The sequence below is a fragment of the Ascidiella aspersa genome, chromosome 9 (assembly GCF_963924565.1).
Source record: "Ascidiella aspersa chromosome 9, kaAscAspe10.2, whole genome shotgun sequence".
Lineage (NCBI taxonomy): Eukaryota > Metazoa > Chordata > Ascidiacea > Phlebobranchia > Ascidiidae > Ascidiella > Ascidiella aspersa.
In genome coordinates, this window is record NC_139455.1 from 1375335 (window position 1) to 1447423 (window position 72089).

At 38.9% G+C, this 72089-nt stretch overlaps 2 protein-coding genes and 1 pseudogene across 3 annotated transcripts; 2 read left to right on the top strand and 1 right to left on the bottom strand.

Annotated features, from left to right (window-relative positions):
- The first annotated feature begins 3045 nt into the window (after positions 1 to 3045).
- Positions 3046 to 25238, top strand: LOC146131806 (uncharacterized). The gene is made up of 15 exons (XM_083397061.1): positions 3046 to 3171; positions 8110 to 8271; positions 8743 to 8865; positions 9090 to 9242; positions 14338 to 14463; positions 14911 to 15030; positions 15496 to 15615; positions 16083 to 16205; positions 17043 to 17162; positions 17642 to 17836; positions 17975 to 18097; positions 19411 to 19533; positions 19602 to 19672; positions 22828 to 22923; positions 25095 to 25238. Exons 1-15 carry the CDS (start codon positions 3090 to 3092, stop codon positions 25236 to 25238), a joined length of 1881 nt encoding a protein of 626 aa, XP_083253187.1. The 5' UTR covers positions 3046 to 3089.
- Positions 25239 to 41615: 16377 nt separating this feature from the next.
- LOC146131807 (uncharacterized) lies at positions 41616 to 51689 on the top strand. Its single transcript, XM_083397063.1, has 10 exons — positions 41616 to 41752; positions 44103 to 44264; positions 44632 to 44754; positions 44972 to 45124; positions 46666 to 46791; positions 46895 to 47014; positions 47452 to 47571; positions 48309 to 48428; positions 49713 to 49835; positions 51559 to 51689. Exons 1-10 carry the CDS (start codon positions 41671 to 41673, stop codon positions 51687 to 51689), a joined length of 1260 nt encoding a protein of 419 aa, XP_083253189.1. The 5' UTR covers positions 41616 to 41670.
- Positions 51690 to 59573: 7884 nt separating this feature from the next.
- Positions 59574 to 60485, bottom strand: LOC146131808 (uncharacterized; annotated as a pseudogene). The gene is made up of 5 exons (XR_014501680.1): positions 60278 to 60485; positions 60071 to 60236; positions 59935 to 60002; positions 59748 to 59869; positions 59574 to 59689 (listed from the first exon to the last, which is right to left on the bottom strand). The product of XR_014501680.1 is annotated as an uncharacterized LOC146131808 (transcript).
- Between the last annotated feature and the right edge of the window lie 11604 nt (positions 60486 to 72089).

Sequence of the window (72089 nt, forward strand, 5' to 3'; positions counted from 1 at the left end):
AGAAACAAAAGTACGACGGAATAAAATGCTCTCGTGAGTTTCTTTTTCCTGATGCTTATTTTCGTTTTCTTAATGCCGGAAGCATTTAAGATTCCCTGATTAGCCAACGTAAGGAGTGACCAAGGTGGGGCAACAGGACTTTGAGTGGATGGTTCAAGGACTTTAAAGCCTAAAATTAGATGACAAGGGAATGCAATACGTGAACGTTTAGCGCCTTCGCCACATTTAACTATACACAGTCTGTCCTCCATCAGGTGCCTTGTACATTAGCCAATGTGTCTCTTGTTGTTTTGGGTATATTTTTGTAGGTGTGCCGTCGATAATTTTAAACCCTGTTCAGCTGAGACTGAAAAAGGCGGGATTTCGAACGCGACGCCGAGACCTTTTATATATTTATATATATATGCATATCAAACACATACGATTTATATTATCACATACCTATTTAACACAAAATGGATTTATTTTCACACAAGTTTATGAAGGAAGACATAAAAGGATTTATTTCAATATTTTTTTTTATTTTAAACTGAGGGTTTCGAAACTGTGTTGACCACTCGGCACAAAACGTGTGACGTCACGTTGCTTCATGCCAGAGTTTTCGTTGCCGAGTGGATGTTGCCACGACAAGAGACGAACTACCCGCGCCAGCTCAACTTAACCACCTAAACTTCGTGTCTATATTACGAAGTGATGAAGTGGCTTTAAGCGGGAAATGCTCGTCACAAGTGCGCGGTCTTCCGTTTACGTTCTTAGACGCGCAATATTTACAACACTACATTATAGAAAGTTATCTTTTGGGGGTAGCTAATGCATATAGAGTTCATGCGCACCTTATTAAAAACAGTCATTTTAATACTAAGGCAATCTTGCGCTAACAAATATCTCTAAACTGGAAATTTAATAAATAAATATAGATTGAAAAACATATTTTTTAACCGGACTTACAAACTTCTTACAACTACTAATAGCTGACATAAGACCGTCACCTGTTTCTATTTTAATCTATAATAATAATTATAATAATTAACTGAAGCTAAGTAGACATAATTCTCAGCTAAACAACTGAAATTGTATCCAACAAGAGATTTTGCTGCAACAGTAATCATTGCTGGTTGTAAAATTACAATAACACGATTGTTTTGTAATAATTGTCCGACGCAAAGCGGGAATTGTGCTGCAGCTTGAAACGCCGCCGACAAGAAACTTGATTGACTATATTGGCTAATTACTGGCGGTTGAGTTTAGCTTGTAAGATAAGCTTACAAAAACATTCATCAATTAAACATAAGCGTACTGGAAGTTCTGCAGCCCGATTGTAAAGTCACAAAATGGATTTAAAGAGTAATATAACAATATAACTGTGAATGCTCTCCTCTCCAAGTATATGTATTTTGTTTTTACGTTGATCATACGTATCACTGCGTTCGAAATAATAGGGTTTGAAATGTCCGAAAGTGGGTTAAATATACGTTACATTAAACAACAATTGAAACTATGTGGTCTTTCAATATCGCTTAAAGCTACTTTAGGAAATCGTTAGCTATTTACCCGACCTAATGCTTGTGTTAACCATTTGCCCGCCTTAACACAAATATTTCCAAGTTTTCATCAGCATTAAGTACATTTGAGAAAAAATTTTTTTCGGAACCTGAATACGAAAGGAAAAACGTTTTTTGGTAAGTGTTTCTTAACCTTTTAAAGTCAGGGTTACATCTATAAATTACTTTTTTTGCTTTATATTCTAATGACAAGCAAAACAAAACCCTCGAAATGCACAATGCTTCAACAAATGCGTGGTGTCTTTATTTGACAACGAGAAACGGTTTGTTTTAAACTGTTAAATCAAGGAAGTCGTGGTTAATAGTCAATAGCGGTTCCTGACTAAAAAGTTTGAACAACGACATTTTAGGTCAGTGCCTCGCAACCGTTGTGCCGCGGTGTAAAAACACTTTTTTACTTGCGTTTACAAAGACACTGTACAAAAGTAAGTACTAATGATTCCCAAAACGTATAGTTTAGGCGGGAATTCTAAACGGCTATGCAATAATTCTGGTAAACTTACTTTCCTAATATTTAAACTTTTTTAAAAGCTTATCGCAGAAAGTCGAAATTCTGAAATAATTTTGAAAAAGACTTTAACTATTCTAGGAAATTTGCGCGTCTAAACAATACAACAAATGATTTTGTAGCTTTTTTACAGACGCGAACCCCGAATATATTTACCCAAAGACTGGAAACCCATGTTACTACCAAGTAAAATAATGAGCATTTTTGTTTTTATTATTTAAGAGACTGTAATATGTGAACGTTTAGCGCCTTTGCCGCATATACCTATACACAGTTTGTCCTCCCCCAGGTGCATTGTACATTAGCCAATGTATTTATCGCTGTTTTGGGTATATTTTTCTAAGTGTTCCTTTGAGAATTTTGAACCCTGTTCAGCAGATACTGAAAACGGAATTTGGTTTAACACTAGTTTCTAAACGAAGACGTAGATGCGTTTATTTCAATATTTTTTTATTTTAAACTGAAGGTTTCGAAACTGTGTTTACCACTCGGGACAAAACGTGTGACGTCACGTTGCTTCATGCTAGAGTTTTCGCTGCCTAGTGGATGTTGCCACGACAAGAGACGAAATACCCGCGCCAGCTCAACTTAACCACCTAAACTTCGTGTCTATATTACGAAGTGATGAAGTGGCTTTAAGCGGGAAATGCTCGTCACAAGTGCGCGGTCTTCCGTTTTCGTTCCTAGACGCACGACGCAAGGAAATGACAAGATGCACGTTTGCTGTTTTGCTGCTTTACTATCTAACTTTTACTCGCCTCCAACCTGCCATTAGTTCTCGGTGATATAATGTTTGTTTATGGTAGATTTTGTCTAAGCGGCCACTGGTAAACTGTGACTCTCAGTAAAGGATTACTTTATCAGTGAGAGCGTTAAATACGTTTGCGGGAAGCAATTAAATGATTAAATCAAACTCAAGGCAACCTTTTTTTGTGTTAATTCATTATATCAAAAGCTATATTTTCATAAGTTAAGGTTTTGTCTTGATTTGTTACTTTATTTTCTGTTAATTTTTCGGGATGACGCCGATATCTGTTGCTTTTCTTTTCCTGGGACTGATGATTGCAATTCCAGGAACAAGCCCGACCTTAGATTTCAGGGGTATGTTCTCTCAATTAAATTATGTCATCATAATTAAACATAATGATAAAACCTTTTGTTATAGCCGAGTTGCATGTTATAAACATTTTTATGTTTAACTAGATGAAATACCAGGCGTTGCCCAGGTCAAACAGGTTTTGTAACTGATAAAAAAAAACTAATTATACCGGTCATGTAAATTAATCACAGCTGCAATACGCGCGATAACATGCGAAACCAACCTGAACTTTCATGACAAAATGAAACAATATATTATACTGTGGGCTCTTCACTATATCATATTACAGTGCTTCTCAACCGCGACAGGCCTTTAACCAAATTTGCCACACGCGAACGACCAATTAGCCGTAACTTTCCGCGATAAAACGATTAAAAATGATCTAATATTCTAATTTTAAACATCCCTATACTGACAAGTACAAGCACGTGTCAGAAAATGGGTTACAAAACGTTGCAAAAAAGGTTTACATTCATAATAAAAAAACACATAACTTAGTTAGCTGGTAAATTTAAAAAATAGTGACACTTTCGTAATGTCTAGCTTGGTTTTCGTAATGTCTAGCTAGAGAGTTATGCTTGTGGTCCCCCAATGACTGCTCCGTCGCCCCCCAGGGGGCCGAGGGCCACGGTTGAGAAACCCTGGCATATTACGTTATTTGCACTACATGGCCATACGCGGTCGGACGGTCGGTAAATGAAAATTGAACATAATTACAGAGTAAGGTTTGTTTTTCAAATCTGAAGCCGCATATTGTAAGCCTTTAAAAAATTTAACAAACCAACCAGCTATAACTTACTGATTTGTCTCCGCTTTATAATTACACACTTTTTTTTAAAACTCTGAGCATAAACGCCTCAGCTTCGCATAGGCCAGTGCTTTTCAACCCGTGGGATGGTACGCACTTGTGCGGATGAAAAGACTCGTAATGCGGATGACTAACGTCGTGCGGATGAAAATGGCGCATTTTTATATATTCTTATGTGTAATAGAGTAATCAAATAAGTTGGTGCGCCCACTTATGCGTTACAGGCACAATAATATAGTATCGTATAGTGGTTCATTGTAGCTTAAGCTATTTATTTTATATCAGTTAAGGCTTACGTACACGGCTTTAATACACAAACCCTTTCATTGGTATTTTACAAACAAAACTAAAGGTTGCAGACTTACTGTGCTTCTTTTTTCCGAAATAAAAAGTGCGGATGAAAATTTCAAAGGTTGAAAAGCACTGGCATAGGCCAGGGGCGGGCAACTTCTCCAGTCGGCGGGCCTGATATGGGAAATGAAGTACTGGGCGGGCCGGATTCCTGATCGAAATATTAATTGTACTGCCATAGCCTATATGTTTTGTCGCATAATGGCGGTTAATGTTGTACTCTTTAAACACGGCACTTTTCATTGCACAATTTACTTTTCTTAACAAAATCCAAGGGAAAATATTGATTGTAAATTCATAATCTAATTTGGGAACACACAATAAGACCTAAAAAGTAACAATACCTAAAGCAGAAAATCAATAACACCTTAGTATTAACACCAACGACATAATAAACCAAATACGCAGTTATACCCACGACAGAATAAGAACTTATTGTCTAAATAAGATATACATCTGTCGAAATAAGTCCTAAATTGTTCGGAATCGGGCCTAAATGGCCAAAATAACACATGGGACTGTAGAAAGAGGGTATCGGACGATCGGGGGCCATTGGCCTGACATCGGCCGTTTTGGTGTCTAATTTTTAGCGCCCTAGTTTGAAGGGCGTCGTTATGGTGCCGCTGTTTTTCCCTTGATTTTCTGGCCCTGTTTGGGGTTTATTAGGGGAGTTAGTGATGTACTTAGGGTTGGGGTTTCGGGTTAAGTAAAATGTTTTATATACCTGATTTTGGTCATTTAGAACTTACTCCGACTGGTTTATACCTTATTCCGATTTTGACGGTATTACAACTATTAGATACTAGTCCTATGTTGGTCTTATTTCGATCTTATGGCTGAAGTCCTCTAATTGTAATAAACAAGGAGTGGGAGATTACGGCAGACTGTTGCCGCGGGCCACATTGTCATGTAACACCGGAAACTGTCTGCGGGCCGTCTGTTGCCCGCCCCTGGCATAGGCGATGGCGATGACTTTGTTTGATTCCTACGGTCACATAGAAGCTGCGTCCAATGTCAGTAAACTCGTAACCAAGGGGTCGGAAACCCCTGGCACGAAAAGTGGCACGCAAGGGAATTTTTCACAGCACGCCAAATGATTTAACGCGACCGTTATATCACCTTAAGAAAGTGCAACCATTACATCACTACCACATCATTAACATTATTGTTATATCACTAACACTAGCGCTAACCAAATAGTTGCATACATTTCCAGTTCGTGTCACAAATTAGTGTCTTAACTGTTGTATGTAACATTTTTTGTGAGCGGTAAACTTGTTGTTTACGGCTAACCGTTCGTATTACGTCACAATGCCCCAAAAGTGGCGTGACGTTTACAGTGTGAAAGCAGGGCATTCCTCATCAGTAGGGCGAATATTTTGTGACCAAAAAAATAGGAAATTTTGACCTAAAAAATTAAAATTTTGACAAATTTTGACCTGAAAATAATGAATTTTGACAAAATTTTGACCTGTTAAAAATACATTGATTTAAATATAGGCGTCGTTAATCACGCGTTTTTTATAACGTGTATTGCTCTAATAAAGATATAATACGGTTAAAATGACTTTGAACTTATATCATAATTTTTTTTTGATAAAATGAACGATAAATTTCAAAATAACTGAACGACCAATTTCAAAAAGCTGACTTTATTTTTTTTTTAATTTTGTAAGCGATTTATGTGCAATTTTATTTAAATTCAACTTACAAAAATATTGACAAATTTTGACCTAACGTGTAAATTTTGACAAAATTTTGACTTTTTTTGATCAGTGGTTTTCAACCGCCGGTCCGCGCCAAATTTCCTGCCAGTCCGCAATATATGTTTCAACCTTATATCTCAATTGCAAAATGCAAGATGTTGAAGGTTGCTTGTACATCAAATTTAAAACTTTAGTTACGTAATTCGCCTGTTCCGTAATTTGAATAGTGACGTAACGTACAGTTAATGGACTACTTTGGACTTTATCGTACGCCACAATCCTGCAAGTATTGTGCCCAACTGTTTAAAATTAGGCTACAACTCGTTTAAGTCTTAAACTTTTAATTCGTACTTAAAAAACTTCAGTATAGAACCACGTATGATGATATCAAAAAAACAGCAGCAAATTGCTCATTACATTGAAGTTTCCGTTATTTGCTTTTAAGTTGCATACTTTTGACGTAATTACATTTTGGGTTGATTTTAATTTTTGAAGGTCCACCGGTCCGCCAAATTTGATTGAAAGTTTTACTGGTCCGTAAGCTAAAAAGGTTGAGAACCACTGTTCTACATTAAAAGTAAGCACGTGTGTTTTTGTGCGACTGAGAAACCAACTAAAAGCGAAACTGATAGTTGACACTTCTAGGTATCGGCTGGAAAGCATCGAAGTATATTTCAAAAAGATAGGTAAATTAGATGTCAGATCACAGCAGGGCTGCGGAGTCGGGCTCGGGACTCAAGGCGGACAAATTTCAGCAAAACTGCAAATTGCTAAGGTGCAAACTGTATATTACTAATGTGGAATAGCATATGCTGGTGGCGTATTTTCCATAAGCCCTTCAAGTGGATTGCGGAATATCCATCTTGTTTAAGATACGTAAATTGTTGAAATACAGGCTGTAGAGTCGGACTCGGGACTTGATGAAATCGCATTTTCGGCCGGACTCGGGTTGTTTTTAACCACCTCCGCAGCCCTGGTTGCTAGTGCAAAACTAAACATATGGAAAATTGTTTGGCACGCGAGTTGTTAATATTTAGACATTGTTCATAAACTGGCACACTGAGTACGAAAGGTTGCCGACCCCTTCCGTAACCCGTTGGAAGATAAAATTAATTAATGTTAAAACAGCTGCAATAAACAGGATATTTTGCGAACTCTGCCTAAAGTTTGCGTGGTTAAACAACGGCAAGAAGGAACCATTTCAACCTAATAGCATTAACCATGAACGTTGCATTGCGTGGCGCTACACGTTCGGTAAATATAAATTTCATTACATGTGATGTGTTTTTGGGTTTACGTGTAGCCTATTATAAAACAGCAAAGTCACTGGTCGTCCCTTGCCTGTTTGCCTCTGATTTCGTCTGAAATGGATTAAATTAATGCTTTCCCACAATAAAACTAATAAGCATAAGGTCTGTGTAGAAGCTAAATTGAATCGACTGGCGTGGTATAAATTGTTATTGCTCTAATCTACGTAACTGTAAAAAATAAATTCAATTCTTAGTCTTGTAAGCTTAAATTTGTTTTAAGGTTACTTTGTGCACAGTTTTTTGTACAGTGCAAACATAGTGTAACCAAAAAAAAGCAATGTTGTGTGTTGCCAAACTGCATTCAACGTAAAAATTATCATTTTTTGAATTTTTTTGAATTAAAATAGTATTATAAAATCAAACTAAAACATGTTCAATTTGTTCCGTGTGCAAATGGTAAATGTATTTAAATATATTGTTTATTATCATTTCCCTTCTATGACTGTAAGAGGTTAAAAAGCAAAAGCAATTAAAATGCCACGCTTGGTCTTTTCCAACTTATAAATAAGCATTTGAAATTAAAACAACAAGGCAAAATATCAACAGTTTAAATCGTTCATCTGAGTTTAAACGGAGTTCTAAACCGACGTTTCGGCAACGGATATCAGCTGACCTCATCAGGGTTAATAATTGATTAATTTAATTAATACGAGAACGTAGACTTGCTCTTTAGCTTCTCCTAGCGGTATTTGATACAACTTCTTTACCGCCCCAAGCGGAAGCTCTGAAATATTGTTACTGAACGGACGTTGTATTTATTCTCAGTCACTTGCGACACTGATTTTACTGACTTGACCTACTCGGTAACTCCTGTGATCTGCCCTGGAGAATGCTGGAGACAATATGATCGAAATCAACTTTGCGGACTTGACAAGTATTCGGGCGGATCAATTTGCCTTGCCGCCATGCAGCTCGGCCTAGTTGACAGTAAGTAGGTCTGAAGTTTGTTTTCAGACAGTTTGAACTACAAACTCAATATTCGCCTCAAGGTTTGTTAATTTTGTATTTTTGATGTCACTTGAATAGAATGATCTTTTTTTACACGATTTTAAACTTGTAAGCTTAACTTATCTAGTGTAACTACAATAAGTGTATGCTGGATAATAAGTGTTATGTTGGATTGGATGTTTTCACTTCAGATGTAAAGAAACTCTAACCAGCGAGCAAAACTGCTAACCGAGACTTTGTGTGTTGTTGTTGTACAGCAACTTTTTGTTTGTGTAGATGTAGAAGAACTTTTATTGTTGTTACAAACCTTGTTTGTGTGGTTGTACAGCAACTTTTTGTTTGTTTGATTGTAGAAGATCTTTTATGTGTGTGACAAAAACTTTTTTGAGTGGTTGTACAACAACGTTTGATTTTGCAGCTGTACAAAAACTGTATGTGTTTAATTTACAGATTTTGGTGGCTTCGTTATAGTCTACAAAAACATGAACGTTTCTTTCAAACCCGTGGGCGGCTCAAGAAACGCAGTGACATCCCACAACTGCTCACGATCTAAAGTCAGCTACACATTCGACAGTAAGCGTCTTTGTGTTTTGAGTAATGTTTTAAATATGTTTGGCTTCAGACTCGGTGTCTAAAGCAGTTCTAATTATTTGTGTTTCGTATGTCAAGGACTAGTTTGGAGAACCAAATGATAATAAAAATCTAATTGATAACAACCAAATTATAACTAAAAACATTAGCCTGTCAAGAAATTGAAAGAAAGTTAGTCTTGTTTATTGTTCTTGTGCTTTATGCAGTAACCTGTGATACGAACGGGAATGCGATGCAAGATCTGAACGAAGCTACGTGTCCACCTGGATGCGGGAGTGGTTTGGTGCTGGGAAGCAACCCCTACCATGTCAATTCGTCGGTTTGCAGCGCTGCTGTGCACGCCGGGAAAGTGACCAGAGGTGTGGTTTGATCGGATGGTTTATTTGGGCTGGTACGGGTTAAACTGCCTGTAGAAATCAAGCTTTGCAATACTCAGCACTTCTTTCTATTATTACTTGCGTCTACAAGGACAATAGCGAACGTACAATTTTCGCACGGTACAAATCAAAACAGTAGAGAAATCGGTGCAGGTTTTCTGTAAGGCGAAAAAGTAAATTGTTAGCGCTCAATACTTCATAGACAAACAAAAAAGGTTACGAAATTAAACATACCAAAGTTTGATGTCTGGCGTGTATAGTGTCTTCAGTAATGATGCTGGTGGTGACTGCACCAAGCACCGCAAAACAAAAGCTTTATATATCAACTAAATTGGCCCCAAAGGCTAGAAGCTAGTTGCATTCTTTACGTGAGAGGCGCGCACTACCACGCCTAATTAAGTGAGTGTGCGTATGCGATGCGTCGCGCCATTATGCGCGCGCAAAAGCGAGAAATGGAGCAATAGCGAGAGGCAAAAAACTAACAAACTCCCCCCAAAAAATAGGGTACGATAAGTAACATATTTTTTATACAAAAACAAAGTTTTGCCGTTCGCGGCTAGCGTAATGTTCGTTGCTACGGATGTAGCGTGGAGGTTTGCTACTCAAAGAGTAGCATGGATGGACGTCAGGGATAATGGATGTACATCGGGGATCACCGTTTCCGATCATCGTCACTGGTCATCGTCTGCGGCTGCTGGAAGGATGACGCAAAGTTTTGCGATTGGTCGGGTCAATGTTGATCCGGATGTGGTAACATCAACGCTGCGGACAACTCCTTGTTTGTCCGGGTGCAATTTAACGATACGGCCAAAAGGCCAACGACCACGAGGAGTGGAGTGGTCCATTATTAGAACGATGTCGTTCTGTCGTAAGTTTTCGTTTCTGTCTAGCCACTTTCCTATTGCAATTATAGTACGCGGATACTCGATTACCCAGCGCCTCCAAAATGCGTCGGCGGCGTACTGTACAAGTCGGTAGCGTTGTCGGGTGTAGCAGTCGCTTGCATCGGTGACGAGCGGGGGAAGGCTGATCGCAGGGTTAATCTTCAGCAAGTGATTTGGAGTAAGAGGAAGGTCTTCTCCGGCTTCCAATGGAACTTTCGTCAATGGGCGGGAGTTCACGACATCTTCAACTTCTATGAACAGTGTGTGTATTGCGTCGTCGTCAAGTTGCTTGTCGGACGCCACTGCCAATAGAACTCGGCGTACCGATCGAATCATACGCTCCCAAACGCCTCCAAAATGACTAGCGCTCGGAGGATTGAAGTGCCAATTAATCTCATGTTGCCTGAAGAAGGTCTGTACGTGAACCAGATTCCATTCTCGTATTGCTTTACGCAGTTCTCTTTCTCCTCCCACCAGGTTAGTTCCGTTATCGCAATATATGTTGGTGACTGGACCTCGTCTGGAAATGAAGCGCCTCATCGCGTTGATAAGAGAGTCCGTAGTGAGGTCTGGGGCGACCTTCAAATGTATTGCACGAGTGGTCATGCACGTAAAGATATATCCGTATCGTTTCAAAGTACTTCTTCGATGTTTAACTTTGAACGGTCCGAAGTAGTCTACTCCGGTATGGGAGAAAGGTGGCTGTCGGATTTGAAGTCTAGCAGTGGGCAAGTCGGCCATCAACTGCTCCCCCGGTTTGGCACCTCTTCTCATGCAAAACAAACACTCGCGTATGACGCGACTGACTTCTACTCTGGCGTTCAAGATCCAATAGTATTGACACAAAGCATTCAGCGTGTGATTGACGCCAGAGTGGCCGGTTATGTTTCGATGTGTGTGGTCGATGATGAGGTATGTGAGACGCGAAAGCTGTGGGAGAATTGCTGGGTGTCTGGAATCGAAGGGAATTTGTGCTTTTTGCAGCCTTCCTCCTACACGTAATACCCCGTTTATCAATTTTGGGTTGAGTTTGTAGAGAGGCGTGGGCTTTCCCATTCGTCTAGGCACCGCGGACTTCATCCACTGCGGGAAGTTTTCGTGTTGTACATATTTCACTAGAGCTTCTTCTGCTCTCTGTAACTCTTCAACAGGAAGGGGTGAGCAATTAAGGCTGGCTTTGGGTTCGTTTCGTTTTCGGGACAATAGAAATGATTTCACTCGTAAGAACCACGCTGCGGCAACCTTCAGACGGTAGAGCGAAGAAAAGTGTAAGATTATGCGATCGGTAGCCGGGACGTCGGACGTACACAGGAACACTTGCTTTGGGGTCTTATCGAGGTTAAAGCTTTCATATTGCGGGGAAGCGGTCGGCGGTTGGGCAAAACGGTTCGGCCAATTGTCGGGAGAAAGCTGTAGGAAAGGCGGACCGTTGAACCACATGCCAGACTTTACCAGAGCTTGGGCGCACATTCCTCGTGAAGCTTGATCGGCCGGATTTAATTCTGATGGAACGTGCATCCAGTCGTAGGATTTCGTATGTTCGAGGATTTGCGATAGACGGTTTCGTGCAAATGTCGGAAAATTCTTGGTTTCTGCTCTTAACGATTGAAGTACAATTGAGGAATCTGTCCAAAAGATACATGGACAATCGTGGATTTCCAATTCTTCCTGGATACGGCGGGATAGCTTTACGGCATCCAGTGCAGCCTCCAATTCCAGTCTTGGAATAGTGTGTTTTCCAGCACCCGACAGCAAGGACTTTCCCATAACGAGTGAACATTTGACGTCACCTTGTTCATTAAACTTTCGTAAGTAGCAGACTGCGCCACGTGCAGAATTGGAAGCGTCAGCGAAAAAGTGAAGTTGAGTTCCTGTCCAAGGACGGATATTCAATGGTTCGAAGCAACGAGGAACCCTTACGTCATGAAGATGACGTAGGCTGTGGCGCCATGTATTCCATCGCTGTTCTTCGGAGCCTGTTATTGGTTCGTCCCAATCTACCTTCTTATGGCAGAGGTCTCTATAGATCAGCCTTGCTTCGAGTATGACCGGCGCTACGAACCCCAACGGGTCAAATAAGGAGTTCGTGATGGACAACATGACACGGCGTGTTAGAGGTTGTTCGGGGAAGCTGATTTCGAACTGAAACTCATCGGCCTTTACGTTCCATATTATTCCCAATACACGCTGCTGCGTTGCTTCGCCCAGTTTTACTTCCTGTACAGCCTTTGCCCTTTCTTCAACGGGAACGGATTCCATGACGTCATCACTTGTTGACAACCATTTTGTCAGTTTAAATCCGCCTTTAGCAAGTAGCTTTCGTAAGTCTTTTACTAGTTGGACTCCTGTAGTCGAGTCGTGTGCTGTGGCAAGGCAGTCGTCTACGTAAAAACCCTTCAATACGGTTTGCGCAACTCCAGGGTGAAATAATTTGCCGAACTGTTTGGCGGTTTGGCGCAAGCAAAATGTTGCTGGGCTTTGGCTGGGCTTTGGCTGGGCTTTGGCTGGGCTTTGGCTGGGCTTTGGCTGGGCTTTGGCTGGGCTTTGGCTGGGCTTTGGCTGGGCTTTGGCTGGGCTTTGGCTGGGCTTTGGCTGGGCTTTGGCTGGGCTTTGGCTGGGCTTTGGCTGGGCTTTGGCTGGGCTTTGGCTGGGCTTTGGCTGGGCTTTGGCTGGGCTTTGGCTGGGCTTTGGCTGGGCTTTGGCTGGGCTTTGGCTGGGCTTTGGCTGGGCTTTGGCTGGGCTTTGGCTGGGCTTTGGCTGGGCTTTGGCTGGGCTTTGGCTGGGCTTTGGCTGGGCTTTGGCTGGGCTTTGGCTGGGCTTTGGCTGGGCTTTGGCTGGGCTTTGGCTGGGCTTTGGCTGGGCTTTGGCTGGGCTTTGGCTGGGCTTTGGCTGGGCTTTGGCTGGGCTTTGGCTGGGCTTTGGCTGGGCTTTGGCTGGGCTTTGGCTGGGCTTTGGCTGGGCTTTGGCTGGGCTTTGGCTGGGCTTTGGCTGGGCTTTGGCTGGGCTTTGGCTGGGCTTTGGCTGGGCTTTGGCTGGGCTTTGGCTGGGCTTTGGCTGGGCTTTGGCTGGGCTTTGGCTGGGCTTTGGCTGGGCTTTGGCTGGGCTTTGGCTGGGCTTTGGCTGGGCTTTGGCTGGGCTTTGGCTGGGCTTTGGCTGGGCTTTGGCTGGGCTTTGGCTGGGCTTTGGCTGGGCTTTGGCTGGGCTTTGGCTGGGCTTTGGCTGGGCTTTGGCTGGGCTTTGGCTGGGCTTTGGCTGGGCTTTGGCTGGGCTTTGGCTGGGCTTTGGCTGGGCTTTGGCTGGGCTTTGGCTGGGCTTTGGCTGGGCTTTGGCTGGGCTTTGGCTGGGCTTTGGCTGGGCTTTGGCTGGGCTTTGGCTGGGCTTTGGCTGGGCTTTGGCTGGGCTTTGGCTGGGCTTTGGCTGGGCTTTGGCTGGGCTTTGGCTGGGCTTTGGCTGGGCTTTGGCTGGGCTTTGGCTGGGCTTTGGCTGGGCTTTGGCTGGGCTTTGGCTGGGCTTTGGCTGGGCTTTGGCTGGGCTTTGGCTGGGCTTTGGCTGGGCTTTGGCTGGGCTTTGGCTGGGCTTTGGCTGGGCTTTGGCTGGGCTTTGGCTGGGCTTTGGCTGGGCTTTGGCTGGGCTTTGGCTGGGCTTTGGCTGGGCTTTGGCTGGGCTTTGGCTGGGCTTTGGCTGGGCTTTGGCTGGGCTTTGGCTGGGCTTTGGCTGGGCTTTGGCTGGGCTTTGGCTGGGCTTTGGCTGGGCTTTGGCTGGGCTTTGGCTGGGCTTTGGCTGGGCTTTGGCTGGGCTTTGGCTGGGCTTTGGCTGGGCTTTGGCTGGGCTTTGGCTGGGCTTTGGCTGGGCTTTGGCTGGGCTTTGGCTGGGCTTTGGCTGGGCTTTGGCTGGGCTTTGGCTGGGCTTTGGCTGGGCTTTGGCTGGGCTTTGGCTGGGCTTTGGCTGGGCTTTGGCTGGGCTTTGGCTGGGCTTTGGCTGGGCTTTGGCTGGGCTTTGGCTGGGCTTTGGCTGGGCTTTGGCTGGGCTTTGGCTGGGCTTTGGCTGGGCTTTGGCTGGGCTGAGCTAGGGTAGGTTAAACTTGCTTGACCTCAACTAGGCTTTGGCGTTTTACACAGCACAAGGCGGTTGTAACGATCACTCAAATATAATCGTACGTTTCCCTTCAGCGTAAACTGTTGTTAAATCTTCAGAAAATGGAGGCGAAGTGACCTTTTTCAAATTACACGACGTGAGATCAAACTTAAATGGATCATTGAGGAACGGAGTGAAAAGCGGTGGTTCTTCGAGGTCATCTGTTAACATCTTTACATTCGGATGTGAGTTAAGTAGATATGCTTCTAACTTTAAACTAGGGTGTTTCTAACTTTAAACCAGGCAGTCGTGTAATAAAAACATTTTGACGTGTTCATTGCTTATTTTCTTATTGTTCGCTTAGTAGTTCCCAACCTCATATGGCCTTAACAAAAGTAAAATAGATTGCGGCACCCCTACCATAAATTTCTATAATTAGTTTACTGTGTTGTCACCTTAAACATATCTGGAATAACAAAATCAAGTGTGCACATGTAGGAAAACTCCTTTTAAATTATTGTGCTTTAATCTTTCACAAAGAATTGTACCAAGAGGCTTACAAATGCAGCAAAGATTAGATTCTTATAACTCTCAGCACCCTTGAGCATTACAAACGGCACCCCAGGGTACCTTGGTATCCCAGTTGTAAACGCCTACTCTTCGAATGTGTCACCTGTTTAACCTGTTTTCAGTTTTCAACGAATGTAAACTTCCAACCAAAGTCTGTCAGAACAACGCTACATGTCATGATATCAAATACGGATTCGGCTGCAGCTGCACGCCTGGCTTCCAAGGAAGACTATGTGACACAGGTAAGGTTAAACAGCTCAACGCATTTGGCGTTAAATAAATCGCCTGAAAAACTTTGTGAATAGGTTTTGCTTCAAAGGCAAATATTTGACATTTAGAAAAGCGCCTTGTTTCGTCTAAAAGATAGAGTCATGTCTTTTTTGGGATTCACTTTAGAGTCATGTCTTTTTTGGGATTTACTTTTATTACAAGCCCTACAAATAGAAACAAAAAATAATATTTTATTTAACAAAGCATCGTTTACCTTATTTATTTTTAGTAATGAGCTAATGACAAATTTCAAACATAAGGTTGTGGCATAACAACTTCATATTACGTTTTCTGTGCCTTTATTTCCCTGCAATGTCATTTTGCCGTAATTTATATTTCCCGATGTTTTAAGGAGCGTCAATCTGTGAAGCCATCACCAGTAAAAGAAGTTACAATTAGTGGTTTATCAAACGTTAGTAAAAACTATCTTTGTTCAGATATTAACGAGTGTGGCCACGCTGGTTCGTGTGATGCGAATGCAGTTTGTTACAACACGAAAGGATCATTTATTTGCACTTGCAATACTGGTTATAGCGGCGATGGCAAGATATGCACTGGTAAGTTTAAGAAGGACTGGAGTCGGCCTGAAACAACTCGACTCCAACTTTTTAGCCCAGTAATCCATTTTACGTAACCTAAACAGAAGGGTGGATATCCAGCAATCCACCCAAACGGTTGTCATATAACTTATCCAACCAAAATATTCCACCAAATTCTGTTTCCACATTTTAGAGTTTGCCGCCTTCGGTTTTGAACTTGGTACTGCGCATGCGCGGTATCCACATGTCTATAAAATTACAATATACAAAAAATCCACAGTCAGATGATTTAACAATCATTTTAGACACTTAGCAATCGTTATAGGCTTCATCTGATGATTTGTTAAAACCAAACATTGCTATCCCTACAGACATATGAATTATTACATACCAATTAACCAACTAATTTCCAGCGATTTCGATTATAACAACAGGTTGATGCAACATTATAAGGGCCATAATTTTTATAAACTATCTTTGTTCAGATATTAACGAGTGTGGCCTGATGGCTGGTTCGTGTCATGTGAATGCAACTTGCAACAACACGAAAGGTTCTTTCGTCTGTACTTGCAATCCTGGTTATAGCGGAGATGGAAAGAATTGTAGTGGTAGGTTTGGCGTTAAAGAATTTAGGTTAATTGAGAAAACCTATAGTTTGTTTCTTTGAATTTCAATTAAATTGCTCCACAATAACAGAGGCAAAAACAACTGCAATTTGCAACACTATTTTTAACTACGGTACTTCGTACTTCAAATTACGATTGCTACAGGGCTTTCGCAATTATAAATGAAACGAATTGTTTTCAAATCGGAGTCAATTTAAACGAATGAAAACATCCATGAACGTATTGTTTAACGAAATCAAACAAATCTAAGAAGTTTAAAAACCGCCCCAAAACAACTGCGCGAAGCATTTCTAATCAAAATAAACCAGGCAACCGTGAAGTTTTGTTCCTTCCGTGGGTAATGAAATCTCGATAAAATCTCAATAACTCTACTTTCGGATACTTAGATAAGTTCGAAATTAAATTTGCTCTTTCTGCGCAAATTTTTTTTTAAACAAATATGTTTTTAATGTTTTCAATGAAGCAAGATTCGCTTCTAACAAGGTGTTTTTGCCAATTTTAACATGACAGGCACAACAACGAAAATAACTTGCGACCAGAAAGGAATTTGAAATATCCGTTTATGACGTAATTTTGTGTCGTCTTGTTTAATTATTTCGACTCTTCTAACAAAAATCCTCGAGCAGCCCCTGAAATTGCCGGGCAGACGTTCCAGGGTTTCAGTTGTTAGGTTTGCAGAAACACAACATTTTAATTGAATGTTACCAAATTTTACAAAGACATTACTATTTATTAGAGAAAGCGCCCAATCGTAAAATAGGCGCGACATTACACAACAACAACTAATTTATTATATTGCTTTAACCCATGTTTGTTCAGATATTGACGAGTGTAGCCTGGCTGGTTCGTGTCATGCGAATGCAACTTGTTACAACACGAAAGGATCATTTAGCTGTGCTTGCAATGCTGGGTATAGCGGCGATGGAAATAATTGCGTTCGTAAGTTGTGAACATTTTGATTGTAGGTTTCATGCTTTTGAATAGTCTCAATAAGTTTAGATTATTACTTTTCGACCGGTGACACAATTACTCTGACGAGCAGTTTTATGACGCATTTAATTAAAACGTGTTAATTTCACCGTTAATTCGTCACTTTTTATTTAGAAATCCACAAACGTTGCTCTCTTTCTTATTCTTTCAGCATCTGCAACTATCGTGGCTGTTAAATTGTCCATTCAGAAACATTTTCCTAATTAATCAGTACTGACTAATAAATACCTCGGTAATGGACTTTAGTTTGCTAGCACTTAAGTTAAGGTAAATCCTTTCGATTAAAAATGCGTTTAGTCAGTGGTCTAATCCATATCGACATATTTCATCCGTTGGTAAAAAGTTGCAATTTAATTTAAGGGGAGTCTTAAGGTTCGTGGATATTAGTTAACCAATATATGATAATCCATTGTTTTGCATCTTGAAAGCTTTTTACTGCGACTTTGCTCCGACTGTGAGCAACGGAGGTTCGGTCACCCCCACTCTCCCCGCTTCTCCTGGTTACCATGGCAACACCGTTGTGACGTCATCGTGTGCCAACGGATTCGAGTCAACTTCTGGCTCCAAAACGTCGGAGTGCAGTGCGACAAACACCTGGACACCAGCCTCGTTAAGTTGCACAGGTACAACTTTAATTGTGAAATAGCCTACTTATTTTCTAAACACGTTAGCTTCAGTTGTAAATTGACAAGATTTTGGGCGGCCGTTATCTTCGTAGGATTTTATCACCGAGGTTGTAAACGTTTAAAACTATCTTTGTTTAGATATTGACGAGTGTGCCCTGGGTGTTGTTTCATGTCAAGCGAATGCAGCTTGTTACAACACGAAAGGTTCATTCACCTGTGCTTGCAATTCTGGTTATAGCGCCGATGGCATTTGCATAGGTAAGAGCTCTCTGTGTGAAAAACAAATTATGAGTTTCGTTTAGCTGGTTCCAAATTGTACAAACCGTTGAACCTCACACAATGTGATAAGGATTTAGGGCAAACTATACTGAAATTTCAACAACTAATGGTTTGAGGAAAACGATAAGTGATGAATACCATATGTTTGAAATGGCTTAAAGGGGTTTATTGTTTCGTTAATTGGAAATCGATAGAGAAATCTACCATCTTAAGCTATGTTTTGTGAATAAACTACCTCATCCATATCTACAGCTATAAAAGGATGCAAAAACTACGAAAGCAACAAATGAATTAAACTGATCTATTTTAAAACTAATCGACAACCTTTAACAAAAATATTAGAATCAAAAAACAAATCGATTTAAAACTAAAGCATTTACCTTTTATTCACCTCTGCTTGTCCAACCTTGTAAAAACTTTCATTCACCCTTTAGTAAACCATTCACCAGTTTAATAAACACTGATCTAGCTTACAGTTTTTCATCAACGAAAGACAAGTATACACTCATAAAGAGAAACAATGTTACATCAAAAAAATGGCTAATGATGGGTTTTACCAAGGATACAAAAATATGCAACTTACTTAAAACTAAGCCCAGTTAGGTATCTTTAGAAAGTTAATCCTGAAACTTATGTTATTCATGGGCGATTTTGGATTTCATAAAGGTACACTCTCTTATACATATGCCACAGTAAAGTAGCACTAAATGTGTGAAATTAGAAATCACCTTTACCCTTACAAGATGAATTTCGACCTTTATTCCTGATCGGTAACAGCTCTATACTCTAGCAAAGCTGATAATTCAGATCAGATTCTATTTATAGGTGTAAAATATTTCGCCAATGAAGGCATTGTCAGTAGGCTATATCTTAATTCGAAATACACTGACGATGCCTTTGCCGGTGAATTATATATATATCTTTAATCAAGGGTTCTTAAACTGGGGTCCATGGACCCCCCTATTTTTCTAAGGAAAATAAATTATTTAAAAATAAAACGTTTTTGAACTGAATGTATGCAGACTTTGTTTTACTTTCACATTTTGTTAACCGAAAACTGCAGATTTCTGAAGTCTATTTGTATTGTGACGTCAATTTATGACGTCATTTCTAAAAATTTCTTGCCTAACGTGGTCCACGCGGAGCAAAAAAAAATTTTAGGGGTCCGCGGTGAAAAAAGTCTAAGAACCCCTGCTTTAAATAGTCTTGGCTAGACTATTTTGCTGTTATGTCACAGTAAACTAATATTCACCAATAGTGCTCGACCAATATCTTAATGTATTTTTCTTAAGATTGTTACGCGGGTGTCAAGGATGGAAGGGTGAAAGACGCACAGATGACAGCTTCAAGCTTTCACAGTGCCTACCCTCCAAGCAAAGGCAGACTTGACGGTTCTGTTTCCTGGACAACAATAAGTGCGTAACCTTTCACATTCAAAGTCCTATATTTACTCAGTGTCGTTAACACTATTTGATATTTTTAGATAGCAAAGTTGGAGAATGGCTTCAAGTGGATTTTCTTGGAAACAAAACAATCTATGGAGTTGTAACGCAGGTATTGTATTTTGTTGGTTTGAGAGATGTAAGCCTTGGAGGGAGTGTTTGGGGGTTGTCGGTCGATTTTATTAATACTTCCTTAAGAAAAAAATTAGGCGCTAGAATTTTTGAAGCGTCGGACAATATACTAGCATTTTAAAAAACATTTCTGACAAACAACACTAGTAACCTATCGTAAACACCACGGTACGCCCAACGAATGACACGTAACTTGGACACATGGAATAATACAGTGGATATTCCCCTGGTGGAATATAATAACATCGTAGAATACGCCACGCAAATATAGCAGCACCGTACTATAAGTTATATCGTATCGTGACGTCACAAAGTTGCGTCATAACCTGACGTCACAGGGTTACTAACTTACGTTATTAAGACCTCTACACAATTCGATTATTTGTCGCATATCACTTTATAGCTTGCTAAAAATTTGTGTTAAAAGACAAAAAAATTTTTTTTTTTATGAAGTGCTTTTTCGAAATTATAAACCTTGTTGTCCGAAAAAAAGGTTACGAAGCCCTGTTGTAAATCCGGCAACCTTTTTTACTTGCGACACGCGACACATTTACAAGTTTTAAAACATTCGACGGCACAAATTCAAACATATACTTTCAAACAAAGTATCAAAGCAGCTGAATTCGAAAGAAGAACTTAATTGTTTCAAGTTTTTAAACTACCGCCACTTTAAACTCCCAATCTTTCTAAATTATCTATTATGCAAAACTAATCTCGTTAATCCCTAGTTTTCGCACTCGTACAAGTATATAACCTTTTTACTTGGTTTCTGTTCAGCCATACAGCTAATCGGTTAATGATCTTAACAACTCGATCGCTAAAGTCGGTTTAAAATTGTCAGTATATCAAGCAAAGTGCAAATCTCTTTTAGGCGTGCCTAATGCGTCACGTCCCCATCTAAATTAACATTGTTTTCATTTCACTTAGCCGAGACCTAACAGAAATTCCAACCCCACTTATTACCCACCCCTGGCCCCAATCAAGGACACACAGTCAATTATCCCAAACCGTCTTTCTGCAGTTTTCGGTGTGTAGGCCATTTAGTTGTTATTCCGGTGAGTTTAGGTCTTAAATTACCAGGTGGTTCAGGTCTTATTCCGATAGGTTTAGGTCTTATTCCGACAGGTTTAGGTCTTATTTCGACAGGTTTAGGTCTTATTCCGACAAGTTTGGTCTTATTTCGACAGGTTTAGGTCTTATTCCGACAGGTTTAGGTCTTATTCCGACAGGTTTAGGTCTTATTCCGACAGGTTTAGGTCTTATTCCAACAGGTTTGGTCTTATTTCGACAGGTTTAGGTCTTATTCCGACAAGTTTAGGTTTTATTCCGACAGATTTAGGTCTTATTCCGACAGGTTTAGGTCTTATTCCGACAGGTTTGGTCTTATTCCGACAAGTTTAGGTCTTATTCCGACAGGTTTGGTCTTATTTCGACAGGTTTAGGTCTTATTCCGACAAGTTTGGTCTTATTTCGACAGGTTTAGGTCTTATTCCGACAGGTTTAGGTCTTATTCCGACAGGTTTAGGTCTTATTCCAACAGGTTTGGTCTTATTTCGACAGGTTTAGGTCTTATTCCGACAAGTTTAGGTCTTATTCCGACAGATTTAGGTCTTATTCCGACAGGTTTAGGTCTTATTCCGACAGGTTTAGGTCTTATTCCAACAGGTTTAGGTCTTATTCCGACAGGTTTGGTCTTATTCCAACAGGTTTAAGTCTTATTCCGACAGGTTTGGTCTTATTTCGACAGGTTTAGGTCTTATTCCGACATGTTTGGTCTTGTTCCAACAGGTTTAGGTCTTATTCCGACAGGTTTAGGTCTTATTTCGACAGGTTTGGTCTTATTTCGACAGGTTTAGGTCTTATTCCAACAGGTTTAGGTCTTATTCCGACAGGTTTGGTCTTATTTCGACAGGTTTAGGTCTTATTCCGACAAGTTTGGTCTTATTTCGACAGGTTTAGGTCTTATTCCAACAGGTTTAGGTCTTATTCCGACAGGTTTGGTCTTATTTCGACAGGTTTAGGTCTTATTCCGACAAGTTTGGTCTTATTTCGACAGGTTTAGGTCTTATTCCAACAGGTTTAGGTCTTATTCCGACAGGTTTGGTCTTATTTCTACAGGTTTAGGTCTTATTCCAACAAGTTTGGTCTTATTCCTACAGGTTTAGGTCTTATTCCGACAAGTTTGGTCTTATTCCGACACGTTTAGGTCTTATTCCAACAGGTTTAGGTCTTATTCCGACAGGTTTGGTCTTATTCCAACAGGTTTAGGTCTTATTCCGACAGGTTTGGTCTTATTTCGACAGGTTTAGGTCTTATTCCGACAGGTTTGGTCTTATTTCGACAGGTTTAGGTCTTATTCCAACAGGTTTAGGTCTTATTCCGACAGGTTTAGGTCTTATTCCAACAGGTTTAGGTCTTATTCCGACAGGTTTGGTCTTATTTCGACAGGTTTAGGTCTTATTCCAACAGGTTTAGGTCTTATTCCGACAGGTTTGGTCTTATTTCGACAGGTTTAGGTCTTATTCCGACAAGTTTGGTCTTATTTCGACAGGTTTAGGTCTTATTCCAACAGGTTTAGGTCTTATTCCGACAGGTTTGGTCTTATTTCTACAGGTTTAGGTCTTATTCCAACAAGTTTGGTCTTATTCCTACAGGTTTAGGTCTTATTCCGACAAGTTTGGTCTTATTCCGACAGGTTTAGGTCTTATTCCAACAGGTTTAGGTCTTATTCCGACAGGTTTGGTCTTATTTCGACAGGTTTAGGTCTTATTCCGACAAGTTTGGTCTTATTTCGACAGGTTTAGGTCTTATTCCAACAGGTTTAGGTCTTATTCCGACAGGTTTGGTCTTATTTCGACAGGTTTAGGTCTTATTCCGACAAGTTTGGTCTAATTTCGACAAGTTTTAGGTCTCGCGGACTTGTGGTTGCCGACTACTTGTATAGATAATGTAAAATAGTATGGGGTCTTTTTGCCTAACCACTTGTTGTTTTAGGGTTAGGCTTTTTATTCTCCTAATGCAATGACGTTATTTACTGTTTTTGCAAGTGCATTGCACTGATTATAAGATGGGGAAAAATAAACTTGAAACTTGATATTGTTGCTTCTTAGGTCTCACTGTGTGTTCCTTTTTTAGGGTTATACATATGGGAGTTTTGTTACCAAGTTCGAGATGCAGTACAGCACCGATGAGACAAACTTCCAATCTATTAAAGAGGGCTCAACAACAAAGGTAGCTATTTCTTTATATTTGCTATAATAGTCTCTCGCTTTTAGCATTTCGACATTTATTTACCTAACTTTATGTTTTCTATAGTCAAGTGATACAGCGCTATAAGTTAATTTTATTTTTTTTAACTAATTATATGAAATAAGTATTAAGAACTTTGCGCGCCCAATTGGTTTTGGGCATAATCTCCAAAAGTTGTGACTACGAAGTTTATATTTTTACACAGTTTTTTGTATAGCTTACACCTTTCCAGAAAACACACTTCATATTTTTGAATATTAAATTTTTTTCAATAATTTTTGTCAAAAGTGTGTTTGCTGGAAAGGCGGACTTTAATTACGAAGAGCATTTTTTTGAACTTGAGCAGTTATGAATAAACAGTAAACACCCATTCCAAACGAATTTAAACATGATTTATGGCTTATTTGGAAGGTTGGTCCTCCTAATTTATATCGTTAAAATTTGAAGTTGATGGCTCAACAGTTAAGGGATGTTATACCTTAATACTAATATTCTTATTTTGAAATTAAGTTTTTTCAATATTTTTCACTAAAAGCATGTTTGCTGGAAAGGTGTGAGCCAGTGGTTCTCAACCCTTTTTCTTTCGTGGCCCATTTACGTTGTAAAAAAAAACTATGGCCCAATATTCTTTTGTGAAAGAAAAAACTTTACAATAGGTTTAGCACAAAACACAGCAGAACATGTTTCAAAACAGATTATTTATTGAACCGTGCATTAGTAAGTTACTTGCGGCTGTACAATAAATTTACATTCCTTTTTAATTCCTCCATAAGCCATTATTTCTGTAAAATTAAATATAGTGACACAAATGAAACTAAATCTAACTTTTTTAAATTGGTCTGTGGCCCTCATTAAATGTTCTTATGGCCCACCAGTGAGCCATGGCCCACTGGTTGAGAACCGCTGGTGTTATACAAGAAATTGTGTAAAAATTTTAAACTCTGCATCTATACAAGAATTGTGTAAAAATTTCAACTCTGCATCATCACAACTTATTGAGATATTGCCCAAAACCAATTTATGTTTTTTATAATAACTGATGACCTTTCTGGTAACGTTTTTTAACACATTTTTCTGAGACTTGACTCGTCAGTAATATTGGATCATTTTGATTCGTGATTTTAGGTGAGCAACTAGCGTGTAATGCCAGGTGCAATCATTTCACAATTTTCTTAAAAGGCAGTTTTTCTTAAAGGGCAGTAAGTTGCAAAAGAAATATTCCATCATAAACCACAGGAATGAAAGTACTCGAAGGGTTACTCGAGGTCAAATTTAGACCAGTATATATTCAGCGAGGTTATGCACAGCGTACTTGTCGTGCAACAGGCACGTATTAATTAAACGAAAACCGAGAAATTATTTCAACGAATGTAATAATACTAGTAACATTCGCATGGCTCAGTATAAAACAGAGCCGAATATAAAAATACCTTGGCGGAGTCCAACAACTGCCTTAATTTAAATTCAAAATACTGATTTGTTAATTTTTTAGAAAGTAGGCCTACGTGCATTTACTCTCTGAATAATAGCTGTATTTGTTATGAAACGACAAACCACTAAAATATTCATCGAATCCTTTGTATGATATTCAAATTTATTTCTGGAATAAATTATAGCCTCTTTAAATTTTGACTTTTCATGCGTTCTCTTTGCGCCAGTTTGCTTTCCAGGTTATTCTCTATAGCAGTGTTTCTTAACCTTTTTTACTTGGGGGCGCACCTAGAGACGTATGAAAACGTGGCGGCGCACCTTGCGAGCGAAGCAAGCGCGAAATTTTTGAGTTGTACCGTTATTTCTTTTAAATTGCTTGCAATTTTTTCTAAGGGACTCCAGCCTTTTCTTTATGGTAGCCTATTATAGATTAATTATCTGATTTAGATATTGTTGCTCTGTAGCTCCTATAGCCTTAAAAGGCTTGTGGAATCAATGAGCTAAGCTTAATAGGAAAGTAAAAAATATATGTTTTATATAATAGGACCTATACATTATTTTTTCCTTTTGCTCGCGGCGCACCTGGCAGCCTTCCATGGCGCTCCGGTTGAGAAACGCTGCTCTATAGGTTAACAGCCAACAGATAAAAGCATTCAATGTATATATCAGATTTGTGGGGCGAGCCTACAGATTTATAATTTGATTTACATTTATAATTACAGGTATTCGACGGCAACGTGGATGAAACTAGTCACAAGATCAACCGATTTCCAACTCCAATTACAGCACAATACTTTCGACTGGTTGTTATCTTAGCTCAAAGTATTTATTATCCTTTTCTTAGATTGGAATATCTCACATGCTAAATAGTATTTCAGACAAAAGTCCCGTTGGAAAAAATGCGTCGGGATGCACGGCATTTCTTTTTGTTTTTAAGTTTAAAATAAATCTCCTTTTATTGAAATATCCTCAGTGAACTTTAAAAAATCTATTTGTGTGGAGATGACGTCACATAGTTACGTAACCAAAAGTGACGTCAAAACACTTAATCTTGACAGCCCTGGATAAGCCCCAGTCATTAACTAGATTTTCCGATTAAACTTTGGTCTCCATTTAAAGTGATTTGTTTGCAACTCACCAGCACTTTAATGATGTAACATGAAAAAGTTTATTTTATATATTACCTGGTGTTAACTACTTAACAAATCTTTCGATCATGCAAGCAAGGTACGCTAGAAAAATCTAGCCTACAGTGAGATTCGAACTCACGACCTCGGTCATACCGAGAGCTTTACCAAACGAGCTTACAGACTCAGAGAGTAACGATTTAAGAAACAAACATATTGGTTAAGTCTGCGATGGCTTTCGGTGTACTAATGATACGTAAGCCATAATCGTTGGTCAAAAAACAGGTTCAGAAGGAATTTATCAAAGTTGTTAAACACATATGTGTGTGTATCTTTCATCGTCTTGTTAATGCTTTTCTTTGTGCTTTAGTTATGTAAATAGAAGTGTTGTAGTCATGCACCAAATATGAATGCTTTGGGTATATTTGAAGACCTTTAACGCGTATTTTTATTTGCTCAGGCGAAAACCATGGACACCTATAATTAATATAAACTTTTTTCGAGATTTGATAAACATACACTTTAATAGTTAAACCTAACGTAATCTATTTATATACCAACTTGCATTTATCTCTTTGTTGTAACGCGTTGATAAAATACAATATATCCTTGAGAAATGAAATGGCTGTAATATATGTGTACATATGGGTTTATTAGGTAGGACGCTTAACAAGATATTGAATTAGCTTTACATTTTAGATTTATTTTAACAGACCAAGTGGCCACGAATCTGTGCAAAAAAGTGACTAACTTTAATTACATGTCAGAACAGTCTAAAGATGATTTGCTAATTAACAAATCTTGTCCTTAAGGTATTGTAGTGTATACACAGACATGCGCAGACCAATTTGAAGCCTACACTAGGATTTCAATTAGACTGGCCGCGACCTTGGGTAACCCGCGCGCCAAGTCATCCAGAACGGACACGCTCCGACTGAGACGGTTTGTGACGTTTCGGCGCGCCAGGGAGATGGCCATGTCGACCTAACGGAGCCAGGCCTTATCCTTGAAGGTTCCGGCCACGATCATGCACTGGATGGCGCTGTGGCGCGAGTCGGTGCCCCGGTATTTGTCGAAGTGGCCGAGAGTGAGCAAGACTGGGTTTTGCAGCTTGGAGCTGACGTGGAAGAAAGGCCTCAGTGTGTTTTCAACGCTCACAGTGGGAAGCGAGAGGCCGCCTTCGATCGTCTTTGCTCGCCGCGAAGCCGGAGCCTTGCCGCCTGTTCAAGCAATAACACTGTATATATGGGACCTATATTATAGGTCTTCACTCTAGAAATTTGGGGCTACGTACAGCTATAGTTTGTTTTGTAAAAGTTGTAGAAAGAGGATGGTTTGTGCCATCCTGGGCTTTCAAAACTCAAACCTAACGTAATCCTTTGATATACCAACTTGCATTTATCTCTTTGATGTAACGTGATGCTAAAATACAATATATATCCTTGAGGAATGAAATGGCTATTATATATGTGTACGAAATATAGGTTTATTAGGTTGGACGCTTAACAAGATGTTGATTTAGTCCCAGAAGCCGGAGCCTTGCCGCCTGCTCAACCAACAACACTGTATAAGTCTATATAGGTCTTTACTGGCTAAATTTGGGGCTACGTGCAGCGGGTATTTGGTTTGATGAGTCAAATTGCAGCCCCTAACACTAAACAGTTTAACACAGCTAAAAGTTTAGGGTTTATTAACACAAACCGGAGAAAAAACGGCCTTCAAAAAGAAAAAGAAAATTGACGAAAACCTTGTAGCAATATTGGGGCTTTGTGGGTAAATTGCGTTAATTAAATACCATATAAAATACATGTAATGTCTTTACGTATACATTTCTAGCTTCCCATGATCACATCGCATCTTTTGCAAAAACCGCGCTCGCGACTTTATGACTCGCTATTTTGCTGGAATTGCAAACTTTAGAGGAAACTTTGCAGCTTGATTTAGAATGCCCTGCTTTAACGTAGTAAACGTTACGCCAAATTTGGGGCATTGCGACGTAATACGAACGGTCGGTAAACAACAAGTACGCCCACAAAAAATAATATTAAATACAACACAGTTAAGACACCTATTTGTGACACGAAATGGCAATGGGTGCAACCATTTAGTTAGCGCTAGTGTTAGTGATGTAATGGTTGCACTTTCTTAAGGTGATATAACGTGCGCGTTAAATCAATTGGCGTGCCATGCAAAATCATCTTGCGTGCCACAAGTGGCACGCGTGCCAGGGGTTGCCGACCCCTGCTTTAAACCATTTATTGTTTTTGACTTTACGGATTGATAAAAAACGCTGTAAAAACAACTCGTCTAAGAATCCTGCCTTTAAAGTTTTCGTGCTAACATTGACACAAGAGTGCAGGGATGGGCAACCAGTCGGAAACCAAAAGCATCATTGGTGAATGTTAACTAACTATATTATCCGCTAACAGTCACATCTATTTCATGGGAGAAATGAATATCATCACGTTTTCCGTACAAATTTGCTAACCGAGATTTATTGTTAACACTACACAGCAGCAAGAACTATAAAATGTGGTACAAAATATTTTCTCAATTGTTTTCATTTATACTTTGACCTGATAAAGTTGTGCGAAAGCTTGCCGAGAATTCAATAAAATTTGTCTTTACATAGTGCCACCTGAATACCCTATATGTTGTGTGGCTACGCAATTTAACACTTACAAACTTCTTACTACTACTAAAGCTATCATAAGACCGTCACCTGTTTCAATTTTAATCTATAATAATAATTATAATAATTAACAAAAGCTACGCAGACACAATCCTATGGTCGAGGCGCTTAAATCGTGCTTACACGAGACCATTGCTTTAGATTGGGGTAACATCCTGGTTCTTTGTTTTCCTATTTCATAATCGCCTAACTTTGCATTTTACGCAAGGGTTTTACATTTCATGTGAACTATAAGAAATCAAGATTTATATTCCAAATTTGCGAAATGGAAATCACGAAATATGGCTGAAAAGCCAGAAAAAATATAATTCAGTGTTTCTTAATCTTTTTCGGTTTTGGTCAGACCTTCTACAGAAATCTGCATTTTGATTAATCCTACTGCAGAAATGATATGACTATAGCATTCCAACTGATATACTTAACAATGTTTTATGAAACATGTTCATTCTACCAGCTTAAGCTTTATTTTGTGATTAAACTACCTCATCCATCTCTACAGCTATAAGAGGATGCAAAAACTACGAAAGCAACAAATGAATTAAACTGATCTATTTTAATACTAACCGACAACCTGTTACGTGTTCATTAACACTTAAACACCCAAATGAACTCTAAGATTTGACTTATTGCAATTAATCAATTTGGGTGTTAAAGTGTTAATAAACAAGTAACACAACCTTTAACAGAAAAATTAGAATCAGAAAACAAATCGATTTAAAACTAAAACATTTTTACCTCTTATTCACCTCTGTTTGTCCAACCTTGTAAAACTTTCATTCACTCTGTAGTAAACCATGCAACAGTTTAATAAACACTGATCTAGCTTACAGTTTTTATCATCGAAAAACAAGTATACACTCATAAAAAGAAACAATGTTACATCAAAAAGTATTGAATTATTGACAAATGACGAAAAACTGACCCTTGATCTTGTTTTGCCACGGACTAACATTCGACTAAACAGGGGTGGGGAAACTTTTTGGCTCGAGAGCCGCATTCAGAATCTGAATTTGTTCGAGGGCCGCACCGTATTATAATTCAGAATCTAAACTAGTAAAACCACTGAAAATCAGTACTTGCCGTTGGTAGCTGTTGTGCTTCCATTTTCGATTCAACTTTAGGACACACAACGCTGACAGCATCAACCATACAATATTTAATAAATTCCGCTTCTGCAAATGGCTTGTTGTGTTTTGAAATTTTATTGGCTTTGTCTCAAACATTTTTTTAATTCAGTTGCTTCATTTTGCAACTCATGATTTGATAAATTGTGCCAAAATTAGGATGCTTGGTTTCAAAGTGACGTTTCAAATTTTAATCTTTAAATACAGCTTTCATGACAAATCAAACATATTGCTTTACCTCCAACGTCAGTGAAGAAATACTTTTCTGTATATTCTTTATTGAATGCACGACATTCATCGTTAACTTTACTCTTTTTATATTGTTTAAGCAGCTCATTATGGGTGAGTTTTACCTAACCTCACATATAGTGAAAGATCCACACAGCACACGTACAAAACAGTTTTAAACTAAGTACATCACTCATAAATTAACAATTTGCTAAACAATAGCTGCTAATCTAAGAATAAGGTAACACTTGTAATGCAACAGGCCGAACTCATAAATTTCGATTGTGACGTAACAGGCTGTTCAGCAACCTAAAGCCAGGTGCACACACACGTGTCGTACGGCAGCTACCACACTGCAGGCGAGAAATTTAAAATTGTTTTACTTGACCGCGAAGCCGACAGGGTGCAATGAATGTAATTAAACTATTGAAGCAATTTTATTATTATTTTTTATATTATTGCTTCAGCCTTCCGCGGGCCGCACAAAAAATTGTCACGGGCCGCATGCGGCCCACGGGCCGTACTTTGCCCACCTCTGGACTAATACCTTGACGTATTTTTCTTAACGTTAAACAATAAAAATCAAAGTTTGAAAACCTGACACGCAGAAATCCTCCGCCTATGATTTTGGATTCCACAAAGATACAGCCTTAAGTCATAGTTAGCTTATATTCACCAATAATGCGACTAATACATGTATTTTTTTATAAGGTTGCTACGCGGGAGTCAAGGATGGAAGTGTAAAAGACGCACAGATGACAGCTTCAAGCTCTGTCTCTGGCTACCCACCCGGCGACGGCAGACTTGACGGTTCTGGTTACTGGAGAACAACCTGTACGTAACCTTTCACATTTAAGTTCCTACTTTTATTCAGCGCCATTTAAACTATTCACGTTTTTTAGATAAACCGGTTGGAGATTGGCTTCAAGTGGAATTCCTTGGAAACATAACAATCTATGGAGTTGTAACTCAGGTATTGTACTGTGTTGGTTAGAGAGATGTAAGCCTTAAAGGGAGTGTTTGGGGGCTTGTCGATTTTATTAATATTTTCTTATATGGCCTTAGAATTTTCGAAGCGTCGGACATTATACTTGCATTTGAACAAACTTTTCTGACAAACAACACTAGTAACGCCACGCAAATATAGCAGCACCTACTATATGATATAGTAGCACCGTACTATAAGTTATATCATAACCTGAAGTCACAGAGTTACTAACTTACGTTATTAAGACCTCTACAATTCATTTATTTCGTTAAAGTTTTTGTCGTGTTTAACTTTAGAGCTTGCTAAAAATTTGTGTAAAAGACAAATGCTATTTTGTTCTTATAAAGCTTTTTCAAAATTATAAACCTTGTTGTCCAAAAATTAAAAAAGATTACGAATCCCTGTTGTAAATCCGGCAACCTTATTTCACTTGCAACACACTTACAAGTTTTAAAACATTCGACGGCAAACATTTAAACATATACTTTTCAACAAAGTATCAAAGCAAGTGGAGACAAAAAACCTAAAAAGTACACTTTTGAAAGTGAGTTTAGCGGCACTTTGAACTTCCACTTCAAATGGTCTATTATGCCATACTATCTGGTGAATCCTTAATTTTCACAATTGCACAAATGTATACCGTCAACGTTCTACTAGGATTATGGTCAGCCATACAGCTAATCGGTTAATGATCTTAATAACTTGATCGCTAAAGTCGGTTAAAAAGTGTCAGTAAAACACGCAATGTGCGAATCCTTTTAGTGTGCTTAATGTGACAAGTCTCCGTCTTAATTAAAATTGTACCTGTAACGCGAAATTTGGACCGGGGCCAAAACTGTCGGATCAAATTTCGCGTTGGAACAGCCGCTAAAACAGGTTCGGCTAGGCCAAAACTGGTCCAGTATAACAAGCAGTGTGCGAAACTTTTTTGTGTGCTTAATGCGTCATCTAAATTAAAATTGTGTCTATAACACCTATTGAAGACCCAACAGAAATTCCAACCCCACTTGTTACCCACCCCTGGCCCAAAACAAGGACACACAGTTTTTCCGACAGGTTTACGTCTTATTTTGTCGTGGATATTACTTCGTATATGGGTTTATTTAGTCGTTGGTCTTATTAATACGGTATAATATAAATCGGTGTTGTTCAAATGGCGGATCACGGTTCGGTTCCGGATCGTTTTAACTTTTTGTGAGGATATTTCTGTGTAATCTTGAGAAAAAAAAATTTACGGTATTTTTTATGTGGATACCAATTGTCAGTGTTAATGAATTTTGTAAAAATTCAAACCCGCCGCCTCTTTGACTAACTAGATACGAGTCATTTCAAATACTTTTTTACCATAAAAAATGTTTAGCGCTTCGCTCGAATGATCTTTCTACGTACAGTTTGTTTACGTTTTGATTCTGTATTTTGAACTAGATCAGTGCTTCGTTACCGTTGTGCCGTTGAAGGCTGACAAGTGCGTCGCGGACAAACGAAAAACATATTCCAAAATATTGGACGACTCGTTTTTATCTTAGCCTCACTTACTGCACTGATGATGGCAAAAGAAATTGCCGAAACGTTTGCTAATAAAAGAATGAATCTTTTATCTATTATTTGGGCCACTCTCTTTCTACTGAAGATTGGACATGTATTTCGAACATTTTTTTTTCGGCAATGTAATAAAAACTTTAAAATAAATACCGTTACATCAAAAAAAAAATTCGCTCACCGGGTGTGCCTTACTTACAAACGTTAACAAACACTAAGCTACATTAACTATTAAAGTTAAAAGTAGTTCTATTACCTCAAATTTTAAACCAAACAAACGTTTTTTTGCGCTTTGCGCCAACTTTTTCCTGCCTCCTTAAATGTAATTAAACATGTTTTTAAGTGCAAAAAAATCCGAGGCCCGTCTGATTCACAGTTGTTCTAAAATTTCAATAACACAATTCTTACTTAAAATTTTGTGCGCCCACAACGACCTTTCTGAGTTTGGTTTAGGCCCGCGACTAGAAAAAGGTTGCCGACCCATGGTCTAAAGTTCAGACCTAAGCCAAACTCATCATTTGTCTCACATCTTGCAGCTGTAGCACACTTCACTTTTGACTTTTACAAAGTTTTAGGTTGTAGGGTACATTTCTATAAATAAAGCACCATAAAATTAAAGCATGTCTAATATGTTTACTATTTGTATTTAGTGGATCATCATGTTGTCAGGTTTGGCTGTGATGGATCATGGCAGAAATCATTTGAACACCCCTGCTGGATAATGTAGAATAGTAGGGTATCTTTGCATAACCACCTGTAGTTCATGGCTGTTCATTCTCCTATTACGCTGACGTTATTTACTGTTTTTGAAAGTGCATTTCACTGATCATCGGTGGGGAGCAATAAACTTAAAACTTAATGTTGTTGCTTCATGGGTCTCACTGTGTGTTCCTATTATAGGGTGTTATAGCAGCTTGGAAGAGCAAGTACGAGATACAGTACAGCACCGATGGGACAAACTTCCAACCTATTCAAGAAGGCTCAACACTAAAGGTTGCTTTTTTCTTTTTATTTTCTATATATTCTCTTCGCTTTTATCTAATCGACATTTATTTACCTCTTTCTAATGTTTTCTGTAGTCGAGTTGGTGCATTGCTATACGAATTAATTTTAATTTTTATCTAACTACTGTTTACAAAAATAAGTATTTATTTTGCCAAAATTGTGATAAAGATACTAAGGATGGTTAAAAAAAGTTAAGTTTTAACCAGGGGCGGGTCCAGGGAGGTGGCTGGTGGTCAACTGTATTGTTGACAATTTTACCTACGTAGGCCTAAATGCAAACAATTTTTTGTCTTGCACCATTTTGATAATTTGGAGTCGTCCCGCTTCTAGTCGCACCACCGAAAGTTAAAGTTTTAGAAAGTAAACACAAAATAGCGCTTTTTTCGCTTCCTGCGAATCGATAACATGTTTGTAGCTTTGGACTTTTTGCCTCCTGAGTTGTTCTGGTCTGCGTTTGTTTGCATCCTCAAAGCAATTATTTTTCAAATAACAGATTAACCAAAAGACAAAGCAGTCAAATATATATCGAAGCCAAGATGGCTTGGTCCGATATTTAATTTTCTCTCTTTGGCTTAAATTATTTTAGGGAGTTTCTTGCAGTCATGCGTTCCGCTTTGTGCCGCTTTGCTTTCCAGGTTATTCGCTTTGGGACAACAGAACAGCCAGCAGATAAAAGCATTCAATGTATAATATTAGATCTATAATCTGATTTCTAAAAAAAATTACAGGTATTCGACGGCAACGTGGATGCAACTAGTCACAAGATCAACCGATTTCCAACTCCAATTACAGCACAATACTTTCGACTGGTTGTGTTGCGTTCTTTCTATAACAATTATCTTTATCTTAGATTGGAATATCTCACATGCTAAATAGTATTTCAGACAAAAGTCCCGTTGGAAAAGAATACGTCAGGATGCCCAGAATCTTTTGTTTTGTTTCAAAATTTAAAATAAATATGTTGTTTTTCTGCTTGTTTAGTGTAGGCTACTGTGAAGTGTAAACCATCCTAAATATTGTTTAGATGAGATTTTATAGTTTCCAAATTTTCAGTAAAACAGTTTTAGACCGTGTTACTGCATCATTAAATTTTTTTTTGATGAATTTTGCTTTCATTGAAATATCCTCAGTGAATTTTGAGGGATGGCGTTACAAAGTGACGTCAAAACACTTAATCGTGACCCCCCACCCTGGATACGCCCCAGTCATTAACTACATTTTATTATTAGACTTACTTTGGTCCCCATTTAAAGTAATTTGTTTTCAACTCACCAGCACTTTAATGATAAAACATGAAAAAGTCTTATTTTGAATATTACCTGGTGTTAACGACTTAACAAATCTTTCGATCAATGATGCAAGCATGGCAGGCTAGAAAAACAACTAGCCTGCAGTGAGGTTCGAACTCACGACCTCAGGTCATAAGGGATTATCGTTCTACCAACTGAGCTACACAAGCTCAGAGAGGAGCGAATCGATAAACAACCATATTCGTAGAGAATGTGATGGCTTTCGGTGTACTAATAATACATAAGCCTTAATTGTTGGTCAAAAAGAAGCTTTAGAAGGGCTTTATTACAGCAGTTGAACACATATGTGTGTGTATCTTTCATCGTTTTGGTAAATGCTTTCTTTTGTTCAAAAGTTAAACCTAACGTAATCCCTTTATATACCAACTTGTATTTATCTGTTTGATGTAACGCGATGCTAAAATACAATATATATTCTTGAGGAATGAAATGGCTATAATATATATGTGTACTCAATAAAGGCTTATTTGGACGATTAACAAGATATTGATTTAATTCAAGAAGCCGAAGCCGGAGCTTTGCCGCTTGCTCAACCAAAAACACTGCATGTATGTCTTAACTGGTGAAATTGGGGCTATGTACAGCGGGTATTTGGTTTGGTGGGTCAAATTGCAGCCTCTAAAATTTAAGGATTTAACCAACTAAAAGTTAAGGGTTTATTCACAAACCGGTGGAAAACGGTATTCAAAAAGAAAACAAATATATTTATTGAAAAACTTGTAGCGCTCAATATTGAGGCTTTGTGGGTAAATTGCGTTAATCAAATACCTTATAAAGTACATGTAATGTGTTAACGTATTTCTAGCTTAACATAAATCTCCTATCTATCGCAAAAGCCGCGCGCGTGACTTTATGACTCGCTATTTTTCTGGAATTGTAAATTTAACAGGAGACTTGCAGCCTGCTCAAGCAATAACTATGTGTATTGGTCTTTACTGGTTAAATTGGGGCTACGTGCAGCGGGTGTTTGGCACAGTTTTGAGTTAATGGATTCACACAGAACGGTGGTCGAAATCTCCCCTGTTGAAATATAACATCGTACTTGTGTATTTTGACCGTTGCAACTATTTTTGGTCAACGAAGTTGCAATACAGTTAAAGATAAAGGTTAGGTTGTCATAAATTGCGCTTCATAAAATAGTTAAAGACAAAGGTTATCTTTTTCATAAATTAAGCTACATAAAATATAATTTTTTAATCACGTTTGTTTGGTTTTCATCACCAAATTTAAAATTCACCGGAAGGAGAAACAACAAATCCCAGGTTAAGCTTGGTTGGTAGCTGCGAAATTTTGTTTTAATTTGATCAGTGGCTAAAATAAAAATAAAAATCACCTTGAACGGATGCCCGTGGCAGTTGCAAAACGCAGCCTTTTCTCTATTCTCTTGTCGACTTCTAAAACATTTCATTTTTCTGTTATAACTTTAGTTATATATATTTTAAAACCTAATTCCAAGTGCGTAGTAAAAATTAATGAAAACGAAAAAGCATAAAACCGAAAAATCACCTTCTCGAACCTTATGCGCTTTGTGTAAGAAAATTCACCTTATGTTCAATTTCCACGAGGCAAACATCTGCTGAGTCATCATGGCTCGTCATCCGTCTCGCTCGCTTAATCCAGTTTCTACGACGTCATCATCAGCCAATCGCAGTTTGACACGTCACACTACTGGGTTATTACATCAGCGGATAAAGTGCTGATGATTGCTAGCATCATTTTGATCAAACGATCGTTTTATTTGTAGTACTTTAATTTATAAAAAAACAGACAAGTATTAATTTTTTTTTAAATAATTACGTTAAAATGCTTTTTACTTGTGCTTTAAATGCATATAAAATATGGTTGAAAAAATACAGTGCCAGAACCCAATTAAAAGGCTCAACTTTATGTTTCAAACGTTGTTTAAACTAGCGATACTATACGAAACCGGTATTTTCAAATTTGTGGTGTAAGTATGCTGTTGGGAAATTGAGATACAAACGCGACTGAGCAGAGTATCGCCCAATCAAGTACTGTGTTTACATAATGGCATAAATTATTACATAACTTAAAGTGAACAGATACGCCTTAAACAATTAGTCTCTTGAAATCCTTTAATTTTTTTAGTTTTTCCACACTAATTTTGATTTTTCTACTCCAAAAAATAGAAAATTAATAATTATCCCACAATTCCCGCATTTAGTTTTCGAGTAGTGAGTTAACATAATTGCATAAATTATTATCAAAGTAGCAAATATGCTAGTAAAAAGAAAAGTTTTTGCATCCCCCCAAAAAATAAGTAACAAATTTCCCGCAATCATAGAAGCCTATTCGAGTAAACGATTTTATAAATGCAATTGCATACTTTGTCTATTTACTGTTTTTGGCGCTGGTCTAGAATCCTACCACAGTTCTAAAATCAACGCACAAAATTTGACTTAGGGTGCGGGTTAGCGTTCGGGTGTGGGTGGGTCAAGTATTATTATATTCTTTGTTTAATAATCATACTTGACCCACCTTAACCCAAACGCTAACCCGCACCCTAACCCAAATAGTGTTTCGTTGTGGTAGGATTCTAGACCAGCGCCCTGTTTTTGACTTTACGGATTCATAAAAAACGCTGTAAAAACAACTCGTCTAATAATCCTGCCTATAAAGTTTTTCTATAAGTTTCAACACAAGAGTGCAGGGATGGGCAACCAGTCGGAAACCAAAAGCATCATTGCTCAATTTTAACTCATTATATTCTATGCAAAACAGTCACAGCTAATACATGGACAGAAATGAATATCACCTCGTTTCTATACACATTTGCCAAGCTAGATTTATTGTCAACACTACTCAGCAGCAAGAACTATATAATGTGTTCCAAAACAATCTCTCAATTGTTTTCATTTATACTTTGACCTGATAAAGTTGTGTGAAAGCTTGTCGAGAATTCAATACAACTTTTCACCTGATTACCCTATATATTGTGTAGCTACGCAATTTAATAAAACAAATCAAACACAGAGTCTATTTCGTATAGTATTTCAACAAATGCTAACTGGTTTCACAATTTTTATACTACATTACCAAATGTTTATTTTTGGGTTAGCTAGCTAATACCTATTGTTATAGTTTCTAGTGCACCTAATTAAAGACAGTCATTTTAAAGCAATAGCAATCTTGCACTAACAAATATCTCTAAACTGGAAATTACATAAATAAATGGATTGAAAATTATGCTTTTTAACCAAAAACTAAAACTCCTTACTGCTACTAAAGCTGTCATAAGACCGTCACCTGATTCTGTTTTAATTCATAATAATAATTACACTAATTAACTGAAGCTAAGTGAACAAAATCCTCAGCTAAACAACGGCAATTGTATCCAACAAGAGATTTTGCTGCAACAGTAATCATCGCTAGTTGTAAAATTACAATCACACGATTGTTTTGCAATAATTGTCCGACGCAAAGCGTGAAGTGTGCTGTAACTTGAAACGCCGCCGACAAGAAACTTGATTGGCAATATGGGCTAATTGCTGCCCGATTCAGTTTAGATTATAGGATAAGCTTACAAAAACATTCATCAATTAAACATAAGCGTACTGCAAGTTCTATAGCCCGATTGTAAAGCCACAAAATGGATTTAAAGAGTAATATAATAATATAACTGTGAATGCTCTCCTCTCCAAGTAAATGTATTTTGTTTTTACGTTGATCATACGTATAACTGCGTTCGAAAAAGGGTTAGAAATGGTCAAAAATGGGTTTATATACCGTAAATTAAACTACAATTTAACTATGTGGTGTTTCAATATCGCTTAAAGCTACTTTAGGAAATCGTTAGCTATTTACCCGACCTAATATTTGTGTTAACCATTTGCCCGCTATAACACAAATATTTTTTAGTCAGCATTAAGTACATTTGAGGAAATATTTTATTCCGAACCTGAATACGAAAGGAAAAACATTTTTTGAAAAGTGCTTATTTAACTTTTTAAGTCATGCTACACTTTTAGACGTATAAACAATTTTGGGGCACTTCGCAAGCGAGGGGGTGTTTTTTTTCTAAATTGCTTGCGTTTTTTTATTATATAGACTTTGTTCCTTTGCATTGTCTGCGACGCACCTGACAACCTTCCACGGCCAACCAGTGCGACGCGATGCAACGGTTGAGAAACATCAATCCAGGTCAGGGTTTCCCAAACTGGGATCTCGCAATGAGTTTAAATGGTGGGAGGTAAGTCCTAAGTTTATATACAAAGTGTTACATGTGTAAAAAAAAACATTTTTCATTTTGCTTTATATTCTAATGACAAGCAAAAGAAAAACCTTCAAAATGCACAATACTTCAACAAATGCGTGGTGTCTTTATTTGACAACGTGAAAGTGTATATTTTAAACTGTTAAATCGAGGAAGTCGTGGTTAATAGTCAATAGGGGTTCCTGACTGAAAAGTTTGAACAACGACATTTTAGGTCAGTGCCTCGCAACCGTTGTGTCGCGGTGTAAAAACACTTTTTTACTTGCGCTGTTTACAAAAACACTGTATAAAACGAAGTACTAATAATACCCAAACCGTATAGTTTAGGCGGGCATTTTAAACATGCAATGATCCTGGTAAACCTACTTTCCTAATATTTAAACTTTTTGAAAACCTAATCACAGAAAGTCGAAATTCTGAAATAATTTTGAAGTAGACTTAAATTTACCAGGGAATTTGCCCGTTTAAAGAATACAGCAAATGATTCTGCAATTTTTTTACAGACATGAAACCCCGAATATATTTACCCATAGACTCGAAACCCATGTTACTACCAAGTAAAATAATGAGCATTTTTGTTCTTATTATTTATCCGCCTTGGTTCGCTCTGTAATTTTTATCTTGATTGTTGTGGCAAAATTTTATCTTAGTTGGTGCTCAAGAAGACTAGAGAAACAAAAGTACGACGGAATAAAATGCTCTCGTGAGTTTTTTTTTTTCCTGATGCTTATTTTTGTTTTCTTAATGTCAGAAGCATTTAAGATTCCCTGATTAGCCAACGTGAGTAGTGACCAAGGTGGGGCAACAGGGCTTTGAGTGGATGGTTCAAGGACTTTAAAGCCTAAAATTAGATGACAAGGGAATGTAATACGTGAACGTTTAGCGCCTTCGCCGCATATAACTACACAGTCTGTCCTCCATCAGGTGCATTGTACATTAGCCAATGTGTCTCTTGTTGTTTTGGGTATTTTTTTGTAGTTGTGCCGTCGAGAATTTTAAACCCTGTTCAGCTGAGACTGAAAAAGGCGGGATTTCGAGCGCGACGCCGAGACCTTTTATATATTTATATATATATGCATATCAAACACATACGATTTATATTATCACATACCTATTTAACACAAAATGGATTTATTTTCACACAAGTTTATGAAGGAAGACATAAAAGGATTTATTTCAATATTTTTTTTTATTTTAAACTGAGGGTTTCGAAACTGTGTTTACCACTCGGCACAAAACGTGTGACGTCACGTTGCTTCATGCCAGAGTTTTCGTTGCCGAGTGGATGTTGCCACGACAATAGACGAAATACTCGCGCGAGCTCAACTTAACCACCTAAACTTCGTGTCTATATTACGAAGTGATGAAGTGGCTTTAGGCGGGAAATGCTCGTCACAAGTGCGCGGTCTTCCGTTTACGTTCTTAGACGCGCAATATTTACAACACTACATTATAGAAAGTTATCTTTTGGGGGTAGCTAATGCATATAGAGTTCATGCGCACCTTATTAAAAACAGTCATTTTAATACTAAGGCAATCTTGCGCTAACAAATATCTCTAAACTGGAAATTTAATAAATAAATATAGATTGAAAAACATATTTTTTAACCGGACTTAGAAACTTCTTACAACTACTAATAGCTGACATAAGACCGTCACCTGTTTCTATTTTAATCTATAATAATAATTATAATAATTAACTGAAGCTAAGTAGACATAATTCTCAGCTAAACAACTGAAATTGTATCCAACAAGAGATTTTACTGTAACTGTAAACACTGCTGGTTGTAAAATTACAATAATACGATTGTTTGGTAATAATTGTCTGAGGCAAAGCGGGAATCGTGCTGCAGCTTGAAACGCCGCCGACAAGAAACTTGATTGACTATATGGGCTAATTACTGGCGGTTGAGTTAAGCTTGTAAGATAAGCTTACAAAAACATTCATCAATTAAACATAAGCGTACTGCAAGTTCTATAGCCCGATTGTAAAGCCACAAAATGGATTTAAAGAGTAATATAATAAGGTTTGTTTTAACTGTTAAATCAAGGAAGTCGCGGTTTAATAGTTACTAGGGGTTCCTGATTGCAAAGTTTGAACAACGGTGTTCTAAGTCATCGCTCCGGAAACGGTTTGCCGCAATGTAAAAATACTTTTTTACTTGCGCTTTTTTTACAATTTTATTTACAAACGGGAAGTTTAAACATGCAATAATTCTGGTAAACTTACTTTGCTTATATTTAAAATTTTTTAAAAGCTTATCGCGGAAAGTCGAAATTCTGAAATAATTTTGAAGTAGACTTAACTATGCCAGGAAAATTGCGCGTCTAAAGAATACAACAAATGATTTTGTAGCTTTTTTACAGGCGCGAAAACCCGAATATATTTACCCATAGACTGGAAACCCATGCAACTACCAAGAAAAATAATGAGCATTTTTGTTCTTATTATCCGCCTTGGTTCGCGCTGTAATTTTTATCTTGATTGATGTGGCACAATTTTATCTTAGTTGGTGCTCATAGTGAAATAAAAGTACGGCGGAATGCGTTTATTTCAATATTTTATTTTTTATTTTAAAATAAAGGTTGCTAAACTGAGTTAACCACACTGCACAAAACGTGTGACGTCACGTTGCTTCATGCTTAGAGGTGTCTATATTACGAAGTGATGAAGTGGCTTTAAGCGGGAAATGCTCGTCACAAGTGCGCGGTCTTCCGTTTTCGTTCCTAGACGCACGACGCAAGGAAATGACAAGATGCACGTTTGCTGTTTTGCTGCTTTACTATCTAACTTTTACTCGCCTCTAACCTTCCATTAGTTCTCGGTGCTGTTGTTTATGGTAGCCTTTGTCTAAGCGACCAGTGGTTAACTGTGACTCTCAGTTAAGGACTACTTTTATCAGTAAAAGAACGTTCGCGGGGAGCAATTAAATAATTAAATCAAACTCAAGGCAACCTTTTTCTTTTAATTCATTATATCAAAAGCTATATTTTCATAATTAAGGTTTTGTCGCGTTGTAGACTCATCATTTTATTTTCTGTTAATTTTTCGGGATGACGCCGATATCTGTTGCTGTTCTTTTCCTGGGACTGATGATTGCAATTCCAGGAACAAGCCCGACCTTAGATTTCAGGGGTATGTTCTCTCAATTAAATTATGTTGTTACAACTAAACATAAACATTAAACCTTTTGTTATATATGTAAATTAATCACAGCTGCAATACGCGCGATAACATGCGAAACCAAACTGAATTTTCATGACAAAATTAAGCAATACATTATGCTTTGGGCTCTTCACTATATCATATTACAGTGGTTCTCAACCTTTTAAGCTTCGTGTCCCCCTTTGAAAGGCTCTCGACCCTCGTGGCCCTCTGCATAAAAATACCAAGCATTGTGTTTAACCTATTTTACTCGATTTACTTCTTCACGTTAATAACAAATACAGCCATTAATCAACGAATAAATGCACTCACTTTTAAAAATTGTACAAATAAGGCATTTTGATATAAATTAACTTAGTTAGTCATTACAACGCTTGTTCTTCGACGCCGCCAGGTTATTTTTATATTCGGCTCTGTTTTGTAGTGAGCCAAGTGACGTCACTACATTCGTCGAGATGATTTCTCGATTTTCCTTTTATTAACGCGTTACTGTTAGCCTACTTGAATGTTGGTCTAAATATGACCTTGAATATTTAAATAACCCTGTAGCGTACTTTATGCGTTTTACGATGGAATGTTTCTTTTGCAACTGAACACTCTATTTGCGAAACCGTTGCACATGGCATTGCACACTAGTTGCTCGATTAATAGCATTTGTCAGACGCTTGATGATTAGGCAAAATGGGTAAGTAAAAATGGCCGGCACGAAAAAACGCTGACGCCGCACTGCATGGCTATGTATGAAGCAGCACAGTAATTGTTTCGCCACAGCGACAGGCCTTTAACCAAACTTGCCACACGCGAACGACCAATTAGGCGAACGACCTATTAGGTGTAAATATTCTACTTTAAACATCCCCATACTGACACGTCAAAGCACGTGTCAGAAAAATGGGTTACAAATCGTTACAAGAAAGGTTTACAGTCATAATAAAAAACACAAAATTAAGTTAGGTGCTAAATTTTAAAAATAGTGACACTTGGTTTTCGTAATGTCTAGCTAGAGAGTTATGCCAATGACCGCTCCGTGGCCCCTCAGGGGGCCGAGGGCCACGGTTGAGAAACCCTGGCATATTACGTTATTTGCACTACATGGCCATACGCGGTCGGACGGTCGGTGAATGTAAATTTAACATAATTACAGAGTAAGATTTGTTTTTCAAATTTTAACATATTATAAGCCATTTAAAATAACTAACGAACTAACCAGCTAATTTACTGATTAGACCACGCTTTATAATTTCACACTGTTTTGAAAACGCTGAGCATAAAAGTCTTGGCTTGGCTTTAATTTGATTTTACGGTCACATAGAAGCTGCGTCCAACGTCAGACAAACCCGTAACCCGTTTGAAGCTTAAATTAATTACTGTTAAACTGCTGGAATAAACGAGATATTTTGCAAACTCTGCCTAAAGTTTGCGTGGTTAAACAACGGCAAGAAGGTGCCATTTCAACCTAATAGCATTAACCTCGAACGTTGCATTTCGTGGCGCTACACGTTCGGTAAATATAAATTTCATTACATATGATGTGTTTTTACGTTCACTTGTAGCCTATTATAAAACAGCAAAGTCACTGGTCGTCCCTTGCCTGTTTGCCTCTGATTTCGTCTGAAATGGATTAAATTAATGCTTTCCCACAATAAAACTAATAAGCATAAGGTCTGTGTGGAAGCTCAATTGAATCGACTGGCGTGGTATAAATTGTTATTGTTCTAATATGCGTGTAAAAAATAAATTCAGTTCTTTGTCTTGAAAGCTTAAATTGGTTTTAAGCTTATTTTGTGCTCAGTTTTTTCTACAGTGCAAACCAAAAAGCAATGTTGTGTGTCACCAAACTGCATTAAACGTAAAAACTATCATTTTTTAAATCAAACTAGTATAATAAAATCAAACTAAAAAAGGTTCAATTCGTTTTTCGTGTGCAAATGGTAAATGTATTTAAATATATGGTTTATTATCATTTCCCTTCTATGACTGTAAGAGGTTAAAAAGCAAAAGCAATTAAAAAGTCGAGCTTGGTGTTTCCCAACTTATTAGCATTTGAAAATAAAACACCAGGCAAAATCAACAGTTAAAATCGTTCATCTGAGTTTAAACGGAGTTCTAAACCGACGTTTTGGCAGCGGATATCAGCTGACCTCATCAGGGTTAATAATTAAGTAATTGAATTAATACGAGATCGTAGATTTGCTCTTTAGCATAACCTAGCGGTATTCTATACAACTGATTTACCGCCCCAAGCGGAAGCTCTGAAATTTTGTTACTGACGTTTAAATTGGTAATATTATTACTAAACTGACGTTGTATTTATTCTCAGTCACTTGTGACACTGATTTCACTGACTTGACCTACTCGATAACTCCTGTGATCTGCCCTGGAGAATGCTGGAGACAATCTGATCGAAATCAACTTTGCGGACTTGACAAGTATTCGGGCGGATCAATTTGCCTTGCCGCCATGCAGCTCGGCCTAATTGACGGTAAGTAGGTCTGGCGTTTGTTTTCAGACAGTTTGAACTACAAACTCAATATTCGCCGCAAGGTTTGTTAATTTTGTATTTTTTATGTCACTTGGATGGAATGATCTTTTTATTACACGATTTTAAACTTGTGAGCTTAACTTATCTAGTGTAACTACAATAACTGTATGCTGGATAATGCTATAAGCTGCATGTTTTCACTTCAGATGTAAAGAAACTCTAACCAGCCAACAAAACTGTTAACCGAGACCTTGTTTGTGTTGTTGTAGAAGAACGTTTATGTGTGTGACAAAAACTTTTTTGAGTGGTTGTACAACAACGTTTGCTTTTTGCAGCTGTACAAAAACTGTATGTGTTTAATTTACAGATTTTGGTGGCTTCGTTATAGTCTACAAAAACATGAACGTTTCTTTCAAACCCGTGGGCGGCTCAAGATACGGGGTGACATCCCACAACTGCTCACGATCTAAAGTCAGCTACACATTCGACAGTAAGCGTCTCTGTGTTTTGAGTGATGTGTTAAATATGTCTGGCTTCAGACTCGGTGTCTAAAGCAGTTCTAATTATTTGTGTTTCGTAAATCAAGGACTAGTTTGGAGAACCAAATAATAATAAAAATCTAATTGATAACCAAATTAAAACTAAAAACATTGTCAAGAAATTGAAAAGAAAGTTAGTCTTGTTTATTGTTCTTGTGCTTTATGCAGTAACCTGTGATACGAACGGGAATGCGATGCAAGATCTGAACGAAGCTACGTGCCCACCTGGATGCGGCAGTGGTTTGGTGCTGGGAAGCAACCCCTACCATGTCAATTCGTCGGTTTGCAGCGCTGCTGTGCACGCCGGGAAAGTGACCAGAGGTGTGGTTTGATCGGATGGTTTATTTGGGCTGGTACGGGTTAAACTGCCTTTGGCTGGGCTTTGGCTGGGCTTTGGCTGGGCTTTGGCTGGGCTTTGGCTGGGCTTTGGCTGGGCTTTGGCTGGGCTTTGGCTGGGCTTTGGCTGGGCTTTGGCTGGGCTTTGGCTGGGCTTTGGCTGGGCTTTGGCTGGGCTTTGGCTGGGCTTTGGCTGGGCTTTGGCTGGGCTTTGGCTGGGCTTTGGCTGGGCTTTGGCTGGGCTTTGGCTGGGCTTTGGCTGGGCTTTGGCTGGGCTTTGGCTGGGCTTTGGCTGGGCTTTGGCTGGGCTTTGGCTGGGCTTTGGCTGGGCTTTGGCTGGGCTTTGGCTGGGCTTTGGCTGGGCTTTGGCTGGGCTTTGGCTGGGCTTTGGCTGGGCTTTGGCTGGGCTTTGGCTGGGCTTTGGCTGGGCTTTGGCTGGGCTTTGGCTGGGCTTTGGCTGGGCTTTGGCTGGGCTTTGGCTGGGCTTTGGCTGGGCTTTGGCTGGGCTTTGGCTGGGCTTTGGCTGGGCTTTGGCTGGGCTTTGGCTGGGCTTTGGCTGGGCTTTGGCTGGGCTTTGGCTGGGCTTTGGCTGGGCTTTGGCTGGGCTTTGGCTGGGCTTTGGCTGGGCTTTGGCTGGGCTTTGGCTGGGCTTTGGCTGGGCTTTGGCTGGGCTTTGGCTGGGCTTTGGCTGGGCTTTGGCTGGGCTTTGGCTGGGCTTTGGCTGGGCTTTGGCTGGGCTTTGGCTGGGCTTTGGCTGGGCTTTGGCTGGGCTTTGGCTGGGCTTTGGCTGGGCTTTGGCTGGGCTTTGGCTGGGCTTTGGCTGGGCTTTGGCTGGGCTTTGGCTGGGCTTTGGCTGGGCTTTGGCTGGGCTTTGGCTGGGCTTTGGCTGGGCTTTGGCTGGGCTTTGGCTGGGCTTTGGCTGGGCTTTGGCTGGGCTTTGGCTGGGCTTTGGCTGGGCTTTGGCTGGGCTTTGGCTGGGCTTTGGCTGGGCTTTGGCTGGGCTTTGGCTGGGCTTTGGCTGGGCTTTGGCTGGGCTTTGGCTGGGCTTTGGCTGGGCTTTGGCTGGGCTTTGGCTGGGCTTTGGCTGGGCTTTGGCTGGGCTTTGGCTGGGCTTTGGCTGGGCTTTGGCTGGGCTTTGGCTGGGCTTTGGCTGGGCTTTGGCTGGGCTTTGGCTGGGCTTTGGCTGGGCTTTGGCTGGGCTTTGGCTGGGCTTTGGCTGGGCTTTGGCTGGGCTTTGGCTGGGCTTTGGCTGGGCTTTGGCTGGGCTTTGGCTGGGCTTTGGCTGGGCTTTGGCTGTTTTGGCTGGGCTTTGGCTGGGCTTTGGCTGGGCTTTGGCTGGGCTTTGGCTGGGCTTTGGCTGGGCTTTGGCTGTTTTGGCTGGGCTTTGGCTGAGCTGAGCTAGGGTAGGTTAAACTTGCTGGACCTCAACAAGGCTTTGGCGTTTTACACAGCACAAGGCGGTTATAATGATCACTTAAATATAATCGTACGTTTCCCTTCAGCGTAAACTGTTGTTAAATCTTCAGAAAATGGAGGCGAAGTGACCTTTTTCAAACTAAACGACGTGAGATCAAACTTGAATGGATCAATGAGGAATGGCGTGAAAAGTGTTGGTTCTTCGAGGTCATCTGTTAACATCTTTATATTCGGATGTGAGTTTAAGTAGATATGTTACTAACTTTTAAATAAATAAAGCAAAGATCAGACCCCATACGCCTACTCTACGAATTTGTCACCTGTTTAACCTGTTTTCAGTTTTCAACGAATGTAAACTTCCAACCAAAGTCTGTCAGAACAACGCTACATGTCATGATTTGAAATACGGGTTCGGCTGCAGCTGCACGCCCGGCTTCCAAGGAAGGATATGTAACACAGGTAAGGTTACACAATCCCCCGAACTTGGCGTTAAATAAACCGCCTGAAAAACCGTGATTAGGTTTTGCTACAAAAGCAAATATTTGACATTTAGAAAAGCGCCTTGTTTCGTCTAAAATATATTTTTAACCTATTTTAACAGTCATGCCTTTTTGGCAATTTACTGTAATCACAAGCCCTACACGTAGCGAAGAATTAAGATTTTATTTAACAAAGCATCGTTTACCTTTTTATTTGTTGGTAAAGCCAAAATTCAAGCAAAAGGTTGTGAAATAACCATTCTATGCTAAGTTTTCTGTGCCTTAATTTCCCTGCAATGTCATTTTGTCGAAATTTATATTTCCCGACGTTTTAAGGAGCGTCTCTTCGTTAAACCATCACGAGTAAAAAATGCAATTGGTGGTTAATCCAACGTTAGTTTAACTATGTTTGTTAAGATATTAACGAGTGTGGCCTAGCCGGTTCGTGTCATGCGAATGCAGTTTGCTACAACACGAAAGGGTCTTTCAGCTGTACTTGCAATACTGGTTATAGCGGAGATGGAAAGAATTGTAATGGTAAGTTTTAGAAGGGCTGGAGTCGGCTTAAAACAACTCGACTCCGACTTTATAGCCCAGTAATCCATTTATTAATGTAACCTAAACAATCTACCTAAAAGGTTGTCAACTCATTGCACCAAAATAGGGGCAAAAATTATTCCACCAAATTCTGTTTCCACAATTTAGAGTTTGCCGCATTCGGTTTTAAGCTTGGTACTGCGCATGCGCAAGTCGGAATCGGAACTCACTTATTACTCAAGTCCCGAGTCCGACTCCGCAGCCCTACTCGCGAGTTACTCAGTTTGAGAATGATTGGTTAAGAACAATAATTCGCTTTTTTGCTCTTAAATACTACTGCCTAACATATTTTTACTGCTGTTTTTAATTAAGAAATGGCGTCTCCTTTCTTATACATTTAAACAAATTAATATCTAAAAAATAGATGCTTTTTACTCGATAGATTTTTATGTTTGACAGGCTTGGGACATAGATGCAAATTAATTATTGTCTACAAAATTACAATATACATCACAAAAATCCGCAGTCAGATCATTTAACAATCATTTTAGACACTTAGCAATCGTTCTAGGTTTTATCTTTAAATCATTTGTTAAAACCAACATTGCTATCCCTACAGACATATGAATTATTACATACCAATTAACCAACTAATTGCCAGCGATTTCGATTATAACAACAGGTTGATGGAACATTATAAGGGCCATAATGTTTACAAACTTTAACTTTTTTTTCAGATATTGACGAGTGTGGACTGGCTGGTTCGTGTCATGCAAATGCAGCTTGCAACAACACGAAAGGTTCTTTCGTCTGTACTTGCAATGCTGGTTACAGCGGCGATGGAAAGAATTGTAGTGGTACGTTAAGGCATTATAGGATTTAGGTTAATTGAGAAAACCTATAGTTTTGTTTCTCTGAATTTCAATTAAATTGCTCCACAATAACAGAGGCAAAAACAACTGCAATGCGCAACACTATTTTTAACTACGGTACGGACTTCGCATTTCAAAGTTACGATTGTTGCAGAGCTTTCGCAGTTATAAATGAAACCAACTATTCAAAACGCTTTAATATTTTTTTCCCTGTTACGTGCAAACTATCTGGTTCACTAACATAATTTGTTCACTTCTAATATATAACTTTGCCAAAAACGGCGATTTTAGGCTTGTTTGTTTTTAAATGGGGTTATGAATTGTTTCAAATTGGAGTCAATTTAAACGAATGAAAACATCCATGAACGTATTGTTTTAACGAAATCAAACAAATCTAAAGAAGTTTAAAAACCGCCCCAAAACAACTGCGCGAAGCATTTCTAATCAAAATAAGCCAGGCAACCATGAACTTGGCTCCTTCCGTGGGTAATGAAATCTCGATAAAATCTGCATAATTCTACTTTCGGATAAAGCTTGAAAACCGCCCCAAAGCAACAGCGCTAATCAAAATATACAACCGTGAACTTCGCTCCTTCCGTGGGTAATGAAATCTCGATAAAATCTGCATAATTCTACTTATTTTTGTATATTCTGAATTAAATATGGTGTTTCTGCGCCCCTCAGAAAATACCTGCTAAAACTCCATTCACACTTTATAAAATAAGCTCATTAAATGTCAGTTCCATTTTCAGTCTGAACATTGCCTATACGGCACCGTTGCGTCTTATAACACTTAGTTACCTTAATTGTTGTTTTACTATTTATTCGCGATATTAGGTCGCATACCATAGGTTCGTTCAAGAAAATAAAGTTTTTATTTTAAGGTATAGTACTAATTAATTTTTCAGGACAAATATGTTTTTAATGTTTTCAATGATGCAAGATTCGCTCCTAACAAGGTGTTTTTGCCAACTTTAACATGACAGGCACAACAACGAAAATAACTTGCGACCAGAAAGGAATTTGACATATCCGTTTATGACGTAATTTTGTGTCGTTTTGTTTAATTAATTCGAGTCTTCTAACAAAAATCCTCGAGCAGCCCCTGAAATTGCCGGGAAAGCGCAGAAACACAACATTTGAATTGAATGTTACCAAATTTTACAAAGACATTACTATTTATTAGAGAAGGCGCCCAATCGTAAAATAGGCGCGACATAACACAACAACAACTAATTTATTATATTGCTTTAACCGATGTTTGTTTAGATATTGACGAGTGTGGCCTGATGGCTGGTTCGTGTCATGCGAATGCAACTTGCAGCAACACGAAAGGATCATTTACTTGCACGTGCAATGCTGGTTATAGCGGCGATGGAAAGAATTGCGTTCGTAAGTTGTGAACATTTTGATGTTAGGTTTCATGACCCATTGGTGGGTCGCGAAGCATTTCAAAATGTTACAATTTTCCATTAGATCGGAAAATTATTACATTACTATACGTAACATTTATGCATCAATATCACAACTACGTAACAATTATATGTGTTATGTCGCATTAAGTATGTTATAAATTAAGCTACAAATAGCGTTGAATAATTCTTGTTGTAAGCTAAAAATAGATAAAAATATGATTCAAACAAATTAGTTTTTTGCAAGAAGTGGTACGCGTGACACTACAGAGCGCCCAAGTGGTACTAGATCGTAAAGGTTGGCCGGTTCTAGAAGAAACACTTATGTCCAAAAGTCCAAATTGTCGAGGCGCTTAACTCGTGCTTACACGAGAACATGGCTTTAGATTGGGGTAATACCGTGGTTCTTTGTTTTCCTATTTCGCCTAATTTTGCATTTTACGCAAGGGGTTTTACATTTCATGTGAACTATAAGAAATCAAGATTTATATTCCAAATTTGCGAAATGGAAATCACAAAATAAGGCTGAAAAGCCAGAAAAAATATAATTCAGTGTTTCCTAATCTTGTTCAGTTTCGTCAACCCTTCTACAGAAATTTGCATTTTGAATAGCCCCAATGAAGAAATGGTATGACCATATTATTCCAACTGATATACACAACAATGTTTTATGAAACAAGTTCATTCCATCAGCTTAAGCTATGTTTTGTGATTAAACTACCTCATCCATATCTACAGCCATAAGAGGATGCAAAAACCACGAAAGCAACAAATGAAATAAACTGATCTATTTTAAAACTAATCGACAACCTTTAACAGAAAAGTTAGAATTAGAAAACAAATCGATTTAAAACTAAAATGTTTACCTTTTATTCACCCCTGTTTCTCCAACCTTGTAAAACTTTCATTCACCCTTTAGTAAACAATGTACCAGTTTAATAAACACTGATCAAGCTTACAGTTTTTACACTCATAAAGAGAAACAATGATTTTGGATTTCATAAAGGTACACTCTCTTATACATATACCCCACAGTAATGTAGCACTAAATGTGTGAAATTAGAAATCACCTTGACCCTTACAAGATGAATTTCGACCTTAATTCCTGATCAGTAACAGCAAAATACTCTAGCAAAGCTAGCAATTCAGATCAGATATTTATAGGTGTAAAATATTTCGCCAATGAAGGCATTGTCAGTAGGCTATATCTTAATTCGAAATACACTGAAGATGCCTTTGCCGGCGATTATATATATATATATCTTTAATCAGGGGTTCTTAAACTGGGGTCCATGGAGCCCTTGGGGGTCTGTGAACTAGTTTTAGGGGGTCCGTAAAAGCCAAATTGAAATATTAGTCTATTTGTAGAAGTAATCGATTTTTCTAAGGAAAGAATTTAATTAAAAATAAAACGTTTTTGAACTGAATGTATTAAGACTTTGTTTTACTTTCACATTTTGTTAACCGAAAACTGCAGATTTATGAAGTCTATTTGTATTGTGACGTCAATTTATGACGTCATTTCTAAAAATTTCTTGCCTAACGTGGTCCACGCGGAGCAAAAAAAAATTTTAGGGGTCCGCGGTGAAAAAAGTTTAAGAACTCCTGCTTTAAATAGTGTCTTGGCTAGACTATTTTGCATGTCACAGTAAACTAATATTTCACCAATAGTGCAACCAATACCTTAATGTATTTTTCTTAAGATTGTTACGCGGGAGTCAAGGATGGAAGGGTGAAAAACGCACAGATGACAGCTTCAAGCTCTCACACTTACTACCCTCCAAGCAACGGCAGACTGGACGGTTTCGCTGCCTGGACAATAAAATGTGCGTAACCTTTCACATTTAAAGTCCTTTATTTACTCAGTTTCGTTAAAACTATTTGAAATGTTTAGATAGCAAAGCTGGAGAATGGCTTCAAGTGAATTTCCTTGGAAACATAAGAATCTATGGAGTTGTAACCCAGGTATTGTATTTTGTTGGTTTGAGCGATGTAAGCCTTGGAGGAAGTGTTTGGGGGTTGTCGGTCGATTTTATTAATACTTCCTTAAGAAAAAAATATGGAATTCGCATTTTTGAAGCGTCGGACAATATACTAGCATTTTAAAAAACATTTCTGACAAACAACACTAGTAACCTATCGTAAACACCACGGTACGCCCAACGAATGACACGTAACTTGGACACATGGAATAATACAGTGGATATTCCCCTGGTGGAATATAATTACATCGTAGAATACGCCACGCAAATATAGTAGCACTGTAGTTTAAGTTATATTATATCGTGACGTCACAAAGTTACGTCATAACCTGTCTTCACAGAGTTACTAACTTACGTTATTAAGACCTTTACACAAATCGCTTATTTTGTTAAAGTTTTTGTCGCATTTAACTTTATTGCTTGCTATTGTCAATAGGCTACTGAGGATCATTGCAAACAAAAATGTTGAAATATTTGTGAAAAAAGACAAATATCATTTTGTTTTTAGAAAGTGCTTTTTCGAAATTATAAGCCTAAGGCTTTTTGCCCAGAAAAAGGTTACGAATCCCTGTTGTAAATCCGGCAACTTCTATGAAAAACTAATCTAGTTAATCTTTTTTTTTTACACTTCAACAAATCTATAACTTAAACCATTCACTTGTTTTTTGTTAAGCCATACAGCTTATCGGCAATCTTAACAACTTAATCACTAAAGTCGGTTGAAAGTGTGCGAATCTCTTTTAAGCGTGCTTACTGCGTCACGTCTCCATCTTAATTAAAATTGTCTCCATTTCACCTAATCGAAATTCTGACCCCACTTGTTACCCAACCCTGGTCCCGAATAAGGACACATAGTCAAAATACAGCGGCTCCCAAACGTCGATGCCAGAACGGCCAATAACAACGGTGCACAATTGTCCTAAACCCTTCTTTCTGCAGTTTTCAGTGTGTAGGCCATTTGGATGTTATTTCGATGAGTTTAGGTCTAATTCCGTCATGTTTAGGTCATTTGGCTAAAGTCAAGCGAAAATTAAAATATGTCAAGCGGAAAAATTAAACATTGCTTTATAGTGTTTCAAGTGATGTGATGACGCATCATTTTCAAAATTCAAAAGAGTTAAATAGTGTTGCCGCTCTTTACCCATTGTGTTTCTCCAATATTTTTTAATTCACTTTAATTTTTTAAATAATCTCTCTCTCCTTGAGTAAAATTAGTTACCTACACAGACAGATGCGTTAACAAATTGTCAATGTTAAGAAACGTGGACTATAACTGTTCGTTTTACGTCCCAATGCCTTAAAAGTGGCGTGATCTTGTAATTATTAAAGTTCGCGTTTAGCAACTATACTTGTGAGATAAATCAACAATAGGTATAAATTATAGTAGTACATCCGTTGACAGATTTGGACAAACACGTCAATAACATGCACCAGTTGTTAAACCTCTGCAAGATGTTAATTTTGACTGCAGCATAAATCGGAATAATGACGATTAAAATCATAGCGTTCGATAGAAAAAAATTGCAAAATAAACACCAGTGTTTTTTTTGTGCAACTTGGAAACCCAGGTGAAAGCGAAGCTTATAATTAACACTTTTGGGTATACAGGCTGAAAAGCGTCGAAGTATTTTCAAAGTAGCGAGCAAATTATTTTGTTCGCGACAGCACCTAATCAAGGCAGTTGCCTCCAGTGGAAATTAGCCTACTGTTTCTTGTAGCTTAGGATATAAGGGACAAGACGTTTTTATTCTTTCAACTATAATATTGTCCTATGTCATCTAGTTTGCAAGCCAAAAATCACTCACCAACCGCGCGGGGTACGTAGCAGCCGCTATATCTGCTACTATGTTAATCCGGCCCTGCTTGTATAGACAATGTAGAATAGAAGGGTTTCTTTGCTTAATTAGGCTACTTTTGGCCTAAAGCTGTTCATTCTATTACTCTGACGTTATTTACTGTTTTTCAATTTTATTGCACCGACCATCAAGTGTGAAAAATAAACTTGAAACCTAATATTGTTGCTTCTTAGGTCTCACTGTGTGTTCCTTTTCTAGAGTTATGGAAGTGGGAATTGGGCTACCAAGTACGAGATACAGTACAGCATCGATGGGACAAACTTCCAATCTATTAAAGAGGGCTCCACAGCAAAGGTTTCTATTTCTTTATATTTGCTATAATAGTCTCTCGCTTTTAACATTTCGAAATTTATTTACCTAACTTTATGTTTTCTATAGTCTACTCTTCGTGCAGCGCTATGAATTAATTTAGCTTTTGATTTATTACTTTTTACATAAAATATGTATGAATTTTGCAAAAAATGTGCTAAAAATAGTTTATATCAGGGTTTCTCAACCGTGGCTCTCGGCCCCCCTGAGGGGCCACGGGCATTTCTAACATTGCTAAGCCAAATTGTCCATTTTTTTTTAAATTTACCAGTTGACTTAAATTTGTGTTTTTTTATAATAACTGTTGACTGTTTTTGTTACGTTTTCTAACACATTTTTCTGACACTTGACTCGTCAGTAGGGAGGTGTAAAATAGAATATTGGGTCATTTTGATTCGTGCTGTTAGGTGAGCGACTCACGTGTAATGACAGATGCAATCATTTCACAATTTTCTGAAAAGACAGTAAGTTGCAAAAGAAACATTCCATCATAAACCACAGGAATGAAAGTACTCTGAAGGGTTACTCGAGGTCAAATTTAGACCAGTATATATTCAGCGAGGTTATGCACAGCTTATCGGTATTTGTCAAGCAATAGTCACGTATTAATTAAACGAAAATCGAGAAATTATTTCAACGAATGTTGTAACACTGGTAACATTCGAATGATGAGGACAAAACAGAGCCGAATATCAAAAAATACCTTAACGAAGTCCAAAAACTAACTAGGCCTAACTTAATTTAAATTACAAATTTGTTGAATTTTAGTAAGTGCATTTATTATTTGATTAATAGATGTATTTGTTATTAACGTGAAGAAGTAAAACAAGTTCAAACCGTCAAGCACAATGCATATAAGTAGGGGGTCCGCGGGGACTGGGACCACGAAGCATAAAAGTTAACATCCACTGGCATAGCTGCTTAAAAAGTTACAGATTGGCCGTAAGGTGCCGTTCGTCTCATGGCACCATCGACAATTAAAATTATACAAATTAAACAAAAAATAGCGATAATATCTTTATAATGTAGTTTTTTATTGAAAGGAACACCTCAAACCTAAAACATTAACAAAATAAATGAACTAATTGGTGTTCTTGGGATGTTTTCTTGTGTTTCATTTTTCTATCTGTCTAAAATCAATCTCTTTAAGCTAGGGGTGGAAATGTTTTAATTGCGGCCGCGTGAGAAACCAGTCTTGTAATCAAGTTATTTTGAAATTACTTAAGTCCCAGTCAATTAATTTGTAAAATATCCACGACAAAATATTTTCAGCAAACAGTTAAGTCAAGTTATTCCCAGTCATTATAGTCAATATAATCACAGCATTGCCTTAAAAATAATATTAAACGTCTAAAAATTGTAAACACGTTCTGTTCTGAGCGATTATTCGCACAGCAAACAGAAAACACGAAACAAATAGTAAAAAACATTTATTTCATTTTTTTTGGAATAAAAAACATTTTTTAGGCTACTTGTTTTAATGGAAAATGAGCCTCGGGCTAAATTATATTGCTGGGTGGAATGTTGGGCCGTGGTTTTGTCATATATTGTCTACGCTGGTTTGCATCCTTAAGGTAATTCTCTTTCAACCAACAGACAAACCACTAAAATATTCATCGAATCCTAGATGGCTTAGTCTGATATCCAAACTTCGTTCTGCCTTAAACTAGTCTCTTTAGATTTAGTGTCTTGTAGTCATGCGTTCCACTTTGCGCCGGTTTGCTTTCCAGGTTATTCGCTTTAGGACAACAGAACAGCCAACAGATAAAAGCATTCAATGTATATATCAGATTTGTGGGGCGAGCCTACAGATTTATAATTTGATTTACATTTATAATTACAGATATTCGACGGCAACGTGGATGCAAATACTCACAAGATCAACCGATTTCCAACTCCAATTACAGCACAATACTTTCGACTGGTCGTAGTTGCTCACACTGGTGGTTATCTTTATATCAGATTGGAATATCTCACATGCTAAATAGTGTTTCAAACAAAAGTCCCGTTGGAAAAAATGCGTCAGGATGCACGGCATTTTTTTTTTTTTTAAGTTTAAAATAAATCTCCTTTTATTGAAATATTCTCAGTGAACTTTTAAAAATCAATTTTTATAGGGATGACGTCACAGAGTTACGTAACCTAAAGTGACGTTAATCGTGACCCCCACCCTGGATAAGCCACAGTTATTAACTACATTTTCCGATTAGACTTTGGTCTCCATTTAAAGTAATTTGTTCCAACTCACCAGCACTTCAATGATGTAACATGAAAAAGTCTTATTGTTAATATTGCCTGGTGTTAACGACTAGCCGAATCTTTCGATCAATGATGCAAGTAAGGCAGGCTAGAAAACAACTAGCCTGCAGTGAGGTTCGAACCCACGACCTCCGGTCAAGCGGGGAGCTTTACCAACTGAGCTATACAGACTCATAGAGTAACGAGTCGAGAAACAAACATATTGGCTAAGTCTGCGATGGCGCGGTGTACTAATGATACGTAAGCCATAATCGTTGGTCAAAAAACAGTTTCAGAAGGAATTTATCAAAGTTGTTAAACACATATGTGTGTGTATCTTTCATCGTCTTGTTAATGCCTTTCTTTGTGCTTTAGTTATTTATTGATCTCATATTAACCCTATTAAATGAAAATATAAGTGTTGTAGTCATGCACCAAGCATGAATATTTTGGGTATATTTGAAAATCTTTATCGCGTATTGTTATTTGCTCAGGCGAAAACCATGGACGCCTATAATAAATATAAACTTATTTCGAGATTTGATAAACATACACTTCAAAAGTAAACCTAACGCATTCCTTTTATGTACAAACTTGCATTTGTATTTTTGGTGTAACGTGATACCAAAATACAATATATATCCTTGAGGAATGAAATGGCTGAATATATGTGTACATATGGGTTTATTAGGCAAGATATTGAATTATCTTTATATTTATTTTATATTTATTTTAACAGACCAAGTGGCCACGAATTTGTGCAAATAAAGAAAAACTTTGATTACATGGCAGAACAGTCTGAAGATAACTTTCTTTGTAAAACTCTAAGCATTCAAGGCTTGAAATGTACACACAGAAATGCGCAGACCCATTTAAAGCCTACACTAGGATTTAATCGGACTGGGCAAAAGTTAAAGGTTCAACTTTGATTACAAGTCAGCTATTTAACAAATCTTCGCCTTAGGGAATTGTAGTATACACACAGACATGCGTAGAGTCATTTGAAGCCTACATTTGTATTTTAATCGGGCTGGCCGCGACCTTGGGTAACCCGCGCGCCAAGTCATCCAGAACGGACACGCTCCGACTAAGGCAGTTTGTGACGTTTCGGCGCGCCAGGGAGATGGCCATGTCGACCTGACGGAGCCAGGCCTTGTCCTTGAAGGTTCCGGCCACGATCATGCACTGGATGGCGCTGTGGCGCGAGTCGGTTCCCCGGTATTTGTCGAAGTGGCCGAGAGTAAGCAAGACCGGGTTTTGCAGCTTGGAGCTGACGTGGAAGAAAGGCCTCAGTGTGTTTTCAACGCTCACAGTGGGAAGCGAGAGGCCGCCTTCGATCGTCTTTGCTCGCCGCGAAGCCGGATCCTTGCAGCTTGCTCAAGCAATAACCATGTATATAGGTCTCTACCGTACTGGTTAAATTTGGGGCTACGTACAGCGGGCATAACACAAACTGGGAAAAAACGCTCTTCAAAAATAAAACAAATATAGAAGAAAACCTTGTAGCAATATTGAGGCTTTGTGGGTAAATTGCGTTAATTAAATACCATATAAAGTACATGTAATGTCTTTCCAGGGGCGTAGCGTGGAGGGGTATTTAGAAGTCTTGACACCCCCTTTGAAATCTCAGTAAACAATTATCACAAAACTAAAACCGTGATTGCTGCAATGTTACATCGGTAACATTTTTTTACATCGGAAACATTGCACCTGGCATTGAAAAAACGTTAGTCGTCGGTGCTTATCGCCGCCAACGCCTAATCACGCTCGTTATCGTTGTTTCATTTAGCAGTCGCCTGTCAGTGTCACCGACTCAAGTAATCTCAAGCAGGCCTGTTAACGAATATATATTTTATTGATAAAATGAACCGTCTTCTCAACCACGTAGAGAAAACAGGCGAGCAAGCTTCAGCAAACGTCTTCACCGCAGGTCGCTCTATTGAATGTTTTTATTAGCCTAAATCTCGAAAAGGAGCGTTTGACCGTCGCATTTTGAAACTTCGATTAAAACGTCGACGAACTATTTCCCGATAAACTGATAATAAATCGCCGTCTTAACTTAAGTAATAAGCCATGTTTGTGTTTTTCTTGCACAGTTTCAGCGGAATAATTTACTAATTATACAGAGTTCAAAAAGGGCGATTTTAAAGCCACGCTTCATACCATCGGCAAAATTAAACTCTAAATTTCACAAAATTTGTTGATAATCATCGTTAATTTTTCTGACAACGAAGTGCAACAGTTGGTGATTGTTACGTCACAGGGAGGCTGTTCTGACACCGCAATTCCATAGCGTTTCGCGCGCAATTAAAATCACTTGAACGAGGTGTTGCAAATTTTCCATCGTAAGCTCATTATAACTAATCGCCGTTTTTAGCGTCTAAAATACACGAAACGTAATTTTTTTCGGGCTCCGCCCGTACCCTCTAGGGGTGTTTATAACACATCTCCCCAGACCCCCTAGGTGATTTAGGTTACTGATCATGTTACACAGTGGCGTATCCAGGGGCCGGGGTTTGCTACCCCATTTTTGTGAGTAATATTATTGTTTGTTCTTCGTTTTGGTCAGGGTTAAGCAAACTGTCCGAAGCGGCAATGTTCTTAATGTATTAGCCAAAATCTAACGCAAAACTTCGTTTTTGTCTTTTTTTGGTCGACCATAAAACGCAGTATATTTTTTCTCTTTCGTTATTTGTTTAGGTTGGCTGATTATATTATCAAGTGTAAATTCGACAATTAACAACGCCAAGACAAACCGTCTTTCTTTTTTCTCGCTAAAACGTCAAGTTAGGCGCAGCTAATGTTCCTCGCTGTTCGCGTCTGCTTTAGTAGGTATAATGATGACTGTCGTGCGCATTTCAAAGTCGCCCGTTTTTAAGTTACGTTAGTTAACAAAATTATTCTCTATAAGCATATTCTAAGTCTAAGACCACGTGTTTTTGTTTAGTGTGCAGTTGACACAACTTATTTCCCCTCAACCGCAGCTTGTATTTTAACTGACTTGGCACATTGCTTGGCGCAGATGTTGTGCTAATTGTGACATAATAACACCCGGGGAAAAACGATCTTTTTTTAGTAATGCGCGTGGCGAAAGGCGTGCTTGTAATTTAACGCTAGTCCACGTGGCGTGCCTGTAATTTAACGCTAGTCCCGTACATAGATCTTAGGAAACCGCGCTGTTGATAGTTTAGGATTCTTCCAAAATCAATCACACATATTTAACGGTCTTGGTTTAGTTTTTCGCCTGGCAGGAGTGTCGACGACGCACCTGTTCGCATTTGCTGGACGTTGGTTGTTTCTGATTAGAATGTTTTATGACGTCATTACAATCACTATTTTATGACGTTCCACCCGTCACTGTTTTATGACGTCATTGCTCATTAACGGATTTCCCCTCTGATTTCTCCCATGGTTGCTGTATTGCGGCAAAGCATGTTGTAAACGTTTTCCTGAAACAATATAAAACAGGTTACTAAAAGTATGTACATTTTTTTTACATACACCTACATCCATTTCCGCTTGATCAGAACGTTTCCTTTTTTTGGATGGTTTTGATGTGGTGGGCATAGATACACTTGATGGAGTGGCTGCACCGAACCCCTCATCCACTACCTCAAGTGTTATCACTTCTGCAAAATATAACCAAAGTATATGTTAAGTTGAATTGATTGAAACCAAACAAAAATAAAAATACCATTTTCTGGTGTAGCTTCATCTTGTGTGATAATTGGACTGGAGGTTTGGGGAAAGTTGCCAACAGTCCTATGAGAAACCACAGTTGTAAACAGAGCACATTTAAAAAATTTCTATTAATTTTAAAAATCACTCACACTTTATGCCTCAAATGCTATTGCAAAAAATTAAGAGCCTCATAGTGCTCCCACACTGGTAGATTTGCAGCAGCAGCACCACTTTTTTGTGTATTTTCATTCTTCCTCTTTTCTTTAGAAAAGCGGTCTCTCAAACTCTTCCAGCGCTTCACGCAAGTTTCAACTGCAACATTGATAATCATGTCACGATCAAAATAATTTACCGGGTATGGCCAGTTTGTTGGGCAATATGTTTCCACACATTTTCTTTCCGCTTTTGATCCTTGTACTGGCTGCTACCAGAATCATATATACAGGGAGAATCCTGCACCAATTGTATCAGCATTTCATTGAATTCCATTGTTTTTTAAGCAAAAATTTATCTAAACAAAAGTCTACAACACAACACCAAAATAATTAAATCAAACCAACATTATTGCACCTTTCATCGTGTCTTTTATTCTTTTTGCGACACTTTTTCAAAAAAAAAATATTAGGGAAAGACAAACTGTACCCTTAACATAAATGAATATTACATAAACCTTCTATCCTCAAGCAAACTAACTTAAAACTACGAAATTGTCCCGTTGCAACAAGGTTCTGCACACAGCTCTTCAGTCTGCAAGTAGTGCGGCTGACGGAAAAGTTAAATCTGACTTAACTTTTCCGTCAGCCGTTTCAAGCGAAAAAATCACGCCATTACGGCATGACGCCGTCTGTTGTGAATACCCCGTCGCTTGCCGTCGAACGCAAAAACGCACCACTTGCCGCCAACCGCGTCTGGTGTGAATCTTGCTTAAGGAATCTACTGAACGTAACTGGAACTGACTGGATCTCAATTTAACCAACTGAAATAATGTAATGGACAGACTTTATTATGCTGGACTGTGTTAGTACTGTACCATGGACTTTAATCTATTCCTGTAAGTTGATTTGCCGTTGTTATACAATAAACCTGATGTTATACAATAAACTCAGATCCGTTTAATACCTTGCTGTGGCCAAACTGTTGGAACACACAACCTTTCAAGCAACCTTCAAGTCAACTCAACAAATGATCCGGTTTCAAATCATAGCAGAAACCAGTATCAGTCTTCTACTTATCATCTTTAGCCCTGCACATTTGTGCCACTAAAAAGCAAAGCGCCGCCAGGAAAACTGAAGACCGTTGGAGCTAAAAGTTTTGGTTTTAGAACAACCCAGGGTAAATATACGGCGTTTAGAAACTTAGACCAAAAAAGGTGGCAAAATAGCAAAAAGTATTTTTGTCAGATTTTATTCAAAGTGAAGATCTAACAAATATATATAACTGTTTTCGTACCAGACGGTTAACCTGTAATTAAAATTATAAATAAAACGGGTAACATATAGGGCCTCGCTAGCAGCCAAGGGGGTTGTTGCAAGATCTGAAAAAGCTATTGTTTTGGTATATTATTTCACCATTTTGACTGAAAGGTAATTGCAACTTCTCATCATATGTTGAAAGAGTCACTTACATTTTTTTAAAAATTTTTTTGAAGTGGTATGTCAGTCATCTTCATGTAATCAGTGCTGTTTGCGATCGTTAATAAGTAATAAATGCAAACAATGTAGACATACAGTGCCATGAATTAATTTACTTCAAACAATTGAACGTTTTTGCTGTAACATTACCAAAACCACACAATTTTAAAAACTTGGGACAGACTTTTAATTTTAACAAACTGTTTTTGTCTATTAGCATATCTACATTGCCTAAGTTACAAAACTGATTTGGAAGCTAAAACATATATATTTAAACAAACTAAGAGTAAAGTTATGAATCACCTATGTAAACAGCAGTAGAAATAGCATTAAATATTCAATGCATGGACATTACTTTGAAGATATAAACTGTTGCTACCAGAACCAGGCATAGTAATAACATTAATTATTATTTTATAAGATAGATAAACATACCAATTTATAATATTTAGTAAACAGGTAAGCTGTATGTAAAATGACTATAAAAACAAATAGTGTATGTACATATTCAAAAAACAGTACACGTGTAAAAAACAAGTCCTTAATGTTCTGTAAATAGGATATACACATACATAATAGGAACAACACACTATAGTCGAACTATAAAACTTAAGTTTACTTCTGTTTCATTATCAACAATTTATTTTAAATAATGACCTGAATAGGTTTACTAAATTATAAAAAGGTATTATTTTGTTTGAATTTCATTTATTAATGTGATGCTTATTTAAATACTATTTTAGTACTTAAAGTAAGTCATATCTTACTTCGGTGATATGTTGATATGCTACCAATTTTTTCAACTTAAAAAGTGTTTGTATTTAAAAGAAATGCTTTTGGTTTGCCTCATTTATGTTACCTTAAAAAAACAAACTTTAAATGTACCTTTGAGGTATTCTGCATTTTGCAGTAGACTTCTGGTTAGTTGGTTTATTGCAAGAACATTTAAATATTCAATGATCACAAAAATTGCTCTTCAACCATTTTCTCCCTTGTATATTTTTAACAACTTGTTATTCAATATATATGTATACCTCATGAATAGAAATGCACAAAATAGTAAACTCTAAATACCATGCATTGCAGAAAACATTGAAAAGAACAATTTAGGTCAGGGTGAAATAAAAAATTATTCTGTATCCATAAATAGTAGGGTCAGTATCTTTACTTGAAAGAGACTATTTACCCAGAGGACCAGACACCAAGGTAGTTTGAATCGGCATATAATCACTAACGGGTGCGACCGTAAAGAAGCAGATTATTGAAAAAAAATCAGATAATTCAAAAAAAAAAAAAATTTAAAAAGCTTTATTAGTCACCAATTTGGCGAATCGGGGTGTTTAGTTAGGGGTAAGAAGGCTGCTGGCTCTGAAGACGAGAGCCGACGGCTGCCTAGTCTCTTACAAGTTCTTAATCCGACTCCAAAGGAGCAGGCCGCTAGAATACCTGTCCTTAACTTCTTGTACTCTAAGCAAAGACAATCCACTCAGTAGATAGTTGCTCTTAGAGTATATTCACAAATCTCAGAAATACAGCGATAAACAGAGCGGTGATTCAAGCCGCTATTAGTAAGACGTATAAAATAGAATGAATGCGAAACGCTGAAAACACACAATTCGGCGTTAGGTCACGCGTCAGTGAACAACGGTCACGTGTATAGTGACGTCAAAGTAGGCTAACTGCTACAGAATCCCCCTTCCAATGAACAAGTCAGACGTAGGAAGGGTTGTTCATTAAAGAAAAAAGAGATCTGAAAGATTGATATCAGGTTATGGTTTGGGTACGTGTCAAAAATTTTGAGACACAAAGAGACATAGCATGCAAAAGGTAGCGAGCGAAACACATATGTGGCGTTATAAGACAACAATATATTTACAACTCAACAGAGCAACGTTTTATGGGTGTTTTTATAATTTTTTTGGTGGCGAGTTTTTAAAAGATTGTACACAAACGATATAAAAATTCAATACAGGAAGCAATAAAGTGTTGGCTGTGCCGTCTATGGTCACAACAACTGAAATGGGCAGCTAATGGCTGTCTGTTTTGTAAACAATAAATGGTTTTGTTTGAACGAACCCTTTTAATACATTTATGACGTACATTGATAAAATGCGATACATCGAATAATAGATACATGGCGATCAATTTCATGCACAATTCAGTAAGCTTAGCATTTGGCTTCGGGTATTTAGCAAACATATAATTTGGGCCTCTGTATCGCTATGTTAGCGCTGTCAGACACCAACTCTGTCAGCGGTAACGCTGCAGTTGTTAGTTTGTTAGTAAGGAAGGTCTGGTAGGGGTTAGGGGTACGTTAGAGGGAATAGGGTTGTTTGTGTTTGTGAAGGCATAGGAGTGAGTCGTCTAGCAATTATATGTAGTCGACTTCTTGCTGGAAGAATTTCCAGAATTGTTTGAAGTTTGCGTCCCACGCGGTATAATGATTTTTCAGTAAACGACGTGAATTTGTCATAGAATTCACTGGATACTGCTGTAGGTTGAACTTCGTTGCAGATAATGTGTGAAGCGTATTCACACCAGCTTATGCTTTGAAGCTCAATGGTATGTTTACGAAGTGCATTGTGAACGGCGTCGTTGGAGTAATCCGGAATTCCAACTGGTATAGGTCTTGTGTATAGAAAACGCCGTGAAAATAGGTAGACTTAGCTTGGGATATTCTTCTGAAGGACGTCCATCAGATCGTCATCTGATGGGTGTGTCTCGAATATCTTATCGCCAGCGATAAGTTATTCCACTCGATATGTCATCCAAAGTCTAGGGTTCAGCGAAAGTGGTTTCTTTCGAATTAGGAAGAATTTCGCTGCAGGTTTGACGCGTAAAAACGCTTGCGTTTTCAAAGTTGCACTTGTGTTGCGTTGACGGCTCAGCTGTATTGCAGTGAGCTAAATTTGGACTTTGGCCTGTAGGTTATTGAGATCTCGTCCTACAAGGGAAGTCGATGCAGCGTGGGTTTTTAATTCTCCAGGGGAGATTGATGTTTGGGTGAAGCTAAAGTTAGTCCACCAGGTCGCAAACAAGTGTCGTTGCTTTGAGACATTGTAGAAAACACCTGTTGATCGGTCCTGCTTCATAGTAGAAGGGCTCCGGGGTATTGATGATGTTGGTTTGCGAAAAGTATGCCTTGTCATTAAAATGCAGATTTGTTAGTTGTGCAGAAGTAGCTAACAGGTAAAAAATTGAAAACAATTAAAGCACAAACAAAAATAGTCCGTGAAATCGTAGTCTGATGTCCTGTGACATTAACTAATCACGATATCTGGCTGGGAGGCGAATGTTACGTCCTCTCGATGTAGTCTGCTCCATCTGAGGTGGTGGGCAACTGTCTTCATCTTCGGTGACATCTGTTGAAATGTCGTTGCTATCTGACGGCTGTCGTTGAACAGTTAGCATAGCGTAGGCGGTTTTCAAGCGGTCAATGGAAACGTTGTCGGGTTTTCCATTTTTGTCAAGCTTGAAGTACTTGTCGCTTCTGTCAAGAACTTTATATGGCCCGTCATAGAGCGGGGCCAGACTTGGTTTTGAAGCGTCGTTCCTCACGTAGACGTGTTTGCAGGTCATCAATGCCTTGTCGACGTAGTTGGGCCTTTTGTTTCGCGGCCGTGTCGGCTTGTATCGCTGTTTGTGCATGTAGGCGCGAATTTTGCAAAGAATGCTTCCTGCTGTTGCCTCGCTTTCTGGCGGCGTAGTGGCAAAAACGTCATTTGGCAATTTTAGTGTTTGCCCGTAGAGGAGTTCTGCTGGCGAGCACTGTAGATCCTCTTTCCACGTTGATCGCAACTGCAGCATAATGAGCGGCAGGTTGTAGTACCAGTCTTCTGCTGAAGTCTGTGCTCTTAGACACGATTTTAGCTGTCTATGAAATCTTTCGATTTGGCCGTTGCTTTGTGGATGAAATGAGGTGGTTGTATTGTGTTGTATTCCCAAGTATTCCATTAGTTCCTTCCACTGGCGTGATGTGAACTGAGATCCACGGTCTGTGGTCAAAGTGTTGCATATTCCATATCTTGAAATCCAGGTGTATAGAAAAGCTTCTAACACAGTTTCGGTTGTTATGTCTTTTAGAGGTGAAACTTCGGTATGACGAGAAAAACGATCAGTCATGGTTAGAATGTACCTGTAACCGTTGCTGTTGTTTAACGGTCCCACTATGTCGGCGTGCACACATTCAAATCTCCTCTCAACTGGTTGGAATCGTCCAATTGGAGTGAAATTGTGCCGTGTCACTTTGCAAGTCGCGCATTCGTGACATTGTCTGGTCCAGATGCGAACATGCTTCTTCATATGTGGCCATACGTAGCGTTTGGCGATCAGTTCGATAGTGGGCTTGATTCCTGGATGGGTCACGGAGTGTAGAATCCGGAAGACGTGATGTCTGAACCCTTGCGGAATGTATATTCTTGGCACAGAGCTTGAAGTGTCACACCACAATTCCGTCTTCATGGTTGGTGGAGTGAGTTTTTGTAGTGACATGCCAGTTCCGTTGTCCAATAGGGCTTTCAATTCTGGGTCTTCTTCTTGCGCTTGTGCGATGGCTTTCCAGTCAATCGCTTCCGTGTTGAGTTGTATGTGATTGAGCGCGTTTCGAGATAAGTGATCGGCTACGACGTTATCCTTTCCTGCTACATGCTCCATGGATGTGGCGAATTCGGCGATGAAGGCCAAGTGTCTCGCTTCTCGCGGAATTATGCGATCCGCATTCGATGTGAAAGCGTGAACGAGAGGCAGATGGTCGGTGAAAATCGTTGTTTCTCTCTCTCCGATGTAATATATGAAGTGTTTCACCGCTAAGTAAATGCCAAGTAATTCGCGTCCAAACGCGGAATACTTTTGTTGAGTTTTGTTGAAGGCTTTTGAGAAAAAAGCTAAAGGTTCCCATTTTTGGTCTACACGTTGTTGTAGAACCGCGCCGCATCCAAGGTTTGAAGCGTCGCTCGTTATTGACAGTGGTGCGTCTAACAACGGATGACAAAGTGCTACGGCGTCGGATAATTTGTCTTTAGAGGCTTGAAATGCCTGCTTCTGTTCTTCGGTCCAGGTCAGAGCTTGTCTTGTCCCTTTGCGTTTTAGCATTGCATACAAGGGTGCTAGAGTTTCCGCGCACTTCGGTAGAAAACGGTTAAAGTAGTTTAAGCTTCCTAAGTGCTGTCGCAGTTGCCTTTGGGTCTTTGGGAGTTGAACTTTTTGCAGTGCCTGGATTCTGCGTTCTGGCGGTCGAATTCCTCTGCCTGAAATCACATGTCCGAGAAATTGCAATTCCCGTCTTGCGAGCTCGCATTTCTTCGTGTTGACATAAAGGTTGTATTCGGCGAGTCTTTCAAGCACACGACGTAAGTCAGTTTCGTGCTGTTCATCGTTTGTTGAAAATACTAGGATGTCGTCTAGATATACCAGGCAGTTTGGTATGTTTTTGAGCACGTCGTTCATAAATGTTTGAAAGCATCCTGCAGCGTTTTTGAGGCCTTGTGGAAGTCTCGTCCAAACAAATGGTTTTCTGCCTGGCGCTATTGTGGCCGTCTTATGCTGGTCTTCGCGCCTTACGCCGACGGAGTAATATGCGTCCTTTAAGTCTAGTTTCGAAAATATCGTCGATCCTCTGAGGAAATCTGTGCAATCTTGTATCATTGGGATTGCTTTGTTGGTGCTCGAATTTGTTGTGGCTAAGTTCAGTTTGCGAAAATCCACTGTGACGCGATATTTGCCGTTTTGCTTGGCAACTAAATTCACAGGGCTGCCCCATTCCGACTCGATAGGTCTTATTAGGCCTTGTTTTTCCCAAATATCGAGTTGTTCGTTTAGCGCTTTGAACTTTTCTGGGTGTAGGCGTCTGGGTTTCCCTTGAAAAGGTTTTCCCGTCGTTTCCAGCTTGATCTGGTACTTGTGTATCGGGGGCTTGTGGTAATCTGGCTGTGGATTTATCAGTTCTGGAAAAGAACTGAGAATTCTGGCAAATCGTCGTTCGACCACGCTTTGTGGTTCCAGTTGTTCCGTTTGCATGTCAATAAGTTCGTTCGTTGATGTGTTGCGTAGTTTTTGGTCGGCAATGCTCACATCAAGTGTGTTTTTGCCTAAAAAGTCACATCCAATAATTGGGTAGGCGACATCGGCTACTATAAATGTATGTGTCATTTCCGTAGAAAATCCCAAATCTAAAGTTAGAGTTTTCTGTCCATACGTGTTAATTGGGGTTCCCGTCGTTGTGGAGAAATCACGCCTGTTGTCTGGCTTTGCGTGAGGTTGTGGACGAATGAAGGAAAATGGACTGCCACTGTCGACTAAATATCGTTGGCCTGTTTTTGTGTCCTTTACAAACGGCAAAGTAGCTGTTTCGTTTCTTGAAACGTGGTTGACCGACTGTTCCTTTGTAGGGTGATCCTGTGTCCAACAACAGGGAGCTTCGCAGGTTCTTGCCCGCGCGCCAAATTTTAAGTGTTTCCAACAATAACAGGAGTTATTTTGGAATGCGCGTCTTGAAGTCTGGGGTTGAGTCCAAATGCTTTTTCTTCTTGCTTGATGTTGAGAAGTTCTGTTTCTTCTTGGGTTCCAATTGGTGCTCGTGGAGAATTGCCTAGTCTTGGGCTTGACAGATTCTTGAACTTGAGCTGTAGTCTTCTCTTCTCTCATTCGTGTGATATCTAACAATATCTGGGAGAGTTGTTTTTGTTTAGTTTTTTCTCCTTTGGTCTTTACCTTTGGTTCATTACTGCTGTCGTCACTGGTGTCATCAGATTCGCTGCTTTGTTCGCTAGTCTGATTATTCCATTCGCGGGATTCCTTGCAAAGCTGGTCCGATTTTTGTGCTCTTGCGGCCAAGTCGTTCGGATCCAAGGCAGGTATGGTCGCGCGTTGCCATCTTGGGATTTCGTCGATGAACCGTCTGTTGACTGAAGCCCTGATTTTGTCGATCTTTAATTCGTCCTCTCCTCCTATCACGCTGATGAGCCTTTCAGCGTAATGTGATGGTAGTTCTTTCTGTCTTCGCTTTGTTTTGGTCAGTCTGTCCAACCAACCTGATTCATCCTGGAGGCTATAAGCTTCTAACGTTGCCTTTTTTAGTGTTCCGTACTTGTCAGTTGTTTGCCTTCCCGCTTTCTTAATTTGATGTACGAGTGTCCAAAACATGGAACGAGGCATAGCTTCTGACAGTTGTTTGTATCGCGTTGCGTCGGTTACTTTGTGTCGGTCAAAGATGTCGTCCACGAGGACAAACCATTGTCTTACTTTCCCTTTGATCATATCGGGCACTGTGTAGTCAGGTTTTCGTTCCCTCTTGCGCTTGAACGGCTTCTTGCTGGTCTTGGACTTCTTTGACTTTCTTCTTTCTTCAGATGATGTTGAGGTGTCGTCACTCTCGTCAGATGAGGTGTCTGTTGTGTGGCGCCTTTCTTGGGAGGTTTGTTTTTCAGGCATCAACTGCTCTGTTCGACTGGCTGCGTCTTTCTCAAGGCTTAGTTCCGCAATATTCTGCAGTCTAGATGTGCTTGATTGGTCCTTAAGGACTCCACCAGGTGTGGAGAAGCGGTTTAGAAATGTTTGTGCCCGCTTTACTGCCAGCATACTGTTCTTCATTATTTCTCCCAATCGCCGTAACAGAGCATCAGATTCTTCTCGAAGTTGGTCTACTTCGATGTCGTTGTGATGTCCTTCTGTTTGCAGTGCTTTTTCCGCTTGCTCTTTGTGATCTTGCACCCGCATTTTTGATTGCTTTGCATCTTGGGGATGCTTGTCCAGTGACTGGATTTTTGTCAGCAAAGTCGGCTCCATTCCGTCAATATCAGTTGACGACTGAGCGCTTGTCTTTGACATAGTGCGTGTGGTGGGGTTAGTAGGTAGGGTTAATTGCAAAAATGATTAGTTTAGGTTAGGTCAGAGTTCGATTTCTGACAGAAAACAGAGGGCTTTTTGTTAGCTACAACGGTTAGAAAACCGGTCTCAGTTCGCGCGATCTATGCCGTGAGAAACCGGATGCTATTTCTGTGTTAGCCAAATCTCTGCTAAGCTTAACGCGACAGCTATGCGCTTATTATACAGCAGTGTACTTAAAATATACAGTGCCAATCCAACATTCATTCACGCACAACGCACAACATACATTGGTCTTGAACTAATTAATGCAAATTATTCAATTAATTAAAACAATACTTTTGCAGAAAAATTCGACAATTTATATTCGAAAATATGACTTCCGAACTATCAGTTATTTTCGAACGAAAATCCCTTGTCTGTCTTACTAATTTAATAGTTGTGATGTGAAGAAAATCGCACGTCCTTCTGAAGTTCCCTGGGGACGAGATCGTGTACGATGCCTGCTCCGCTCCTCCAAAATAATCCTTTGACGCTAGGTCGTCTTTAAGGTCGCACGCTGCCGGTGCGGGGAATGTGAAGGAATCCTGGGCTGTTCGTACGAGAGGATCTTCCGGGGTCCGTTGAAAAGGCGATGTATCTTCTTCGGGGAGAGACGATTGACTGTCGTTTTTCTGGTTGTCGAAATTTAAGTCCGTATGCTTTTCTGAGACTTGCCTGCTGAAAAGTGCAGTGTTCGGTTCTTCGATACCTTCTGAAGAACAAGGGGGTCACCAGTTTGGCGAATCGGGGTGTTTAGTTAGGGGTAAGAAGGCTGCTGGCTCTGAAGACGAGAGCCGACGGCTGCCTAGTCTCTTACAAGTTCTTAATCCGACTCCAAAGGAGCAGGCCGCTAGAATACCTGTCCTTAACTTCTTGTACTCTAAGCAAAGACAATCCACTCAGTAGATAGTTGCTCTTAGAGTATATTCACAAATCTCAGAAATACAGCGATAAACAGAGCGGTGATTCAAGCCGCTATTAGTAAGACGTATAAAATAGAATGAATGCGAAACGCTGAAAACACACAATTCGGCGTTAGGTCACGCGTCAGTGAACAACGGTCACGTGTATAGTGACGTCAAAGTAGGCTAACTGCTACAACCAATTAGGACAATCTGGGGCGCTGGTCTAGAATCCTAGCAAAACGGGATTTTAAGGGTTTAAATAAAAATATACGTTTTTATGTTTTAAATAAACATTAACTAGAGGCATGGGCGCCCGCAGGGGGGGGGGCAAAGGGGGGCACTTGCCCCCCCTGGAATTTCAAAATGTGTTTATTAGTCTTATTTGTAAGTGTAATATGTATTACTTATGAAGGTTAAAAATAATATACACTATCCATTGCCCCCAGTGGCGTATCCAGTGGGGGCGGGAGTTCTTACCCCCCTTTTTGTAACCTGGGCGAAGTTGGCGCGCTGGATTGGTTTTAGGTAATATCTTCAAAAGTTGTGACGATACAAAGTTGAAATTTCTACACAATCCTTATATTGCTTACATCTTTCCAGCAATCACACTTTTAACGAAAAAATATTAATATTCATTTTTATGAATATTAATATTCAGCTATATTAACACCTAATTTTCAAACTTTCTTTTGGAGATATTGCCCAAAACCAATCCAGCGCGCCAACTTCGCCCAGGTCTTTTTGTAAGTGATATTAACGTTTTTGGTTCGTTTTTGTCATGGTTTAGCAAACTGTTCGAAGCGGCGTGCTTTTTAAGTAATTGGATCACGCGTCTTAATCTAATGCGAAGCCAAAATCGAGTGCAAAACGCCGTTTTTCGTCTATAGTTTGGTCGACCGTAAACGCTGGATAGTTTTTCTCTTTCGTTATTTGTTCAGGTCAGTGGTTCTCAACCTTTTTTCTTTCGTGGCCCATTTACCTTGCAAAAAAATTCTGTGGCCCAATAGAATTTTTATGAAAGAAAAAACTTTAAAATTGGTTTACAACAAAACACAGCAGAACATATTTCAAAACAGATTATTTTAATCAAACCGTGCTGAACAATAAATTTACATTCCTTTTTAATTCCTCCCAAACCATTATTCCTTTAAAATGAAATATAATGACATAAATTAAACTAAATCTAGCTTTTTATATTGGTCTGTGGCCCACCTCAAATGTTCTTATGGCCCCCACTGGTTGAGAAGCTCTGGTTTAGGTTGACTGATTGGTGATTAGCAAGTATTCGACAATTGACAACGCTAAGTCAGACTTTATTTATTTTTTTCTCGCTAAAACGTCAAGTTATACGCAGTATGTTTCGTGCTGTTCGGTCTCTGCGCTAATATCCGATGTTGGTGTAACATCGACACTTGTTTAAATGAAGCAGATTCTTAAAAGGAGGTATAATGGTGACTGTCGTGTGCGTTTTAAAGTATAAATTTTTAAGTAATGATAGTTAACGCAAAATCATGCTCTTTAAGCATACTCTAAGACCACGTGCTAATTGTGCAATGGACACGACTTATTTCCCCTCAACCACAGCTTGTAATTTAGCTGACTTGGCACACAGCTGGGCGCAGATGTTGCGCCAATCGTGGCATAATAACACCCGGGAAAACCGATTTTCGTTTAGTATTGCACGTGGTGAAAGACGTGCTTGTATTTAGCGCTAGTTCAGTTCATGGAACTTGAAAACTGCGCTTCTGATAGTCCAATTATGTATGATT

Coding starts and splice junctions, on each gene's coding strand:
- LOC146131807 (XM_083397063.1), top strand. CDS start 41,671: ATGACGCCGATATCTGTTGCTGTTCTTTTCCTGGGACTGATGATTGCA. Junction 44,755..44,971: donor AGTCAGCTACACATTCGACA/GTAAGCGTCTCT, acceptor TGCTTTATGCAG/TAACCTGTGATACGAACGGG. Junction 48,429..49,712: donor CGATGGAAAGAATTGTAGTG/GTACGTTAAGGC, acceptor ATGTTTGTTTAG/ATATTGACGAGTGTGGCCTG.
- LOC146131806 (XM_083397061.1), top strand. CDS start 3,090: ATGACGCCGATATCTGTTGCTTTTCTTTTCCTGGGACTGATGATTGCA. Junction 8,866..9,089: donor AGTCAGCTACACATTCGACA/GTAAGCGTCTTT, acceptor TGCTTTATGCAG/TAACCTGTGATACGAACGGG. Junction 16,206..17,042: donor AGATGGAAAGAATTGTAGTG/GTAGGTTTGGCG, acceptor ATGTTTGTTCAG/ATATTGACGAGTGTAGCCTG.